General features: G+C 43.4%; 1 long non-coding RNA gene and 1 other non-coding gene across 3 annotated transcripts; one reads left to right on the top strand and one right to left on the bottom strand.

The window, feature by feature from the left end:
• Positions 1-25,470: 25,470 nt before the first annotated feature.
• On the top strand, positions 25,471-39,120 carry LOC114809096. 2 transcript variants are annotated; one of them, XR_005661255.1, is made up of 3 exons: positions 25,471-25,509; positions 26,125-26,206; positions 39,077-39,120. It is a non-coding gene; the product is annotated as an uncharacterized LOC114809096 (long non-coding RNA). The 2 variants fall into 2 exon arrangements; XR_003756857.2 differs by lacking the exon at positions 25,471-25,509 and adding an exon at positions 25,847-25,881.
• Positions 38,856-38,993, bottom strand: LOC114809851. Its single transcript, XR_003757624.1, has one exon. It is a non-coding gene; the product is annotated as a small nucleolar RNA SNORA7 (small nucleolar RNA).
• Positions 39,121-72,089: the final 32,969 nt, after the last annotated feature.

Below are 72,089 nucleotides of genomic sequence, written 5' to 3'. Positions count from 1 at the left end.
CAGTAGGGAGGGGAGGTCGTGTGAGGTGGGGATGAACGACTAATCAGGGAAGGCTTCCTGGAGGAAATGTGATTTCAGTAGGGCCTTGAAAATGGGGAGAGTGCTACTCTCCTTTATGTAAAGCAGAAGGGAATAGAGCAAAGTGTGGCTTAGCGGAAAGAGCACGGGCTTCGGAGTCAGAGAATGTGGGTTCTAACCCCGACTCCGCCACTTCTCTGCTGTATGACCTTGGACAAGTCACTTAACTTCTCTGGGCCTCATTTTTCTCCTCTCTAAAAAAGGGGATTAAGACTGTGAGACGTGGGACAACCTGATGACCTCATATCTACCCCAGCGTTTAGAACAGTGCTTGGCACATAGTAAGCACTTAACAAATACCATAATTATTATTATTCCAAGCAGGAGGGGGGACAAGGAGTTGATGGCGGGTGCGGCGAGAGAGAGAGAGACCGTGAATAGGTTGTTATTAGAAGAGTGTGAAGTGTGTAACTTGGATTGTAGTGAGAGAGAAGCAAGGATAACTAAGGGAGAGAGAACTTGAATCCAATGGTAAGGAACTTTTGTTTGATGGGGAAAATGGGTGGACAAGAATTGGAGGCACTTGGGAAGTGGGGAGATTGATGCAGAATGGTTTTTAGGCAAATAATCCATGCAAGAGAGTGAAGTGTGAGTTGGAGAGGGGAGAGGCTGGAGGAAGGGAGGTCAACGAGAAGGCTGATGCAATAGTCAAGGTGGGATAATAATAATAATAATGTTGGTATTTGTTAAGCGTGTACTATGTGCAGAGCACTGTTCCAGGCGCTGGGGTAGACACAGGGTAATCAGGTTGTCCCACATGAGGCTCACAGGTAAACTCCATTTTACAGATGAGGTAACTGAGGCACAGAGAAGTGAAGTGACTTGCCCACAGTCACACAGCTGACAAGTGGCAGAGCTGGGATTTGAACCCATGACCTCTGACTCCCAAGCCCGGGCTCTTTCCACTGAGCCAAGCTGCTTCTCTATATGACAAGTGCTTGAACAAATGTGGTAACAATTTGGATGGAGAGGAAGAGCAAATTCTGGAGATGTTGTGGAGACAAAATTGACAAGATTTGGCAACTGAATGAATATGTGAGTTGAAAGAGAGAGATGAATGTAGCATAATGTCAAGGTTGTGGGTTTGTGAAACAGAAAGAGGGTAAGTTCCTTAATCGAGACTGTAAACTCCTTGTGCGTAGGGAATATGTCTACCAACTCTGTTATACTGTACTCTCCCAAATGCTTAGTACCATTCTCTACCCACAGCAAGCACTCAATAAATATGATTGATCGATCGATTGGTGTTGTCTACAGTGATGGGAAAGTAGGAGGGAGGAGAGAATTTGGGTCAGGGAGGAAGATTAGATGTTCGGTTTTGGACTTGTCGAGTTTGAGGCGACCGATTGTGGGATATATTCAAGTAGAGATGTCCTGAAGGCAGGAGGAAATGTGCGACTGGAGAAATGAGGAGAGTTTGGGGCTGGAGAGGTAGATTTGGGGTCATTAGCATAAAAATGATAGTGGAAACCATGGGAGTGGATAAGCTCCCCAAGAGTGTGGGTGTAGATGGAGACTAGATGGGGACCCAAAACCGAGCCTTGAGGAATCCTCACAGTTAGGGGGAGGGAGGCAAAGGAGGCGAAAGAGACAGAGATAAAGACTCCCCTATGAACCTAGAGGGATAATAATAACAATTATGGTATTTGTATAGCACTTACTATATGCCAAACACTGTACTAAGCACTGAGATGGATACAAACGAATTGGATTGGACACAGTCCCTGTCCTAATCGGGGCTCACAGTCTCAATCTCTATTTTACTGATGAGATGACCGAGGTAAAGAGAAGTGAAGTGACTTTCCTTAGGTCACACAGCAGACAGGTGGCAGAGTCAGGATTAGAACCCATGACCTTCTGATTCCCAGGCCCCTGCTCTGTGCACTATGTCATGCTGCGTCGCATCAGTGCTAATTACAAGTCTCTGTGAGCAGAGAGAAATCTGCGGGGGAATCTTAAGTGGCTAAATAGTCCAACCCCTTGTCTCTAAGTCTGATAATGATTAAAATTTCCAAGTTTGTCTGTTTGTTCCTAAAGATTTCCAGGAATCAAACTCCACTGGTAGCCAGTTCCAGAGTTTTGTCATCCAGACAGTCAAAAAGTTCTTCCTTAAACATCTTAAAGCCCATTTTCTTCTGTTTGGTCCTTAATAAACACTTCATCAATAATATTTACTTCTTGCTTAGTGGTAGTGATAGCATTCATTAAGTGCTTACTGTGTGAGCAGAGCACTGTACTAAGCATGGGGCAAGGTGGAAATTAGATATAATCATGAAGAGCAGTGTACTAAGCGCTTTTCATTTCATCTCCTCCTCCTACCTCTTGGGAAGCAGACCTCAGACAGTACAAACTTGTGCCCGGCGAGGAAATCCCAACCCTGCTTTCTCCCCTCCCACAATCCCCAGCCCTGGAGTAAAATAAAGTTTTTAGACAGAATCCCTGCAAATTTTGGCAGATTTTAGCAAATTTGGTGAATTTTGCTTGTGGATTTTCTTATGGTATTTGTTAAATGCTTACAATGTGCCAGGCACTGTTCTAAGCGCTGGGGTAGATACAAGATAATCAGTTGGACGCAGTCCCAGTCCCATATGGGGCTCGCTATCTTAAACCCCACTTTCCAGATGAGGTAACTGAGGCCCAGGGAAGTGAGGTGACTTGCCCAAGGTCACACAGCAGACAAATGGTGGAGCTGGGATTAGAACCCAGGTCCCTTCTGACTTCCAGGTGAAATGTCAGATGAAATCCTTTAAGATGATCCCCTAGAGCAGTGCGTTATGGATCCTTCGGGCAGGCTCCCTATACAGTATAAATTATAATAATAGTGGTATTTGTTAAGCGCTTACTATATGCGAAGCACTGTTCTAAGTGCTGGGGGGTGGGGGGGAGATACAAGGTGATCAGTTGTCCCACGTGGGGGCCTCACAGTTTTCAACTCCATTTTCCAGATGAGGTCACTGAGGCCCAGAGAAGTGACTTGCCCCAAGTCCCACAGCCGGCAGCGGCGGAGGTGGGATTAGAACCCACGACCTCTACCTCCCAAGTCTGGGCTCTTTCCACTGAGCCACTCTGCTTCTCTAGTGTGTGTTGGGGGGGGGGGTGTGTGTAGAGGGGTTACCAGCTCTGCTATATTGTACTCTCCCAAGCGGTTGATACAGTGCTCTGCGATGGTAAATAAATATGATAAATATGAATGAATGAATGAATGAATGGAGCTTCCAAGCAGAGATCAGTTCCAGGGAAGAGGGAGATGGGGATTTCCTTTGAAGCTCAGGAGGAAGGGACCCAGGCCGACCGAATGTTTGGGCGTGGGCAGTTTCCTCCTCTGTCCTGCTCTTCTCCCAGGTTCCAGAGCAGGGGAAGCAGGAAAACGTTTCCCTCTGGTATCCTGGCTCACTTTCCCAGGCCCCAAAGCAGGCAGGAAAGTGTATTTTCCTCTGTTGTCTCTCTCCTTTTCCTGGGCATTTGTGTGGTGGCTTCAGTGGGGGAAACAGGAAATCACATTTCCCTCTACTGTCCTGGCTCCTCCCCTGTAGATTGTAAACTCTACAATTTCTACAGTTTCAACAAACTCTACAGGAGAGGGAATCATGTCTGCTAATTCTGTTGTAGCGTACTCTCCCAAGTGCTCAGCACAGTGATTCTGCATGTAGCAAGTGCTCAGTAAATACCATTGATAAGATGATTGATTGATTTTCCCTGGCTGATCCCGGGCCCAAGGGGAGAGATGAAACGAGATGCCTCACGTTGGTTTTATTTTTATTTAAAACAATAATAGCGACAACAAAATCTCCCCAAGTCCAGCAATCAGTCCTATTTATGGAGCATTTGCTACTGCAGAGCACTGTACTAAACACTTGGGAGAGTACAATATAGCAGAGCTGGTAGACATATTCTGGGACTACAACGCCCTTACAGTTTAGTGGGGGAGACAGCCGTTAACATAAATAAATTTAGGATATTTACATAAGAGCTGTGGGGCTGAAGGTGGGGCGAATAAAGGGTGCCTTATCCAAGCGCAAGGATGACGCATAAGGGAGTGGGAGAAGAGGAAATGAGGGTTTAGTCGGGGAAGGTCCCCTGGAGAAGATATGCTTTTAATAAATAAGGCTTTGAATCAGTGGTGAGATAGACAAGATAAAGGTATAGAGGCATGTGGGACAACCTGATCACCTTGAATCCCCCCAGCGCTTAGAACATTGCTTTGCACATAGTAAGCACTTAATAAAAAACACCATTTTTATGTGTTTTCGTGCTACTTGGCTTGGCTAGAATGTGGCACCAAATCAGAGTTCGTTCTTCCGGGAACATGAACCTGTCTGCGCCAGCAGAAGGTTGGTTGCATCCAAGGCATCGGACAGGATAAATTTTCCTTAATGCAAAGTTCCGCAAGCATGCAGCCTCCGCTTTCTAAGACAAATGGCTGCACGTAGAAATACCTTAGAAATCCAGGAGAGATTCACGCACCTTCCTTTTGAATCCAGGAGAGATTCATGCACCTTCCTTTTGGCTATTGAACTAGTTGGATTGTAGAATAGTGTAATGCAGAGAAGCAGCGTGGCCTACCGGAAGTAACACGGGCTTTCGGGGCAGAGGACCTGGACTTTAATCCTAGCTCTGAAAGTTGTCTTCTGTGTGGCTTTGGGCAAGTCGCTTGACTTTTCTGGTTCTTAGTTTTCTCATCGGTAAAATGGGGATTCAATAACTGTTCTCCCTCCTATTTAGACTGTGAGCCCCATGTGAGACAGGGACTGTGTCCAACATGCAACTGCTGTATCTACTCCAGTGCTCAGTACAGTGCTGGGCTCATAGTAAGCGTTTAACAAATACCACGATTATAACTATTATTGCAGGGCCGGCGTTTGGAGAGAAAAGCACTTTGACTTAGAAGTCAGCTTTATTTATTTTGTATTTATTAAAATACTTTCATCATATCTTCCGAATTGTAAACCGTTCCATTTTAATAAAAAAAAAAAGCTGGATTTCACAATCTACTTTGCGATAGCCTCATGTATGCCCCGGCAATACTCATTTCCTTATTTAAAAATGAAGCTATTTTCATAGGAATGTTTCTGTGGATCTTTTCTTCCTATGCAACGCGGGGGAAACTATTCAATTTTGCAAAAGGTAATGACAATACCACTTTGCTTGTGTAAGTATACGGAATATGTTGCCAAAGGAAATTGTCCGAGCAGAATATATCAACAGCTTCAAGGCGCCGTGGATAGATGTAGAAACAATGGACCTAAACAACTTATTGGCGAGGGGGAAGTTAGTGCTCTTAGGAAATTTTCTAACCATCCCCTTCACATTACTTCCCATCTTCTAGTTTTGGCCCTACTCTTCTTCCCAGGTCCCTTGTCCTTTCCAGTCTCCTCTCTGCTTTCCTCCATCCCTCCTCCTTCTTCTCCTCCTTCTCCTCCTCCTTCACCTCTTTCTCACCTCCTCCTCCTCCTTCTTGTTTTGCTCCTCACCTCCCTCAGCTCTTCACCTCGCACAGAACTAGAATGACCAGATTGTTGTGAGCTCAATTTGGGTAGTGTCCAAGGCTTCCAGAGGCCAAGGACAAAAAGCAAGTGGGACAAAAAGAGAAAAAAGGAGTAATAATAATAATTTGAATGATATTTATTAATAACAATAATAATGATGTTGGTATTTGTTAAGCACTTACTATGTGCAGAGCGCTGTTCTAAGCGCTGGGGGAGATACAGGGTAATCAGGTTGTCCAACGTGAGGCTCACAGTCTTAATCCCCATTTTACAGATGAGGTAACTGAGGCACAGAGAAGTGAAGTGACTTGCCCACAGTCACACAGCTGACAAGTGGCAGAGCTGGGATTTGAACCCATGACCAAACCCGGGCTCTTTCCACTGAGCCACACTGATTCCCTAGTTATTAAGTGCTTACTATGTGCCAAGCCCTGTTCTAAATGCTGGGGTAGATACAAACTAATCAGGTTGGACACAGTCCCTGTCCCACATGGGGTTTACAGTCTTAATCCCTATTTTACAGATGAGAAGTTAAGTGACTTACCCAACATCACACCGCATGATTTTATTTATCTATTTTGATGTTATTGATGCCTGTCTACTTATTTTGTTTGGCTGTCTGTCTCCCCCTTTTATCTGTGAGCCCGTTGTGGGCAGGGATTGTCTCTATCTGTTGCCGAATTGTCCATTCCAAGCGCTTAGTACAGTGCTCTGCGCACAGTAAGCTCTCAGTAAGTACGATCGAATGAATTGAATGAATGAATGAGTGACCTGCAGTCATGTGGAGGAGCCGGGATTAAAAAACCCAGGCCCTTCTGACTCCCAGGCCTGTGAGCAGATGTTAGAATTGAAAATTTCATGCACTTTTCCTCAGACACTCAAGTGAGATTGTATCCCAAATGATCAGGAGAAGGGTCATGCAGGAAAGCGGCAGAGAAATGGCATCTCTCGGCTGTAAGCTCATTTTGGGGAAGGAATGTGTCTGTTTATTTATATAATGCACTCTTCCAAGTCCTTAGTGCAGTGTTCTGCACACAGTAAGCGCTCGATGAATGATTGGCTGACTGACTGACTTTAGGTGACCCCATTCGGTCCTACAAAACAGTCATGCCTCATATTTGGGGAACCGAAAGAAGTACTTAATAAGATCTACTGTTAGTACAGTAGGAATAGTGCTCAAGGGCTGATTGCAGTGCTCTTCACACAGTAAGCACTCAATAAACACCTCTGAAGCTCCAAGTTTATTTTTCAATGGTTTCAGGGCAATTTCAGACGCTCATGAGATGATGAAATCGGGGCAGACACAATGGCTGGGGTGTTAAAATATTCACTTAGTACACTGACTTTCTAAAACATATTTTAAGAAGCAGAGTGGCCTTGTGGAAAAAACATGAGCCTGGGAGTCAGAGGACCTAGGTTCTAATCCTGGCTCTGCCTCGTGTCTCCTGTTGGCCTTGGGCAGGTCATTTAAAAAGAATTATGGTACTTGTTAAGCACTTACTATGTCCAAGCACTGTTCTAAGCTTGGGGTAGATTCAAGTTAGTCAGGTTGGACATAGTCCCTTGTCCCACAGAGGGCTCACAGTCTTAATTTCCATTTGACGTATGAGGTAACTGAGGCATGGAGGTGTGAAGTGACCTGTCCAAGGTCACACAGCAGACACGCAGAAGAGCTGGGATTAGAATTTATAACCTTCTGACTCCCAGGCCCGTGCTCTATCCACTAAACCACGCTGCTTCCCCAATTTATTTGAACCTCAGTTCCCTCGTCTGAAAAATGGGAATTCAATAGCAGTTCTCCCTCCAACTTAGGCAGTGAGCTCCACGTGGGATCTACCCCTTCGTCTAGTATAGTGCTTGGCACATAATATGAGCTTAACAAATTCCACGGGTGTTAGGTTCTTGAAGAAGAAAGGAAAGAAGGTTGCAGAATTGCTGGCACCACCAGATTGGGGCTTGAGACATTCATCAATCTCAGATTCTTCAGGGAGGATCATCCAGACCCATAATTGAGTATAACATTTAAAACAGAATAATTCAAAGAGGTAATAAAGATGATCTAATCTCCCCCGATTAGACTGTAAGCCCGTCAAACGGCAGGGACTGTCTCTATCTGTTGCCGACTTGTTCATTCCAAGCGCTTAGTACAGTGCTCTGCACATAGTAAGCGCTCAATAAATACTATTGACTGACTGAATGAATGAATGATCAACTTCATCAGACCAGTGAGCTAAGATCTCTTATAAAGCGGTAATGCTGAGTTTCTTTTTAAGAAGGTGTTAAGTTGAAGTCAGCATTTTGGACTTTTTTAAAATTTGTTTTTGAGTTATGTGGTTGAGGTGTGTGAGATTGCATCTGTGTTCTAAGGTGGTTAAGGAGTTTAATGTACACACTGGAGAATTGGCTTAGAAAGCTCTAAGCAGCGGGACTGATTCTGGCTTCTCTGAACCGATTCCAAATGGTTCGACTTTATGGGAGAGAAAAAGAGATAGCACAAGAGAAGTCCTTTAAAGGGCTCGAGGACTCCGCAGATTCCCTCCTCCTGTAAGAGGATAGAAAGGAGCTGTGTCTAAGCAAGCGTGGAGTGTCTAGAGGAAGACGAGGAGAGCAAAAGGAAGAAATGTAGTGGTTATAGCTCAGAAGTGGTAATGAATTTCTCTTTAGTTCATCTTCAGAAGAATCTGTCTTAAAAAGAACTTTTCTGGAGCTTCTGACCTATATTTTAGGCTCAACTTGTTGTTTGTGATGTCTTATATGATTTTGCATTTCAGGTCTCACCTAGTAGAAGGAGCCCAGGACTGGGAATCAGGAGATTTGGGTTCTAATCCTACCTTCGCCACTTGCCTGCATGGTGATCTTGGACAAGTCCCTTAACTTCTCTGTGCCACGGTTGCCTCATTTGTGACTGTGAGCTCAGTGTGAACCTGGGATTGTGCCCAATCTGATTGTAATGTAGCACGGTGCATGGCCCATGGAAAAAGCTTAACAAATGCCACGATAATAATAATTACTGTCATTATTATTATTTTCTGTATTGACTTCTTGCTGTGGATAGGGATTGTGTCTTCCTACTCTATTATATTGTACTCTTCTAAGCACTAAACAAATATCATTCATTGATTGTACATTCAGCCACAACTTCACTGTCGGGGTCCTTCCTCCTCCCTCCTCTTCATGTCTCCCCATTCAGAAACGCGCTTCCCCTTACCCCCTGCAAACCACGACCTCATACTGATATGGTCCCTATTTGGCAGAAGGCTGGGAAGAGACAAGGCATAAGTTTAACTGAGCCAAAATTCAGAAAAAACCACGGCTAGCATAGTGAGCTTCAAAAATAGCAGCTCGCTGACAAGCCACTAAGATCAGGGAGACAGGATCCAGGGTTGGAGGTTGTGAAAACTGTAAGAATGTTATGACGGGAGAGAAACGAAAAGAGACTCTTCAGAGGAGCAAACTGTGCTTGTCTGAGACATTCAGATTTACATTCTCAGCCTCTTTCCTGTCGAACCTAGCAAATTTTTCCCAGTGACAACACTGTCTTTCCTCCTTGGGATTCTAAAGCTTTCAGGGGCTCTTTGGCTTTTCCCCCTGCCCTGTATACCTGCCCCTCCAGCTCCCTAAGTCCCACTCCATTTCAAATAGACTCATAACTCTCTTGCCACCTTAGCAGAATTTCCTTCCTGCTGAAATGATAACTACACTTTGCATCCATATCATCTTCTTAGAGCACCATTATGCTCACATCGCTCCCCTCCTCAAAAACCTCCACTCGCTGTCTAACCATTTCCTCCTGCATAAAGCACACATTTCTGACCATTGCCTATAACGTTTCCCATCAGCTTTCTCCTTTTTACTTTTCTGCCCTCTTCACCTGCTATTCCCCCGCCCAAGCACTAGACTCTTCTCAAAAAAAAGCTTTTCCCTTCATCATTCCCACCTCTCCCACTTCTGACCTCTTTCTTATGTTCTCCCTGCAGCCCAGAATTCCCTTTTCCTTCAAATCCTCTAATCTATAGCTCGTCCCATCCTCACAGCTCTCCTGAAGTCCCCCACCACCTCCAGGAAGCATTCCTGATTTTTTTCCCCAGACTCAGTCTTTCCAAATACCACACACTTTTGCACACTCAGCTACTCTTACCATTTATGTTCATGTCTTTTCTTCCTTCCTTCTACTTCTTTCTTCCTTCTTCCTTCCCTCCTTCCTTCCTCCCTCCTTCTCTCACTCCCTCGCTCTTATTCACACACATGAACACATGCACATAGACACACACATAAACACACACGGCTCCTCAGCAGTTTTGTCACTGTCCTTGTACAATGAACAAGTTCTGGAGGGGAAATAATGGGGAGACATTGGAAGTTAGTGAAAAATATTCTGTCTGGAGAAAATACAAATAAATAAAAGTGTCAGGTGCTTTCTCCCCCCCCCAACAATACTTCCCTTTCTTTCACCCCTTCTGCCTGGTTTCAGGGTCAAATTGTGCCTGTAAATTTCTGAGTGGGAAGGGATTCATTCATTCATTCATTCAATAGTATTTATTGAGCGCTTACTATGTGCAGAGCACTGTACTAAGCGCTTGGGATGAACAAGTCGGCAACAGATAGAGACAGTCCCTGCCGTTTGACGGGCTTACAGTCTAATCGGGGGAGACGGACAGACGAGAACAATGGCACTAAACAGCGTCAAGGGGAAGAACATCTCGTAAAAACCGATGGCAACTAAATAGAATCGAGGCGATGTACAATTCATTAACAAAATAAATAGGGTAACGAAAATATATACAGTTGAGCGGACGGGTACAGTGCTGTGGGGATGGGAAGGGAGAGGTGGAGGAGCAGAGGGAAAAGGGGAAAATGAGGCTTCAGCTGCGGAGAGGTAAAGGGGGGATGGCAGAGGGAGTAGAGGGGGAAGAGGAGCTCAGTCTGGGAAGGCCTCTTGGAGGAGGTGATTTTTAAGTAAGGTTTTGAAGAGGGAAAGAGAATCAGTTTGGCGGAGGTGAGGAGGGAGGGCGTTCCAGGACCGCGGGAGGACGTGACCCGGGGGTCGACGGCGGGATAGGCGAGACCGAGGGACGGCGAGGAGGTGGGCGGCAGAGGAGCGGAGCGTGCGGGGCGGGCGGTAGAAAGAGAGAAGGGAGGAGAGGTAGGAAGGGGCAAGGTGATGGAGAGCCTTGAAGCCTAGAGTGAGGAGTTTTTGTTTGGAGCGGAGGTCGATAGGCAACCACTGGAGTTGTTTAAGAAGGGGAGTGACATGCCCAGATCGTTTCTGCAGGAAGATGAGCCGGGCAGCGGAGTGAAGAATAGACCGGAGCGGGGCGAGAGAGGAGGAAGGGAGGTCAGAGAGAAGGCTGACACAGTAGTCTAGCCGGGATATAACGAGAGCCCGTAATAGTAAGGGATGAGAGGAGGCTTCTCAGAAGTGTTAGAACTCTACTCTGTGGAGTTTGGAACCATCAAAAAGGAGCTCCAATAAATGGGAGCAGGTGTGTGTGTATGTTTGTACATGTATATGAAGGAGGATTTGCAGTTGAGCCCTGATTGGTTACTAAGTACAACTGGAAACTTGTACAGAGCTATAATTCTTTGAAGTTGGGTTGGGGGAAATGGCCAAATATATTTTTCACTGACAATATAAGAGAGTTGTTTTATTTGCCCAGAGTTCAGTGGACCCTGAAAAAAAGTTCAGGAATGATGGATCATTCCCTTATCTGATTTGCTTGTTCAGCTTGCTGAGAGGGTGCTTTGATGTTCCCACGGGTGCTTGCTCCTGAGTGAAGGCGAGGGCATTTCTTCCACATCTGTGGAAGCCTGTATAGCTGGGAGGTAAACCAACCTGCTACTGAGAAGAGAGGCTAAGGACCCCAATCAAGGAGGAGGATGAAGCGCTATGGAGGGGGATTGATAGTTTTGCACGCATAGCCTGGAAAATTCAGGGATCCCACCCTATCGATCAACCAAACAATCATATTTATGGAATGCTTACTGTGTGCAGGGCACCGTACTAAGCATTTGGGAGAGTACATTACCACAGAGTTGATAGACACGTTCCCTGCCCACAGTGAGCTTACCCCACTCTAGACTGTAAGCTCATTGTGGGCAGAGAATGCATCTGTTGTACTGCTATATTGTACTCTCTCAAGTCCTGAGTACAGTGTCCTGCACACAGTAAGTGTTCAGTAAATATGATTTACCGACTGACTTTCTGAATGCTCCTCTATCTTGTCTAATTGCTGCCGACCCATCACCCACATCCTGCCTCTGGCCCGGAATGCCCTCCCTCTTCAAATCTGACAGAAAATTACTCTCCCCACCTTCAAAGTCTTATTGAAGAGGCCCTCTTTGGCTAAGAATACCATCATTCCTTTTCTCCCACTCCCTTTTGCATCCCCCTGTCTTGCTCCCTTTATTTATCCCCCCTCCCACCTCCACAGCACTTACGTATATATCAGTAATTGATTTATTTATACTAATGTCTGTCTCCCCTTCTATACCGTAAGCTCGATGTGGGCAGGGAAGGTGTCTGCTTATTGTTACGTTGTACTCACCAAAGCACTTGGTACAGTGCTCTGCACTCAGTAAGTGCTCAATAAATAAGATTGAAAGAATGAATTAATGAATAACTAGCGTATTGCTTAACCACAATTAGCAAATAGAAAAGCACATGGCTTAGTAGAGAAGCAGCATGGCTTAGTGGAAAGAGCACAGGGTTGGGAGTCAGAGGATGTGGGTTCTAATCCCAGCTCCACCACTTGTCTGCTGTGTGACCTTGATCAAGCCACTTAACTTCCCCGTGCCTCAGTTTCCTTATCTATAAAATGGGGATGAGGACTGTGAGCCCCATGTGGGACAACCTGATTACTTTGCATCTATCCCAGTGCTTAGAACAGTGCTTGGCACATGGTAAGCACTTAACAAATACCATTATTATTATTACTATTAAATAACTGTGGATGGACCACTGACCTAAAAACCAATGTTCTGAACAAGCTGCAGGCTGATTCCTAGCAAACTCTCAACTCAACCCAGGATCCCTAATGGCGACAGAGCTTAATGCTGTCACTGAATAGGCCACATATCATCCAGTGATGCAAGAGAGACAATGTAGAAAAAGCCAAATCATAAAGGCCAATATGTTCATTTGAAGCATGGCATCAAGCTTAATATCAAACCTAGAAACCATCAAGTCATTTAGTGTTCATCCTCCTCCATAAATGTGAAACCTAGACTTAGTGCAGGTGTCACATCTGACGTGCTGTTCATGCATTCATTCAATCATACTGATTGACTGCTTACCGTGTGCAGAGCACTGTACTAAGCGCTTGGAAAGTACAAGTGAGCAACAGATAGAGATAATCCCTACCCAACAACAGGCTCACAGTTTAGAAGGAGGAGACAGACAACGAAACGAAACAAGTAGACAGGCATCAATAGCATTAAAATAGATAAATAGAATTATAGGTTTATGCACATCATTAATAAAATAAATAGAATAATAAATAGCTGTTGTTGTGTCTTATACTTTCGAGTCATGTCCAACCTATAGCGACGCCATGGACACATCTCTCCCAGAACACCTCATCTCCATCTGCAATCATTCTGGCAGTGTATCCATAGAGCACATAACCATAATTTGTTTTATTGTCTGTCTCCCACTCTAGACTGTAAGTTCCCTGTTTGCGGGGAATACGTCTACCAACTTGTTGGACTGTACTCTCCCAAGTGCTTAGTATGGTGCTCTGCACACCGTGAGCACACAACAAAACCATTGATCGCAGAGTAGTTCTGTCAGCATCTCCTCGATACTTCATTTGATAACACCAGCCCAGTCAGGATGATGAACAAGGAGGTCCTGGAACGCAGTCAGTGCATCAACATGTACTGTTGAGAAGCAGCATGGAATAGAGGATAGAGCATGGGCCTGGGAGTCAGAAGGTCACGGGTTCTAATCCTTAGAGAATCTAAGAGAATCTTAGAGAATCTTAGAGAAGCAGCGTGGCGCAGTGGAAAGAGCACGGGCTTTGGAGTCAGGGCTCATGAGTTCGAATCCCAGCTCTGCCACTTGTCAGCTGTGTGACTGTGGGCAAGTCACTTAACTTCTCTGTGCCTCAGTTCCCTCATCTGTAAAATGGGGATTAAGACTGTGACCCCACGTGGGACAACCTGATTCCCCTGTGTCTACCCCAGCGCTTAGAACAGTGCTCTGCACATAGTAAGCGCTTAACAAATACCAACATTAATCCTGGCTCTGCCACTTGTCTGCTTTGTGACCTTGGGCAAGTCACTTCACCTCTGCACCTCAGCTACCTCATCTGTAAAATGGGGATTTGAGACTGTGAGCCCTACGTGGGACAGGGACTGTGTCCAATTCGGTTGGCTTATATCCACCCCAGGGCTTAGGACAGTGCCTTGCACATAATAAGCACTTAACAAATACCATTATCATTATTATTATTATTTTTATTATTATCAACATCAAAGCAATGTTCGTTGTGTCATACCATCTCTGGACGGGGGACCTATGAGGAGAATTGGAGTCAATAGGATAGCTAAGTTGTTGTTGTTTAGGGTTGTTATAAGGAGGCCATAAGGAAGGGTGTTTGGGGTGACAAGTGGAGAGAGGTTGCGGGAAGCAGCTGGTGTAAAGAGACAGAGAAGCGGCGTGGCTCAGTGGAAAGAGCACGGGCTTTGGAGTCAGAGGTCATGAGGTCGACTCCCGGCTCTGCCACTTCTCAGCTGTGTGACTGTGGGCAAGTCACTTAACTTCTCTGGGCCTCAGTTACCTCATCTGTAAAATGGGGATTAAGACTGTGAGCCCCACGTGGGACAACCTGATCCCCCTGGGTCTACCCCAGCGCTTAGAACAGTGCTCGGCACATAGTAAGCGCTTAACAAATACCAACATTATTATTAAAGGACTCTTTATTCCCACTCAGTTACTTGCCAGAGGGACTCCCCAACCATCTTGGGCCAGCTTCGAGAGACCCCAAGTCTCTTCTCATATCTCTTACATACTCATAGTTCTCCTCTCCCACCCATCACCTTCCCCAATCCCACTCCTAGCCCATCTCTTGGCCCACCCCTAAACCCTCTCCCGTAGCGACTGAATCCCTTTGCCTGGACAAAATGTCTAATTACAGAGGTTACACAACACATGCCCTATTAAAGGATATTTACTGGGCAGATAGAAGCAGCATGGCATAGTGAATAGAGTCTGGGCCTGGCATTCAGAAGATCATGGGTACTAATCTTGACTCTGTCACTTGTCTGTTGTGTGACCTTGAGCAAGTCACTTCACTTACCTGTGCCCCAGTTACCTCATCTGTAAAGTGGGGATTAAGACTGTGAGCCCCATGTCGGGGACTATGTCCAACCTGATTACCTTGTATCTATGCCAACGCTTAAACAGTAAATAATAATAATAATTATTATTATTATATTACCCATGCCGGGAACACCTCTTACTTCAGTGCAGTGCACTACATATAATAAGTGCTTAGTAAATACCATTTATGATTATATGGGGTAGGCTTTATTTGTAATTAGTAATGTTCTTAGGCTGTCAAGAGGAGATAGGCTGGCTTTTAGCCTAGACCCACCAGTCTTAGATGGTTCATTCTGGGCCAGTGAGGTCAGAGATAATAATAATAATAATGTTGGTATTTGTTAAGCGCTTACTTTGTGCAGAGCACCGTTCTAAGCGCTGGGGTAGACACAGGGGAATCAGGTTGTCTCACATGGGACTCACAGTCTTAATCCCCATTTTACAGATAAGGTAACTGAGGCACAGAGAAGTTAAGTGACTTGCCCACAGTCACACAGCTGACAAGTGGCAGAGCAGGAATTCGAACCCATGACCTCTGACTCCAAAGCCCGTGTTCTTTCCTCTGAGCCACGCTGCAGTCATGCCCTGACGAGTCTCTTTGGTTCCTTCATCCCTAGGATGAGGATCCCAACAGAAGACAACAGGAAGATAATAATAATGGTATTTATTAAGCATTTAGTATGTGTCAAGCACTGTTCTAAGTGCTGAGATAGATACAAGCTTATCAGGTTTTCCCACATGGGGCTCACAGTCTTCATCCCCATTTTGCAGGTGAGGTAACTGAGGCACAGAGAAGTTGTGACTTGCCCAAAGTCACACAGATGATAAGTGGCGGAGCCAGGATTAGAATTCATGACCTCTGACTCCCAAGCCCGGGCTCTTTCCACTAAGCCACGCTGCTTCTCTGATTAGATGGTGGAGTCTCACTGTAGACATCTGAGAGAGCGGTAGAAAACAAAAACCAGAAAATTGTGAAATGGGGACATATGGAAACAATGCCAGACGTCAGAAGCTTGAAATGCTTCATGGCCGCAAAGGGAAATCTTTCAAGCACGTGATGGGAGAGGGATTATCTGTCACATCGGTCGAAAATTTTACCTGTAGGAACATTCCTCTTTGCATAGTATAACCATCAAGAGACTGGAAGAGTTTGCAAAATTGATGTTCATGTTTAACTTAGTATTTCCTCTATAAAGAAAGTTTACTTAAAGGTCTCTTTTCTCACCGGAAAATTCAATTACTGTTTATGGGTGTGGGGTGTGTGTGTGTGTGTGTGTGTGTGTGTGTGTGTGTGTGTGCCTTTGCAGGTTGAAACATCTTTTTTATAGTGAAATGTGTGGGAAAGTTCCAGCAATTTCTCTGGAATTGTCCTGACACCCTGGGGTTAAAAACCCTCATTAGATTGTAAACTCCTAGGGCAGGGTTCATGTCTTCTACTTGTGTGGAAGTGAAATAAAATTATTAATAATAAGAACAATTATTATGGCATTTGTTAAAAATTTGTGATGTTCCAAGCACCTAGCATTGGGAAAGATACAGGATACAGGATAATCAGGTCAGACACAATCCCTGTCCCACAAAAAGAGCTCACAGTCTAAGGGGAAGTGTGAATGAAGTATTAAATTTCCATTTTACGAATGAGAAAACCGAGACACAGAGAAGTTTAGTGACTTGCCCAGGGTCACACTTGCTCAGAGCCACACTGCAGGCCAGTGGCAGACGTAGGATTAGAACCCAGGACCTCAAACGTCCAGGCCTGTGCTCTTTTCACTAGGCCATGCTGCTTCCCTGATATTTGCTCCCAAGCGACAGTTATCTGCACACAGTAGATGTTCAGTCAGCAGTAATGATGAAGGTAAATGTAGTGTCCAGCAAGAATATCTAAGGAGCCTTGATCTTGTGATTTCAGGACTGAGGACTTAGACAAAAAATTGATCATGGTGAGGTTTGTAACCAAACTGAATTAGTGTCTCGTACAGCAGCCGCTCACTTTCTCTTTTCCCCGCTAACCATGTTCCTTCTGAGACATTGAGCAAGTGAGCTGTCTGCGAGGGACGACCATTGTGAAGGGAAATCAGATGTTTTCTATGTGCAGCCTCTATATAAAGCAGAAGTGATCGCGGAACGGTGCCTATGTTGTGCCAGAACTTCATTACTGAGTTTTCACCTCTCTCAGTTGAATTTGGGACCGTGTTGCCATAGTAAATTTGCCAACCATACTAAATTCAACATTGTCCAAAGCAGATCTGAAATGAAGGACTCCCACCAGCCTCAGGTAAGGTAAAGCTGAATAATCCCTAGTGGCAGTGTTGAACTACACTGCCAAACCTGATGAGATTAAAATCCAAATTTCTTAGTAGCACAAATAGAGAGCTTGCCACCCAGAATACCAAAGGAGAGTTTTTCAAGGTAACTCTTTACAGTTACTGAAGGTCTAGGGCTATCAGCCCTCCTAAGTGCCTGGTGGAGTAACAGGCCGTGAGACTATGCCAGGCTTGGCTACTTGGGAAACTCTGGGAAACAGATCTTATGCATAAATAATCCACAAGGTATGATCAAGGCCGGTGTAAACTACAGTAGCCTCCCTTTTTATCTGAGATGTTTCCTAGTTGTGGAGATTTTTCATTTTACTGACCACTATCAGTTCCCTTCCAGAATCTTGAGAAGTGTGGCCTAGTAGACCACAGGCCTGGGAGTCAGAAGGACCTATTTTCTAATCCTGGCTCTGCCACTTGTCTGCTATGTGACTTTGGTCAAATCTCTTAACTACTCTGAGCCCGATTACCTCATCTGTAAAATGGGGATTAAGACTGTGAGCCCTGTGTAGGACAGGGACTTTGTCCAGCCTGATCAACTTGTATCTACCCCAGTGCTTGGCATAGTAAATGCTTAATAAATACCTTTTTTTTAAAGAGCGAGAAATACATTATCATGTTAGATCATTAATGTCGGATCTCAGAAACAGGGGTCAGGCCTGCAACACGACTGTCCGCCAACTCCAAACTGAACAGCTTTCTGCTAGAGCTCAGCTCTGTCCTCAAGTAGAGGAGTAGGAGTGGGTGGTGGAGATTTTCACCCTTCTGATCAAAACCAGCTCCCTTCCAGAATCTTCCAAGTCACCCTGGACGTGTGATGGGAAGTCAAACCTTATAGCAAACTTACCCTAACCTCAAGATGTGACCTCAAACAGTCAGTAGTATTTATTGAGTGATGACTGTGTGCAGAACACGTCACTAACTACTTGGGAAGCAGCTTGGCCTAGTAGAAAGAGCACAGTACTGGAAATCCAGAAGCCTGAGTTCTAATTTTAGTTCTGCCATTCGCCTGTATAAGCATGAGAAAGTCACTTGATTTCTCTGTGCCTCAGTTTCCTCATCTGTAAATGGTGATTACATACCTGTTCTCCTTCCCCTCTAGACAGTAGACAGGGACTATGTCTGATCTGCTTATTATCTACCCCAGCTCTTTTAACGTAGTGAGCACTTAACAAATACCATAATTATTATTATTACATAATAATTATAATAATTGCTATTATTATCTGAATCCCTGCCCTCAAAGAGTTTACAATCTAGCAGAAAAAACGGACATGGACATTAAAATGAATTACAGGTAGGGGAAAGCATTCGGATGTGAGGATACTCCAGACTATAAGGACTCTAGCCTGTAAACCCACTGTGAGCAGGGTATGTGTCTACCAACTCTGTTGCATTGTCATCTCCCAAGAGCTTAGTACAGTGCTCTGCACAGAGTAAGTGCTCAATAAATGCACTGATTGATCAATATGTATGTAAATGCTGTCTACTGTACACAGGAGGGGGGAGGGATGAGTACTAAAGTGTTTATGGGGTAAGGACTTAAGTGTGGAGGTGCTGCAGTAGGGAGGAAATTGGAGTTTGGCGATTGAGAGAGTAGTCAGGGACCTGGCTAACAATAAGCCAGTGAGCGGTTGTCTTGGTAGCCCCTGCAGTCTTCTCGGCCCACAGCCGTTGATTATCTTCCAAGACTCCCGCTGGGGCTGCCCTCACAGAATGTCATCCGTGTTTCTTCCCAATTGATGACAGAGCCCCAGAAAGATTCCCCTTCTCGCAGAGCTGGGTCTAGAACTAAGGTCTCTGGATTCGCAGAGTCACGCTGTTTCTGGTGAACCACTGGACAGCATCACGGTTGTTGATGACGATAATGATGGTGAAACAACCCTCTCAGAGGTCACAAGTGATGTCCTTCTTGCCAAATCCAGCAGCCTCAACTCCATCCTAATCCTTCTCAACCTCTCAGCTATTTTTCAATACTGGCAATCACCTCCTTCTCCTGGAATCATTATCTAACCTTGGCTTCACTGACACTGTCCTCTCCTGGGTCTCCCCCTATCTCTCTGTTCACTCATTCTCAGTCTCTTTTGCAGGGTCCTACTCTGCCTCCCACACTTAAATGTGGGGGCTCCCTCAAGGTTTATTTCTGGATCCCCTTCTATTCTCAAAATCTTCACCCATTCCTTGGAGAACTCACTTGCTCCGATGGCTTCAACTATCACCTCTATACAGATGATACCCAAATCTACATCTCCAGCCCTGATCTCTCTCCCTCTCTGTAGCCTCTCATTTCCTCCTGCCTTCAAGACATCTCTACTTGGATGTCCTCCTGTCACCTCAAATTCAATATGTCTAAAACAGAACTCCTTATCTTCCCACACAAACCCTGTCCTCCCCCTGACTTTCCCATTACTGTAGACAGCTCCACCACCTTTCCTGTCTCACGAACCCATAACCTTGATGTTATCTTTGACTCCTCTCTCTCATTCTATGCTACTAATGCCTGTCTACTTGTTTTGTTTTGTTTTGTTGTCTGTCTCCCCCTTCTAGACCGTGAGCCTGTTTTGGGTAGGGATTGTCTCTATCTGTTGCCGAATTGTATTTTCCAAGCGCTTAATATAGCGCTCTGCACCCAGTAAGTGCTCAATAAATACGATCGAAGGAATGTATGAATGACTTCAACCCACATAGTCAATCCACCACTAAATCCAGTCGGTTCCACCTTCACAGTATCTCTAAAATCCACCCTTTCCACTCCATTCAAATTGTTAACAAGTTAATCCAAGTACTTACTCTATCTCCCCGTGATTACTGTATCAACCTCTTTGTTGACCAACCCGACTCCAATCTCTCCCAACTCCAGTCCATGCTTCTCTGCTGCCCAGATCATTTTTCTACTGAAAGGTTCGGGCCATGTTTTTCCACACCTCAAGAACCTCCGGTGGTTGCCCATCCACCTCCTTATCAAACAAAAATTCCTTACCATTGGCTTTAAAGCACTCAATCCCCTTGCCCCCTCCTACCTCACCTTGCTACCTTCCTACAACCCAACCCACACCCTTTGCTCCTCTAATCCTAACCTTCTCAATGTACCTCGATCTTGTTTATCTCACCACTGCCTCAGGTCTGTATGCTCTCCCTCCTCACATCCGACAGACAATTAGTCTCCCCTGACCCTTCAAGGCCTTACTGAAGGCACATCCCCTCCAAGAGATCTTCCCTGGCTAAGCCCTCCTCTCTTTAGAGAAGCAGTCTGGTTTAGTGAAAAGAGCACGGGCTTGGGTGTCAGAGGTTGTGGGTTCTAATGCCAGCTCCGCCACCTGTCTGCTGTGTGATCTTGGGCAAGTCGCTTAACGTCTCTGTGCCTCAGTTAACTCGTCTGTATAAAATGGGGATTAAAAAGCGTGAGCACCACGTGGGACATTCTGATTACCCTGTATTAACCCCAACACTTAGAACAGTGCTCAGCACATAGTAAGCACTTAATAAATACCATCATTTTTCTTCTCCCACTCCCTTCTGCATCTCCCTGACTTGCTCCCTATATTCATTCCCCTCTCCCAGCTCCACAGCACTTGTATGCATATTTGCAATCTGTTTATTTATATTAATGTCTGTCTCCACTCTAGTCTGTAAGCTCACTGTGGGCAGGGAATGTGTCTGTTAATTCTTATACTGTACTCTCCCAAGTGCTTAGTATAGTGCTCTGCACACAGTAAGTGCTCAATAAACATGATTGACTGTCTGACTGATGATACTCTAGACAGGGAGAGATTGAATTATCCCTTTATGTGGCAGTGAAGAGAGTGTGACAAGAAAATGTAAGCTCCTTGTGGACAGGGAATGTGTCTAACAACTCCATTGTATTGTACTTACCCAAGAGTTTAATATAATGATCAGCTCTCAGTAAGGCCTCAATATATACCATTGATTAATTGCTTGACTGATTGAGGGAGATAACACCATAGTGACAAGTAGACAGCTTCCTCTGGGACTAGTAAGATTAACCAATGCTTTATTAGAATATTTAGTCAGCTTTATTGTTTCTTAGGACCCGGATAAAAGTATTGTTGACTCCTATTCAGAGGCTGATTTTCCAGTGCGAGATTACTCAAGTCAGTAAGTTGCTTTCCTTTCTTCCCCTTTACTGTTGCAGATCTTCCTGCCTATCTTGCATCTGCCACTTAGCACCCCATTAGCAGAAGCAGAGGAAATCCGAGAGAAGGACATTGAGGAAACAAATGAATGGTAAGACCATGTCAGCAAGATGAAAAGTTTCATGAAATCATCCTGTGTCAACTGGGAGATTGTGCTGTCCTGGTCATTGAGCACCACATTACCTAGGGAAGAGGAAATACATTGAAATTTATCTGTGATCATTTGTCCTTATTGCTTTCTGTTATGTATATGCAGCACTGAGGTGTGGTTAGGGAAATAAGCAATGAGAATAATAACTGTGGCATTTGTTAAGTGCTTACTATGCGCCAGGGACAGTACTAAGCACTGAGGCAGATAGAAGCGAATCAGGTTGGATAAAGTCCCTGTCCCACATGGGGCTTACAGTCTGAGTCTTCATTTTAAAGAAGAGGGAACTGAGAAACAGAGAAATGAAATGACTTGACCAGGGTCACACAGCAGACAAGTGGCAGAGCTGGAATCAGAATCCAGGTCCTTTTGACTTCCAGGTCAATTAAGCCTCTGCCTCTCTAAAGACCACTGACTTCCCTCCCTATAGGCATGTCTGTAAGGTCAATATGGGCAGGAAATGTGTCTGCTAATTCCACTGTATTGTATTCTCCCAAGTGCTCAGTACAGTGCTCTGCACTTAGCAAGTGCTCAAAGAATACCAGTGATTGATTGATAAATTGGATCTTCTTCATCCATGATTCCCCACAGCACTTATGTGCATCAACCAATTAGTGATATTTATTGAACATTTGCTGAGTGCAGAGCACTGTACCGAGCTCTTGGGAGAGTAAAATAAAACAGTAGTCAAGGTCTCTACCCAGAAGGGGCCTATATGTTCTTATATTCTGCCATTTTCCCTAACTATCCCCTGCCTCCCCCTCTAGACGCGGTAAGCTCCTTGAAGTCAAGGATGCTGCTTTTATGGGAAGCACCACTGCTTAGTGGATAGAGCACGGGCCTGGGAAGGTCATGGGTTCTAATCCTGGCTCTTCCACTTGTCTGCCGTTTGACCTTGGGAAAGTCATTTACTTATCTGTGCCTCAGTTACCTCATCCGTAAAATGGGGATTGAGACTGCAAGCCCTAACATAGGGCAGGGACTGTGTCCAACCTGTTATGCTTGAATCCACCCCAACATTTAGTACAGTGCCCGGCACATAGTAACTGCTTAAAAAAAATCATGATTTTTATTATTATTGCATATCTATTGTGTCATACTCTCTGAAACAGTAAAGTGCCCTGCACACAGTAAGTACTCAATAAATGCCATTGATTGCTTGATTGACTAATGAGAAAACAGATCTGAAGAATGTTCAACTTCACCCAATCCCTCAAACAGCTTCATTATACTTCGAAGCCAATTCATTTAATGATTTAAAGCCACAGGCCAGAGTTTGTCATTTCAAAGTAGGGTAACTTCCCTTTTTGAGCCAAAAGGCCGGATTAGGATTGTTCGTGAACTAACTTTGTCACAGCTCAATGAGGAAGTCCTGCAGACTGTGAAGGAGTGAATCGAATCTTTTGAAATTTTCCATTGTGTTTCTGCAGGGAAGGCAGGGCTTGAATCACTCCACATTTCTACACAGTTTCTATGTGTTCTAAAATTAGTATTAATACCTAGAACAAACAATGCCACCATTCCCAAATAATTCGGTGGTTTCCAAGAGAGGATTTCACTTACCCAGGATGCCCAGTTACAGTTGTTCAGGTTCTTTAAATTGGGTCCCTGTAGGTTAGGCATGGTGCCCACATGGCATGATGCCCATTCATTCATTTATTCATTCAACTGTATTTGTTGAGCACTTACTCTGTGTAGAGTACCCTACTAAGCGCCTGGGAAACTACAATACAACAATAAATAGTGGCATTCCCTGCCCACAGTGAGGAGCTCACAGTCTAGAGTGAGGGAGACAGACATCAATACAAATAAATAAAATTACAGTTACATACGTACGCAACTACTTTGGGGTTGGTTGCAGGGAAGAGCAAAGGAAGCAAGTCAGGGTGATGCCAAGGGAGTGGGAGATGAGGAAAAGTGGGGCTTAGTCTGGGAAGGCCTCTTGGGGAAGATGTGCCTTCAATAAGACTTTGAAGTGGGGGAGAATGGTTGACTGTCAGATTAGAGAAGGGAGGGTCTTCCAGGCCAGAGGCAGAATGTGGGATAAGGGTCGGTGGAGAGAAAGGCAAGATCGAGGCACAGTGAGAAGGTTAGCAGAGAGGAACGAAGTGTGCAGGCTGGGTTGTAGAGGGAGAGAAGTGAGGTGAGTTAGGAAGGGGCAAGGTGATGGAGTGCTTTAAAGCCAATGCTGAGGAGTGGTTTTTTTTTGTTTGATACGACAGTGGATGGGCAAATAGTGGAGTTTTTGGAAGAGTGGAGTGACATGTCCAGAATGTTTTTTTAAAAAATGACCCAGCCAGCAGAGTGAAACATGGACTGCAGTGTGGAGAGACAGGAGGCTGGGAGGTCAGCAAGGAAGCTGATGCAGTATTCCAGGAGGAATAGGATGAATGATTGTATTAACACTGTAGCAGTATGAACGGAGAGGAAACGGTGCATTTTAGTAATGTTGTGAAGGTGGAACCGACAGGATTTGGTGACAGATTGGAAATGTGGGTTGAATGACAGAGAGAAGTCAAGGATAATGCCAAGGTTAAGGGCTTGTGAGACAGGAAGGATGGTGGTGCCGTCTACAGTCATGGGAAAGTCAGAGGGAGGACAGGGTTTGGGTGGGAAGATAAGGAGCTCTGTTTCAGACATGTTAAGTTTGAGGTGAGAGGAGGACATCCAAGTAGAGATGTCTTGAAGCCGGGAGGAGATGCTAGACTGGAGAGAGGGAGAGAGATCAGGGTTGGAAATGTAGATTTGGGTGTCATCTGTATAGAAGTGGTTGCTGAAGCCAGTGCTTAGTACAGTGTCTGGCACATAGTAAGTGCTTAATAAATGCCATAAGGAAATGCCATGAGGCTTGCAACTTGACTAAACAAGGCATGAACCAGGGGAAGCTGAGAGTACACTTAATCAATCAGTCATATTTATTGAGTGTTTACCATGTGCAAAGGATGGTACTAAGTGCTTAGGAGAGTACAATATAACAATATAACAGAGTTGGTAGAGACATTCCCTGCCCACAATGAGCTTACAGTCTAGAGTGGGAGGTAGACATTACTATAAATAAATGAATTATGGATATTCATTCATTCAGTAGTATTTATTGAGCGCTTACTATGTGCAGAGCACTGTACTAAGCGATTGGAATGTACAAATCGGCAACAGATAGAGACAGTCCCCGCCCTTTGATGGGCTTACAGTCTAATCGGGGGAGACGGACAGACAAGAACAATGGCAATAAATGGAGTCAAGGGGAAGAACATCTCATAAAAACAATGGCAAATAAATAGAATCAGGGTGATGTACATCTCATTAAACAAAATAAATGGGGTGATGAAGATATATACAATTGAGCGGACGAGTACAGTGCTGAGGGGATGGGACGGGAGAGGGGGAGGAACAGAGGGAAAGGGGGGAGAAGAGGGTTTAGCTGTGGAGAGGTGAAGGGGGGTGTAGAGGGAGCAGAGGGAAAAAAAAGGGGAGGAGCTCCGTCTGGGCAGACCTCTTGGAGGAGGTGAGCTTTAAGTAGGGATTTGAAGAGGTGAAGAGAATTAGTTTGTCGGAAGTGAGGAGGGAGGGCATTCCGGGACCGCAGGAGGACGTGGCCCAGGGGTCGACGGTGGGATAGGCGAGACGGAGGGACAGTGAGGAAGTGGGCGGCAGAGGAGCGGAGCGTGCGGGGTGGGCGGAAGAAAGAGAGAAGGAAGGAGAAGTAGGAGGGGGCAAGGGGATGGAGAGCCTTGAAGCCCAGAATAAGAAGTTTTTGTTTTGTGCAGAGGTCGATAGGCAACCACTGGAGGTTTTTAAGAAGGGGAGTGACATGCCCAGAGCGTTTCTGCAGGAAGATGAGCTGGGCGGCGGAGTGAAGAATAGACTGGAGCGGGGAGAGAGAGGAGGAAGGGAGATCAGAGAGAAGGCTGACGCAATAATCTAGCCGGGATATAGCGAGAGCCCGTAGCAGTAAGGTAGCCATTTGGGTGGAGAGGAAAGGGTGGATCTTGATGATATTATAAAGGTGAGACCGGCAGGTCTTGGTAACGGATCGGATGTGTGGGGTGAACGAGTGAGACGAGTCAAAGATGACACCGAGGTTGCGGGCCCGAGAGACGGGAAGGATGGTCGTACCATCCACGGTGATAGGGAAGTCTGGGAGAGGACCGGGCTTGGGAAGGAAGATGAGGAGCTCAGTTTTGGTCATGTTGAGTTTTAGGTGGCGGGCAGACATCCAGGTGGAGACGTCCTGGAGGCAGGAGGAAATGAGAGCCTGAAGGGAGGGGGAGAGGACGGGGCAGAGATGTAGATCTGCATGTCATCTGCGTAGAGATGGTACTTGAAGCCGTGCGAGTGGATGAGTTCACCAAGGGAGTGAGTGTAAATGGATATATAGGTAGGTGATGTAAGTCTGAGGGAGGGGTGAATAAAGGGAGCAAATCCAAGTGACTGGAAGGGAGTGGGAGATGAGGAAATGAGGACTTAGTCTGGGAACAGCGCTTGGAGGACATGAACCTTCAATAAGGCTTTGAAGGGGGCCAATAATCGTCTGTTGGATATGAAAAGGGAGGGTGTTGGAGACAAAATATCAAATGAATAATTGGCCTGATTCATTATGTATTTTTTTATGTTCTTGAAGAATACCCAGTGGCCCATTGACAAAGGAATGAAGACCAATGAACTGTCTTGCCAACTTTTCTGAAACCCATAAGGAATTAATAGTAAGTTTCCTGACAAAGGGGGTGTTCTTTTTCTCTCTCATTTTCAGGTGTTTTGTTTGTTTTTAATTCTTTTAATTTGGGCCAAAGAAAGGAAACTAGAACTTTCTGTCGTCCAACTTTCTTACTATTTATAACCCATAAGGCAATTCCTGTACATTGGCTCAGGTCCTCTCAAAAATGGTTCAAGACTGTGAGAGTTTCCTCTCCTTAGCATAGTGGTGTTGGAGCAATTCTCACGCAGGCAGTGGGAAAGCAGGGCCTGCTATGCAGTTAGACGTGATGACTTGAGTAGCAGCACGGCCTGGTGGATAGAACAAGGCCCTGGGAATCAGAAGGACCTCAGATCTCCTCCCAGCTCCACCACTTATCTGCTATGTATCTTAGCCAAGTCACTTCCCTTCTCTGTGCCTCAGTTCCCTCATCTATAAAATGGGAATTAAGATAGGGAGCCCCCTGTGGGATAAGGACTGTCCCACCTGATTAACTTGTACCTACTCCAGCGCTTAGTACAGTACCTGGCACATAGTAAGTGCTTAAAAATACTATTATTATTATAATTATTATTATTTGGGGGACATGTAGCCTTAGAAAAGCTGCCTGCCCCTCTGAGACAGCGTCACTGAATTAGAGTCATAATTCAGTGTTAACTAGAGTCGTAGGACAGCGGTTGTAGTCATAGAGTTGTCCTACCTCTGGCCTGGAGTGCCCTCTCTCCTATCAGACTGATAATTGATCTCTCCAACTTCAAACCTTATTGAAAACGCAACTCCTCCAAGAATTCTTCCCTGACTAGCCCTCCTTTCCTCTTCTCCCACTCCCTTCTGCGCTGTCGTTACTTGTTCCTTCATTCATCCTCCCTCCCATCCCCACAGCACAAGTATATATCTGTAATTTATTCATTTACCTATTTATTTATATTAATGTCTGTCTCCCCCTCTAGACTGTGAGTTCGTTGTGGGAAGGAATGTGTCTGTTCATTGTTATATTGTACTCTCCCAAGCGCTTAGTACAGTGCTTTGCACACAGTAAGCACTCAATTAATACAATTGAATGAATGAATGAAAGTAATCCAAAGTGACGGGGCTGATGCTGACGCTGAATGCATTTTTTTCTGCCTCCTTTGCATTCAAGTGAGCTTATCTTTGATCCCAACCATTAAGAGGGGAAAAGTGTGCATTGTTATTGCCACCCAAGTCGCCCAGTTTGCCTGTGCTCTATGTGAGGTGACTGGAAGAAAAAATAGCTGTGATCTGAAGTCCCAGAACAGAATGACCTAGTGGATAGAGAATGGGCCAGGGAGTCAGAAGGACCTAGATTCTAATCCCAGCTCCATTACTTATCTATTGTGTGACCTTGGTCTAGCCACTTATCTTCTCTGTGTCTCAGTTATTTCATCTGTAAAATGGGGATTAAGACCGTGAGCCCCATGTGGGACATGGACTGTGTCCAACTTGATTAGCTTGTATCTACCCCAGTGCTTAATACAGTGTTTATGACACAGTAATCTCTTAAACAAATACCATTAAAAAGCAAACAAAAAACCCCCAGAATATCTTTGAGGCTCTAGCAGCAACAGAATCCATTGTGCCCTTATCCATTTGACAAGCCATTGTTGAACATACTTGTTGATGCTAATCGCTCTCCATCGACTAGCTATTGGAAAAACTACGCGCCGGCCCATTAAAATAATCCCCCCAGGAATGAATTGACAAGTCAACAGGTCCGAGGCAATGCAATCTATTGGATATAGGTTTTCAGCGTTATGCCACAGTGGTGCACTGAATGGTGCACTACAGCCTGACAGCCAAAATCACAGTGCAAAAACCTCTTTTCACCTTCTCCAACATCCTATACTCCTCTCTGGTTCTGCCTTCAGGGTGCTCTTCCTCATCTTTGATTTGTCTCCTGGGGGTTCTGGGGACTCAATCTCAAGAGGAGATATTATTTCATCTTCCCTGTCCCACTTTTATTGGATTCTACTTGTTGATCGAGCCATCTTTATGGTTGGGAGTGTCTTATTCTCTCCATATTTGCTTATTAATAATAATGATAATAATAGTGGCATTTGTACTTACTATGCCAAGCACTGTACCAAGCTCTGATGAAAGGTAATCAGGTTGGATTCAGTTCCTGTCCCATATGGGGCTTCACAGTCTAAGAAAGGGGGAGAACAGATATTGAAGCAGCGTGGCTCAGTGGAAAGAGCCTGGGCTTCGGAGTCAGAGGTCATGAGTTCGACTCCCGGCTCTGCCACTTGTCAGCTGTGTGACTGTGGGCAAGTCACTTAACTTCTCTGTGCCTCAGTTACCTCATCTGTAAAATGGGGATTAACTGTGAGCCTCACGTGGGACAACCTGATTACCCTGTATCTCCCCCAGCGCTTAGAACAGTGCTCTGCACATAGTAAGCGTTTAACAAATACCAACATCATATTGAATTCCCATTTCACAGATGAGGGAAATGAGGCACAGAGACATTAAATGACTTGAGCAAAATCACACAGCAGACAAGTGACAGAGTGGAGATAAGAACCCAGATCCTTTGACTATTCAGCCCATGCTCTTTCCACTAGACCATGTTGCTGGTTTGTTTGCTTCTTAGAAATAACTATTATTGTAGTTCTAGTGTTCCTGTCCTGCTGTTTGCTGAAGATAATCTTTGATCTTCTATAAAACAATTCCAGCTATTACTACTCCATTCTGTATTTGTTCACAACCTACTAACCTCAAAGATAATCCCATTTGCTCCCTTGCCGCTGTCACCTGCCCTTTCTGCTTATTTTTTATTACTTCCCTCCCCTCTAAAAAGAATTGGCAGATCCCAAAGCCTTATAATCAACTGCACCGACATCAGTCATGTTTGTTTAATGAGGTTGGAGTGGGGGATTCTTTTCTTGTGAAATCCAAGGGAAAAGAAAAAAAAACCCAAAACGCAAATAACAACAGCAGCAAAAAAAAAATCACCAAGTTGTCCTCCATGTATTAGAGTTTTGGATTACATGGCCCAGAAATGCTAAGGGGCAGAGACGATCTCCTTCTCTTTACCTCTTTTTCTTCACCTTCTGCCCTGGGACCCTAAACCCATTAAAGACAGGCCTACCCGTCTTTGAGAAGCAGTGTGGTTTAGTGGATTGAGCACAGGGCTGGGAGTCAGAAGGACCTTGATTCTAATCCCAATTTTATTCCTTGTCCAGTGTGTGACCTTAGACTAATCACTAAACTTCTCTGTGCCTCAGTTTTCTCATCTATAAAATGGGGATTAAGACTGTGAGCCCCATGTTGGATAGGGACTGTGTCCAACCTGATTAGCTTCTCTCTACCCCAAGGCATAGAACAGTGCCTGGTACATAGTAAGTGCTTAACAAATACTATTAAAAATTAAATTAAATTAAAATACCTGGTAGCCTGGTTAGCAGTTCTCTTTTCCACTCCAGCCATTGCTCTAAACTGATAGAAGCAATGGGTTAAGGGAGGTTGCAAGCAGAAGAGAAGTGCTTAGCAAATGTATTTTTCTACACAGCCACCACTTCCTTCCTCTGAATTTCTGCAAAAGCCTTAGTATCAATGCACTAAGTTGTCTGGTGACCTTTGCTTCGGAGTCCATCTGGATTTTCTAAAATTGCTTGACTGTTTTCTTGGGAAACGGTGATGGCTATTTCCTTGTTTTAAGGCTGAATTCAGAATCTATTAATAAGAAGAGAAAACCTCATTAGAAGGGGTGGGCAAAGAGGTTAAAAAACAGTCAGGTCGTGAGTGCCTAGTAAGAACATCGGCACTTAGATAATAGGAACCAAAAAAGAGGGAGATGGAAATTAAATTTAGATTTTTCTCCAGGACAGCAGGAAACTGCTGGGTCCTGGCTAGAAAGCATTGGGTTCAGGACTTTAGAAAAATATGTACTCTGTGGGACTTCAATGTTATTTCAGTGAATGAGCAGGGGGACTCTGTGGCTTTGAGGGTTTTTCTTAGCCTCCTCTTGCTCTATGCAAATTCAGGCAAGATGGGCTGAACCGATTTGCTTTGACAAATTTGTTGACGTACACATATTTCATAGAGAAAATCTACCTCTGGTGAACTCTGGACAAGAGGTTATTCTTTCCTAATGCCTCTCTGCTTGCTCAATTACTCATACTCTGAAGCCAATTATTTCAGCAATTTCCTCCTGCTCCCACCTTCATTAAACATACAGCTTTCATAGTTAACTCATCACACCCCACTCATCACACCCCACCCCACCAAAAGCATTTACTCTTTGCTTGCCCTCAGTGTTAATTCTCTGTTTGTTCACTTAATTGATGACTTGGATCATTGACTTGTATGTTGTTTATACCTTCCTCCGTGCCATGGTAATCTGCTTTAGGAGGAAGTCAGGCTGGGGAAAGGACTATGCTTTTTTCAGTGCCCAGAACACTCCCTCACCTGGCTTTACACTGAGTAAGACTTTCATTATGATGAAGGTGTCGGGTCCCAAGTCTGATCTCGGTTCATACTGTAAACTCACTGAGAGCAGGGAACATGTCTACCAACTCTGTTGTATTCTCCCAAGTGCTGGGAGTCAGAAGGACCTGGGTTCTAATCCTGACTCTGCCACTTGTCTGCTGCGTGACCTTGGGCAAGTCACTTAACTTCTCTGGGCCTCAGTTACCTCGTCTGTAATTAGAATTAGAACCCAGATCCTTCTGACTCCCAGGCCTGTGCGCTATTAGGCCAAGCTGCTTCTCGTGGCCTTTAAGTGTCTTTCACCGACTCCTCCTCTGCCTCCTACCTTCTAACTGTGGGACTCCCTCTAGGCTCAGTTCTGAGTCCCCTTCAATTCTCCTTCTACACCTAGCCCCTTGGAGAACTTATCTGCTTCCATGGCTTCAGCTAGCATCTCTATGCAGATGACTCCCAAATCTACCTCTCCAGTTCCAATCTCTCTCCTTCTCTGCTGTCTTTTATTTCCTCCTGCCTTCAGAACATCTCTACTTTGATATCCCACGACACCTCAAACTTAACCTGCCCAAGCAAAAAGAACTGCTCATCTTCCAACTCAAATTCTGTTCTCATAACTTTCTCATAACGGTAGACAACACAATTATCCCCCCTGTCTCACAAGCTCATAACCTTGGCATTATCCTCGAACTATCTCCTCCATTCAACCTGCAAATTCAATCTGTTACCAAATCCTGTGGGTTCTATCTTCACAATAATAATAACTATAATTATAATTACAATAATAATAATAAAGGTAAGTAAGCACTTACTATGTGTACTCCCCCACACAACTAGTGCAGTGCTCTGCACATAGTAATCACTCAATAAATACCATTGTCTGGTTGGTTGGTTGATTGATTGATTGATTGACTGACAAGAACTATACTAAGCACTGGGGTAGATACACAATAATCAGGTCTTACACAGTCCCTGTCCCACCTGTGGCTTCAGAGTCTAAGTAGGAGGGACAAGAGGTATTGAATTCCCATTTTACAGATGGGGGAACTGTGTGTCTCAGACACACAGAAGTTAATTGACTTGCCCAAAGTGACAAAACAGGCAAATGTTTCTTAATAATAATAATAATAATAATAATGATAATGTTGGTATTTGTTAAGCACTTACTATGTGCAGAGCACTATTCTAAGTGCTGGGGTAGAGACAGGGTAATCAGGTTGTCCCCACGTGAGGGTCACAGTTAATACCCATTTTCCAGATGAGGTAACTGAGGCACAGAGAAGTTGTGACTTGCCCACAGTCACACAGCTGACAAGTGGCAGAGCTGGGATTCGAACCCATGACCTCTGACTCCCAAGCCCAGGCTCTTTCCACTGAGCCAAGCCTAAGTGCCTTGGCAACACAGAAGAGAGGGCTAATAGGGGCTTAATCAGGGAAGAATTCTCGGAGAAGATGTTATTTTAGTAGGACTTTGAAGGTGGGAAGAAAGGTGGTGTGTCAGAAATGAATGGGGAGGGAGTTCCTGGCTAGGAGGAGGATGTGGGAGGGGGATCTGCAAGGGAGAAGCAGTGTGACCTAGTGGAAGGAGTACGGGCCTGGGAGTCAGGAGGTCTGGGTTCTAATCCCTGATCTTCCATTTGACTGTTGTGCGTCTCTGGGCAAGTTACTTAACTTCTTTTTGCCTTAGTTTCCTCATCTGTCAAATGAGGATTCAATACTTCTTTTCCTTCCTATTTAGATCGTGAGCCACATGTAGGACAGGGATGGGGTCCGACCTGATTATCTCCTATCTATCCAGCATTTAGTACACTGTTTGGCACAAAAAATTATTATTATCAGCGCCAATATGGGCACGATTGAGGTACAGAGAGTAGGTTGGCATTAGAGGAGCGGAGTGTGCGGACTGGGTTGTAGTAAGAAATCAGTGAGGTTAGGTAGGAGGGGGAGAGCTGATTGACTCCCTTAAAGCCATCTTACTGTGTGTGTTGTTGGCCACTTGCGGCTCGGATATGGGTGGCTCATTGCAGCTCCTTCCCACTACTCAGAAAATAAATCAAGTGCTAGTCCTGCTGGCCAAAGGCCACACTTCTTCCTTCCAGCCCTAAACCCAAGTCCTATCAAAGTCCTATCACAACCTGGCCTCAGGTGCTGAAGAGTGATGTTTCTTTTGGAAGCCCTCTTGATATCTAAATAGTCTGTTTAGGAATTCACCTCTCAGTCAATTAGGCAAGAGACTAGAGAAGTATAAAAAAAGGTTGGGTTTTCAGGGATCCACATACACACATACATGAAGCAGCGTGGCTCAGTGGGAAAGAGCCTGGGCTTCGGAGTCAGAGGTCATGAGTTCGACTCCTGGCTCTGCCACTTGTCATCTGTGTGACTGTGGGCAAATCGCTTAACTTCTCTGTGCCTCAGTTACCTCATCTGGAAAATGGGGATTAACTGTGAGCCTCACGTGGGACAACCTGATTACCCTGAATCTACCCTAGTGCTTAGAACAGTGCCCTGCACATAGTAAGCGCTTAACAAATACCAACATTATTATAAAATGTCACTACCAGTACCTTCATCTTCTAATGCAGAGGCTGGTTTTATTGTATAGATGACAGAAACTTCCAGATGTCATCAGGTTATGCCCCTTTCTCTCTTCTCTCCTAGTTATCAAACTTCTGCACCTCCCTCCTCTTCCTCATCCTCATTCCCCCTCTTCCATCTCCTCAAACTCTTCTTTCTTTTCCTTCTCCTCTTCCTCTTTCTCCTTTTTTTCTGCCCAAGTGGTAAATAATTTTCTAAAACCTTTTCATGTTTGGCTTAGAATGTAATTCTAAATCGATTCATTTTGGTATTTAGACTATGCTTGACTGTTGTAAGAGATATAAGAAATATTAACTGCTTGGAATTTCATACCATGCTTGTAATCAGGAATCTTCAAATCAAATCAAATCTGTTGCAGTGTCAGTCATTTGCAGTGTCAGTCATTAAATAGTACTTTAAAAGTTCTTTATTGGTTGAGACTCTCTGAGCCCAAGCTTGTTGCAGATTTTTAAAGGCTGAATAGGACCCCATAATTCAACAAAATGGTATTTATTGAGTGCTTACAATGTGCAGAACACTGCACATTATTCTATAATTGCATAATTCTAGAAAACTGCCTGTATAATTGAGTAAGATGTCAGAAGGTGCTAACAGTGAGAAGGAAAGCAGTGCAATTGCAGTTGTATTCTAGGTTGCCTTTTCAGCCACATCGGCACCCACAAGCAGACTTCATTGTCCATGGCATCCACTTTGAATAAGAAGAACATTTACATGTATATACACATGTGACATAAACACTTGTGTGTGTGTGTGTATAGTAACATATTAGAAACATATATGTATGCGCGTGTCTGTAAGGTATATGTGTGTGTATGTATATGTATGTTTGTGTGGGTGTGCATGTATTTTTTATTGTCATGGTATTTGTCAAGCACCATTTATTCAAATGTATTTATTGAGCACTTACTGTGTGCAGAGCATTGTACTGAATGTTTGGAAAGTATAATTTGGCAACAGATAGAGACAATCCCTACCCAACAACGGGCTCACAGTCTAGAAGGGGGGAGACAGACAACAAAACAAAACAAGGCATCAGTAGCATCAAAATGGATTAATAGAATGATAGATATCTACACATTATTAATAAATAAATAGAATAATAAATATTTACAAATATACATAAATGCTGTGGGGTGGGGAGGAGGGTAGAGCAGAGGGAGGGAGTTGGGGCGATGGGGAGAGGATGAGGAGCAGAGGAAAAGGGGGGCTCAGTCTGGGAAGACCTCTTGGAGGAGGTGAGCTCTCAGTAGGGCTTTGAAGGGGGGAAGAGAGTTAGTTTGGCGGATGTGAGGAGGGAGGGCGTTCCAGGCCAGAGGTAGGACTTGGGCCAGGGATCAAAGGCGGGACAGAGGAGAACGAGGCACAATGAGGAGGTTAGTGGCAGCAGAGGAGAGGAGTGTGCGGGCTGAGCTGTAGAAGGAGAGAAGGGAGATGAGGTAGGAGGGGGCAGGGTGATGGAGAGCTTTGAAGCCAAGAGTGAGGAGTTTTTGCTTCATGCGAAGGTTGATGGGCAACCACTGGAGGTTTTTGAGGAGGGGGTTGACATGCACAGAGCGTTTCTGTAGAAAGATAATCAGGCAGCAGAGTGAGGTATAAACTGAAGCGGAGAGAGGCAGGAGGATGGGAGATCAAAAAGAAGGCTGATGCAGTAATCCAGTTGGGTTATGATGAGAGATTGTACCAAGTTAAAAGTTAATTAGGTCAGACACAGTCCCTGTAGCACATAGGGCTCACAGTCTAAGTAAGAAGGAGAACTGTCATTGAATCCCCATTTTAAAGATGAGGGAACTGAGGCAAAGAGAAGTTAAGAGATTCACCCAAGGTTACACAGCAAGCAACTGGCAGAGCCATGATTAGAAACTAGATCCTCTGACTCCCAGGCTTGTGCTCTTTCCACTAGGCCATGCTGCTCCCTCTCAATGTAATGTAGTAATTAGATTACAAGTATTTACAAGTAAAGAATGATCATAGGCTACTCTTTGCCAATCAATATATAAGGCAGGAAAGGCAGTTTTGTACAGCACTGATTGTTCTGCTCTATCACTGTTCCGTAAAGTGCTTCTTCTTTCAGAGTTATTTTGTAGTCACACACCCCCGAAAGTTTATCTGAAAGTCCCCAGCTCAAAAGCAGGCATTACATATGTTCTGCTCAGAGATTTTCCCTGCCCCTCAATATTTATGCTCCCCCATCAAAGCCTATTAGAACCTAAAAATCTTCTGAAATATTAAAATTCCTCATCCATAACATCCTCATCATCTTTACCCACAGAATTTTATAGAGTGCCTTCTGTGTGCAAGTTCTTACCCTGCTTAGAACAATGCTCTGCACAAAGGAAATGGTCAATAAATAGCACTGATTGATCGCTTCCCTGCTAAGAAAGAGCAGCACCATCTTCAAAGAAGCAAATGTGTGCTTCGGCAGAGCTGCTCCCTCGGGAAAAGCCTCGGAGGAATAGCCAGGGCAAGAAATGGTTCAACTGGAGCGTGAGGGACGCTGGTCTTCCTTTTTTCCCTCTCTGTTGCTTTGCTTGAGTTCCTGATTGGCAGGTGGCCCCAGAAGTATTGAACCCGGGGACTTGGAATAAAAATCCCAGTCCCTCTTAGGTCCGAGCTACCTCTGTGGGACTCGACTGTGGCGGAATTCGGCCTTGCCCCTCGTTTTGTGGGTCTCCGAAGTAAGTGGCTGGCTGTGTTTGGTTTGTGAGTGTCACAAACAGCTACTTGTTAAAGAAACCATCGTGACAAACCATCATGACTATGGGGCAAGATGGCCCATTTTCTTGCAGCAGCAACTGTGAATGAACACTGTTTCAGTTTAGCCAGAAATACAGCCCTAACCAATCTCTCTACTCAGGGACGGCCCAGGTCTAAATCCAATCCTAACTTGACCCACAATCACTCCTTTAAGTAGACTGCAAGCTCCGCTAGATTGTAAACTTACTGTGGGCAGGGAATGGATTTGTTTATTGTTGTACTGTACTCTCCCAAGCACTTAGTACACTGCTTTGCACACAGTAAGTGCTCAATAAATACAATTGTCTGACTGACCACTTCCTTAAAGAGAGCCCCAGACTTGCTTTTTTTTTTTTTTTTTTTTTTTTTTAATGGTGCGTGGCTCAGTGGTAAGAGCACGGGCTTGGGAGTCAGAGATCATGGGTTCGAATCCCAGCTCTGCCACTTGTCAGCTGTGTGACTGTGGGCAAGTCACTTAACTTCTCTGTGCCTCCGTTACCTCATCTGTATAATGGGGATTAAGACTGTGAGCCTCGTGTGGGACAACCTGATTACTCTGTGTCTACCCCAGCGCTTAGAACAGTGCTCTGCACATAGTAAAGCGCTTAACAAATACCAACATTATTATTATTATTATTTTGTTAACTGCTCACTATGTTCCGGACACTTTACTAAGTGCTGGGGTAGGTACAAGCTAATCAGATTGGATGTAGTCCATGTTAGACTGTTAGGCAGTTAGTTCTATTAGATGACTGAGTGTCACTGTGAATAATGCTATTAATTGTGGCATTTGTTAAGCACTTTTGGGAAGTGCTTAACAAGTTTTAAGCAATTTGGGAAGCAGCATGACCTAGTGGATAAACTACGGGCTTGAGAGCTAGAGGACCTGGGTCCACCATTTACCTGCTGCATGACCTTGGGTAAGTCACTTAACTTCTCTGTGCATCAGTTTCCTCAACTGTAAAATGGGGGTTTCAACACCTCTTCTCCCTTCTACCTAGACAGTGAGCCCCATGTGGAACAAGAAATGTTATCTGCCATTATTATCTTGTATCTACCCCTGTGCTTAGAACAGTGTTTGAGCCATACTCTGTGCTTACAAATACCATTAAAAAGAAGCACTTACTATATGCCAAGCCCTGTACTAACCATTGAATACAAGAGAATACAAGGCAAAATCAAAGGGCTCGGTTTAGTGGCCCAGACTGTGAACTCTCCTCTTTTACATACCAAGTGGTTCAACAAGTAAACTACAGCTAATGAAACCCAAGACAGAGCTTATCACCCAGATTTAAAATCTGAGCCTCTCAGGAAATTAGAAATTGTAATGACACCGCTAATTGGCAAAGAGGTTTCGGTCCCATCTAACAAGGAGCCAAACAGCATTTGACAATCCAGATATTTAGCTCTCAAGGGAGAGGCTGCTTTGAAGAGTTTGGGGGCCAAATTATGGGTCACTTGCTCAGTCAGTCAACAGAATGTATTGAGAACCCAGTAGCTGAGTCTTCCTGAAGCAAGACAATCCTTGCCTGTCTCTTCTAAAGTCCTAAGAAATTTACGTTCAGGTGCACTGAGCTCACAAATGTTTGAGCTAAGTTTACCGATTTTTTTTTAAACAGTCTTTGTTAAGTGCTTACTATGTGTCAGGCACTGTACAAGGGGCTGGGGTGTATACAAGCCAAAGGGGTTGGACAGAGTCCCTGTCCCACTTGGGGCTCAGAGTCTTAATCTCCATTTTACAGATGAGGTAACTGAGTCACAGAGAAGTTAAGTAATAATAATAATGATGGTATTTGCTGAGCTCCGAAGGTGCAAGGAATTGCAGGCCAGGCATTGTCCTAAGCACTGGGGTGGATACAAGCTAACCGGGTTGGACCTAGTCCCTGTCTCACATGGGGACTCATAGTCTCAATCTCCATTTTACAGATGAGGTAACTGAGGCCCAGAGAAGGGAGGTGACTTGCTTAAGGTCACGCAACAGACAAGTGTTCCCATTGTCTGTTCTTAGTCTACGGTTTATTTCCATTTTTCAGATGTCTGGTCTCCTTGATCTAGATTTTGAGCTCCTTGTGGGACTCTGATCGTTTCTTAATTTCACTTATTTTATATTCACCCTACTGCTCAATACAGTGCTTAGCACAAAGCCAGCACTCAATAAATATCCATCTACTACTATTACTATCACTTCCTCTTCCATAAGCAACCAACAAGCTAGTGGTCAGGTAGATGTTAGCCCACCTATCAGTTGATCCAACAGTGGTATTTATTCAAGGTTTACTGTGTGCAGAACTCTGTACTAAGCACTTGGGAGAGTACAATACAATAGAGTTGTTAGAATCTTTGCCCATAAGGAGTTTACAGACTAGCAGCGGAAACAGATATTAAATTACAGATGGATATGTACGGAAGAGTTGAGGAGGCAAATAGGAAAAGTCAGGGTTTAAGTCAGGGAAGGCCTCTTTCAGGAGACATAATTTTTACAGGACTTTGAAGGTGGGAGACTGGTGGAAGGAGTTGCAGGTCCAGAGAGGGAGAAGGCAGGGGGTCAGAGGCCAGGAAGATGAGATTTTGGTACCATGTGTAGGTTAGGTTTAGAGGAGCAAAGTGTGAGGATTGGGTTGTAGTAGGGGATCAGTGAGGCAAAGTAACTCTCAAAATACCTGTCTTGTTTTACACTGTCGAGTCGTCTCCGACCCATAGCGACATCATGGACACATCTCTTCCAGAATGCCCCACCTCCATCTGCAATCGTTCTGGTAGTGGATCCACAGAGTTTTCTTGGTAAAAATATGGAAGTGGTTTACCATTGCCTCCTTCTGCACAGTAAATTCAAGTCTCCACCCTCAAATCTCTCCCATGCCGCTGCTGCCCAAAACAGGTGAGTTTCGACTTGTGGCAGATTGCCTTCCAATTGCTAGCCACTGCCCAAACTAGGAATGGAATGGGTATGCGTCTGCTTGACTCTCCCTCCCGTAGTTGAGACTGGTAGAGGACTGGAAACTCTCTAGGTGCAACCCTGAGAAGGGGATCAAAATACTAGGTAGTAAAATATGTAGTGAAATACCTAGGCATTTTTGCTATCTGATTAGTATTCCCTTATTTCATACAGGGCATCCTACAAAAGGTCTTAGAACGCTAATTCTGAAACAAGGTATGTGGAATGGCTGCTTTTGCTCATTTTTTGCACTGTTTTAAGTGAAGTATTTAACCTTAATCTTATTTTTCCTACTTAGAAAGTTCGATGGTGTTCAGTAGGAGAATGATTCCATTGACTTTAAACATGTGTAACTTTTGAGTAATATAGCATAAATGCACTGAATTCATAATGAAACTCCACCTGGGAAGTAAATAATGCATTGGTAATGTTTCTGTATATTTTACCTTCTTATTCTCTATGTCAGATTAGAGACACAACCCCAACATTTTCATAAAATCAAATTTCTTCTCCAGTGGGCAATAAGGTCTAAAGACTAGAAAACAAAACTGTGAACTTCAGTATGTTTTGGGTTTTTCTCTTCAGCCAAGTACTCACCGCAATCTATCAATTGTATTTATTGAGCACCTTCTAGTGTTCAAAGCACTGGAGTAAGGCTTCAGAGAGTACATTCCTTGCCCTCCGCAGAGCTTAAATTTAATGGGAGTGAGCGAGGCAAACTTATTTACAGTCAAGAGGAAGAAGAGCAGTAGTGTAGCCTAGTGGAAAGAGCACGGGCCTGTAAGTCAGAGGACCTGGGTTCCAATTCTGGATATGCCACTTCTCTGTTGTGCAATTTAAGTCACTTAACTTCTTTATAGCTCAGTTACCTTATCTGTAAATGGGGATTAAGACTGTGAGACCCATGTGATTAACTTGTATCTATCCCAGCACTTAGTACAATGCCTGGCACAGAGTAAGCTCTTAACAAATGCCATTAAAAGAAAGAGAGAGAGAATGGAAATACGGACATGTAGAAAAGGAAGTACTTTAAATGGTAGAATACGTAAATTGATATGGACAAGTGTTACGGGTGGCTGTGAGTGCAATCGTGTTGAGGTGGTAGTCGAGAGAATATGATCTGAGAAGAAGAAAAATAATTAGAGAAAGTGTCCAGGAGGAGATGGATTTTCCAAGGGCTATGAAGATGGGGAGAGCTGGGGTCTGACAAATTTGAAGGGGCCAGAGTTCCAGGCAGGAGGTATACAGTGAGCTGGAATTCATTCATTCATTTAATCATATTATTTAAACATTTACTGTGTGCAGAGCATTGTACTAAGTGCTTGGGAGAGTACAATACAACAACAATAATAATAATAATGTTGGTATTTGTTAAGCGCTTACTATGTGCAGAGCACTGTTCTAAGTGCTGGGAGAGATAAAGGGTAATCAGGTTGTCCCACATGAGGCTCACAGTTAATCCCCATTTTACAGATGAGGTAACTGAAGGACCGAGAAGTTACATGACTTGCCCATAGTCACACAGCTGACAAGTAACAGACACATTTCCTCCCCACAGGGAGCTTACAATCTGGAGGGTGGGGAGACAGGCATTACTATAAACTCAGGGATCTGAGTTGAGAAGAAAGAACTGTGAGGAAGTAATCTTGGGAGGAAGGTAAAGTATGAACTGGAGTATAGCGAGAGAAGAGACTGGATATGATGGAACGAGCTCACAGAATGAGCAGTAAGTCAATAGTTTCTGCTTGATGTGAAGAGGAACAGTCGGCCTTTCTCAAGCAGACAACATTTGAGAAAAAATGATCCAGATAGCAGAGTGAAGTATGAACTGGAAAGGATAGAGCCCGGAGGCAGAAAAGATAAATGAAGAAACTGATACAGTCATTTAGCTAGAATGTCATAATAATAAAAAATTATAATGGTATTTGTTAAGCGCTTACTATGTGCCAAGCACTGTTCTAAGTGCTGGGGTATTTTCAAGGTAATCAGGTTGTCCCATGTGGGCCTCAGTCTTATTCCCCATTTCAGAGATGAGGTAACTGAGGCCCAGAGAAGTTAAGTGACTTGCTCAAGGTTGCACAGCTGACAAGTGGTGGAGCTGGGATTAGAACCCATGACCTCTGACTCCCAAGCCTTCTTTCCACTAATGAGGTGTTGGTCCAAGGTGGCACCTGTTTTTGATGGAGAATAAGTGACAGGCCTGGGAAATGATGTGAAGGAAAACCTGACGGGATTTAATGACAGATCAGCATGAAAGAAAATGTGGAGTCAAGGATAATACTAAGTTGTCAAACTTTGGAGGTTGGGAAGATGGTGATGGGAGATGGGAAGATGGGAAAGTCAGAGGTAAGGTGGATTCTGGAGGGAAGATGAGGCCTTCAGTTTCAGAGATATTGACTTTTAAGTTGCTGGTGGAATATCTTTGTGCAAGTGTCTTGGAGGTAAGAGGAAATATGAGATTGCAGAGGAAGTGAGAGGTTGGGACTAGGAAGGTATATTTGAGAGTCATTTGAGTGGAGATGATACCTGAAGCCGTGGGAGCAGGGCTTTGAAGAGGGGAAGAGAGTGAGTTTGGCGGATGTGAGGAGGGAGGGCATTCCAGGTCAGTGGTAGGACGTGGGCCAGGGGTCGACGGCGGGACAGAAGTGAACGAGGGACCGTGAGGAGGTGAGCGGCAGAGGAGCAGAGTGTACTGGTGGCCTGTAGGAGGAGAGAAGAGAGGTGAGGTAGGAGGGGGCAAGGTGCTGGAGAGCTTTGAAGCCAAGAGTGAGGAGTTTTTGCTTCATGCGAAGACAAACTAGCACACTTCCCCCCTTCAAAGCCCTACTGAAAGCTCACCTCCTCCAGGAGGCCTTCCTAGATTGAGCCCCCCTTTTCCTCTTCTCCTCCTCCCCATCACCCCGACTCCCTCCCTCTGCTCTACCCCCTCCCTGCCCCACAGCACTTGTGTGTGTATGTGCATATTCATTCTTCTGTTCATATTATTAATAATGTGTATATATCTATACTTCATTTATATCGATGCCATTGATGCCCGTTTCATTGTTTTGCTTTGTTTTGTTGTCAGTCTCCCCCCTTCTAGACTGTAAGCCCGTTGTTGGGAAGGGTTGTCTCTGTTGCCGAATTGTACTCTCCAAGCGCTTAGTACAGTGCTCTGCACACAGTAAGTGCTCTATAAAGACGATTGAATGAATAAAGGAGTAAGCTTGAAGTGAGAAGAGGAGGTGTGACCCAGGAGAGAGCCCTGAGGGACTGCAGGGGGCATGAAGAGAAAGCGAGGTAACTGATTTCCTCAAGTCACCCCAGGGTAGGTTCTGTAGGTCCTTTCTGACTCTCTCCAAATGGCTGCCACCTGTGGCAATTCAAGATCAGTCAGTCAGCCAATACTGAACACTTACTGTCTGCGGAGCACAGTATTGACTTCTTGAGAAAGTTCAGTACCATATAAAAAGGTTGGTAGACATGATCCCTGCCCAAGAGGAGCTTACAGTCTTTAGCGGGAGATAGACATTAAGATAAACTGTGGAGAGGGGACGTGAAGAGTATAATGTTATGTACCTCAGGGCTGTGGGGCAGGAGGGAGTATCAAAGTGCTTATGGGATATATAGCCAAGCACATAGGTGACCCAGAGGGGAGGAAGGACAGAAAAGGGAATTAAGGGCTTGCCCTTCCCCTTAGCCCTCCTCATCCAATAACAGGTGGAGTGATTGATTGATTGATTGGATCCTCTTTCTATGCTTATAGCCTATTTCTGAATAACACCAAATGGCAATTACGATTTGGCAAGGTAAGATGAGTAGTGGCATATCATAATATAAGGAAACATTATTCAGCTCAGAAATAGAAGCAGCAATCCCACGGATGGTTAGCAATAGGAATAAATAGGAACAATAAAATAAAAATGACATTCACTAAAATCATGAATACATTAATAGTAACATGGATACGTATTGATATAATATTTATATGTCCAATATTTATATATAAGAAGGTGGCCTATTGGAAAGAGCACAGGCCTTTGAGTCAGGGGACCTGGGTTCTAATCCCGACTTTGTCTCCTGCCTGCTGTGTGAATTTGGGCAAGACACTTAACTTCTCTGTACCTCAGTTTCCTCATCTATTAATTGGGGATTTAATACCTCCTCTCCCTCCTACCTAGACTGTGAGTGCCATGTGAGACTGGAACTGCATGATCAGAATTATCTTATACCTACCCCAGTGTTTAGAACAGTGCTTGGCACATAGAGCTTAACAAATACCAAAAGAGAAAAGAAAAAGAAAAGGAAAGGGTGTTGGGTGCTTACTATGTGTCAGGCACTGTACTAAACAGTGGAGTAGATACAACCTAATGTGTTCGCACACAGTCCATGACCCATATGAGGCTCACAGTCTTTGTCCCCGTTTTACAGATGAGGTAACCGAGGCACAGAGAAGTGACTTACCTGCGGTCTCACAGCAGACAAGTGGTGGAACGTGGATTCGATCCCAGATCCTTCTGACTCCCAGGCCTGTGCTCTATCCACTAGGGAACATTGCTTCTCATGCTTCTCCAGAAACCCCCACTTTCCTGGGCTAAGCCAGTTGTAGGCACCTGGAGGACGCAAGAGAGAGTGGACTTATTCTCTTGCTATAGATAAATAATCCCAGGTCTGCACCGGCACATCAAATCGATTTTATTGAGCTGGATTCTCCCCTCTGCTCCTGGGAAAGGTAAGCAAGCACATCTTCGTTGGACCAGAAGGAAGGAAAACATTTCCTAGCCCCTATCTGCCCTCTTCACTTAAGTTGGATGTACACTTAGTTGAAGGTGATCTCTTAGACATGGTAGCCTTTCTGGCTAGTGGCAGAGTCGCTTAATAGCTTTCCTCTAGAAAGGAGAGAAGATTTTGGAGCTGGAGTGAAATGGCCAAGCAAGAGACTCTCTGTTATGAGAGCAGGTGGTCCAGCCGCTGACTCTGGGGCTATGTGCATGGGTGCCCTTGGTAGGTTGACATAGTGGGTGTTGGAGACAACCATTCCTTAGGCTTTAACTGGCCGGTTTATGGCAAGCCTCCAGAGGGAATCAGACAAATGAATGCTGGAAGGATGGCAGATCTTGCTATAGCTAATCCTACATGTTCAGAATCAGCGACACGGATCAATCACTCAATCAACGGTATTCATTGAGTGCTTACTGTGTGCAGAGCACTGTACTAAATCCTTGGGAGAATACAACACAACAGGGTTGGGTGACGTACTCCCTACTCACAACAAGCTTAAAATGGGAAGGGCAACTGAACCACTACAGGGTGCTTGGAATACTACAAAGTGCTTTGGGTAGCACTAATCACCCTGAGCTAAGGCAAGGGAGGTAGAATTGTTCTCCTTCCTCCTGGTCTAGTAGAACTCCCAGGTCCTGCTATAAAGACTGATGTCGACATTCCCAAGTGCTTAGAAGTCACTCGACGAATCCATTCGTGCTTCTCAGAAACTTACAGACATCCTGTGAAGCTGGAATGAATGGCCTCAGCCCCAGCCCTGTAGAGAATTTTCAGAGTTGTTCTGGGCAGCTCTATGGGCTGAGAAAATCATTTCCTGGGCTATTTCTCTGAATCTGCTTTAGTCTTTTGAGGGTTCCTGAGATGAGGAAATAACTCATCCTGCCAGGGTATTTCTGGCCGTCCTGTAAGCCCAGACTCTATAGAATGGGGCCAAAGATTGAGACTATGTCTAGAGGGTGAATCACACTCAAATCTCTACACACACATTTTCTCTTTGCCCAGTTGTGTTCTGGCCCACATTCTGACTGGCCATATCTTGACTTCCCCTCAGTACCTGGCCCCTTTTTCCCTGCAGCAAGCCCTATAAGTTTAATTGGAACTAGTGGCTAGGGTGGGAGGAGAGCAAGTTTTTTTTTACTTTAATGGTACTTGTTAAGTGCTTACTATGTGCCAAGCACTGTTCTAAACAATGGGGAATATACCAGAAAATCAGGTTGTACACAGTCCCTATCCCATATGGGGCTCACAGTCTAAGTAGGAGGGAGTAGGATTTAATCCCCATTTTACAGATGAGGTAACTGAGGCACAAAGTAGTTAAGTGACTTCCTCTAGGCCACACAACAGACCGTAGTGCTTAACAGATACCATTAAAAAAAGTGGCAGAGCCAGGTTTAGACGCCAGGTCCTCTGACTCCCAGGTCTGTGCTCTTTCCAATAGGTCACACTGCTTTTTAAGAACCGGTCTGTAGTTTTGGCATTTGAATGAACACTTACTCTGTGCCAAGCACTATGCTAGGTGGTGGGATGGGTACAAGAGAATCAGATGGGACTTAGTGCCTGCCCCACATGGGGCTCACAGTCTGAGAGACCCCCTTTATGATATCTTAACTGTGTGGGTTTTAGCAGATGTTGGTTGTGGTTGATTTTGTTGAGATGCTTGGATGGCTGAGTTTGGGTATGTGAGAAAACAGCAGTGGAATATGTCTGAGTCTAAATTTTGTCTGCATAAGCAAATTTGCAGAAACATTTCATAACACTTTGCAAGAGACTTTTTGTGGGAAAATCAGGAGTTGTAATTTGGGGGAACTTAAAAGCATAAAGCTTATAATAATATTGCATATTTACAAAGTTCTTCCCTTCAAAAAGCACAGAACACATTATAACTATTCTGAGGAATTTAAGGAGTAGGCATCCATTTCACTTATCAGATGGGAAACTGAAGGCCAGAAGTGTTAAGTTACTCTCTCTAACATCACATGGGGAATTAGGATCAAGCCAAACTCTAAGGCTTCTAATGCACAATCAAATACCTGTCCATAGAATCCACTATCCCCCAAGGGGGTTCATGTTTCATGCTGAAATGTTCTGAAGTTTCATGATACCTAGCTGCACATGTATTCACAGCTTTCCTTAAATTATTTGAGATTAAAAAGCTCCCAAATTAGAGCCTCATTCTTAATTCTTTGTGAACACAGCTCCCACTGAAGGCTTTTTTTTTTTTTAGCAAAGTAGATTTCTAGCACTTCTGTTCATGGGAGAAGGGGAAAAATAATGTTGGTATCTGTTAAGCGCTTACTATGTGCGGAGCACTGTTCTAAGCGCTGGGGGAGATACAGGATAATCAGGTCGTCCCACGTGAGGCTCACAGTTAATCCCCATTTTACAGATGAGGTAACTGAGGCCCAGAGAAGTTAAGTGACTTGCCCACAGTCACACAGCTGACAAGTGGCAGAGCCGGGTGTCAAACTCATGACCTCTGATTCCGAAGCCCAGGCTCTTTACACTGAGCCACGCAACACAACAGTCTTGGGCAACACAACAGTCAAGGCAGGAAAGGAAACGGGCTGGGAAACAGCATGGCCTAGTGGAAAAAGCACAGGTCTAGGAATCAGAGGACCTGGGTTTTTATCCTGGCTCTGACACTTGCCTATAGTGTGATCTTGGGCAAGCCACTTAACTTCTCTGTGCCTCAGTTCCCTCAGCCTCAAAATGGGAATTCAGTATCCATTCTCCCTTCTACTTAGACTGTGAGCCTCATGTGGGACAGGGAATGCATCCAGCTTGATCAACTTCATCTACCCCAGTGCTTAGACACCTAGTAAGCACTTAACAAATGCCATAAAAAATACATAAATACCAAAACTTGGAAAAGATAAGTGGTGGGAGATAGGTTTCAAAAGAGCCTGCCTCTGCCACCATAAAGCTGATGTGAGCTTGTCCCGGGCAGGGATTGCACTCTTTATTGCTGTTTTATACTTTCCCAAGAGCTTAAAACAGTGCTCTGCACACAGTAAATGGTTAATAAATACAATTGAATAAATGAATGAATGTCCTGAGTTCTGAGTTCTCTTTCTCTCTTTCTTTTGCTCTCTTCTCCTCCCTTTCCTGTTTTTCTCCAACTAGTTCCAATCTTCCAGATCCACATTATTGTCTGGCACATAGCAAGCACTTAATATCATAAAAAAAAGGAAACTAGCATGCTTGCCTTCTGCCAGTCTTGAATCTGAAAATCAACATATCAGGGACTTTTCAACACAGGAATTCCCATGGTCTTAACTGGAATACTCACCCCATTAGACAGCACTTTGGAATATTTACAATTCTGGTGTCCTTCTTAGTTGGAAATATAGAATGTTTATTATAGCAGACTTTCAAATGATTTGTCTTTTTTCCTCACCAAATCCTAGCCCTACTTTTTACAGAGGAAGAGCTTGCTGAAGTTTCAGGAATGTTAAACAACGCCTCCCAGAAATAATGACTAACTAGGGGGCGAGTTGAACAGAGGAGGATTGGAATGGTTATTTGCATTTTTTAGGCATTTTTAGAGCAATTGTTTGAAAATCGAGATTTATAAATGGGGATGTCTTCTCAGTTCCAAAGGGAATATGTCTATGGTGGTTGCCAGAGGTCTCTGCCGATATTCTACGTTGAAATAAGCATAAAATAAACAAAAATCTAGTTTGTAAAATGGTCGGGGATGGGGGCGGGGGGAAGGTGCACACTAAATGATCTGCATGATGAGCAACATGCAAAAGTTCAGATTGTCACTTCCCTGAAATAGTTTTGAGATGATTTCTCTAGAGACAAATTGAACCACCACAACAGCTCAACTAAACTCCAATTTTGAGTAACTTAGGAGCACACAGCACATTTTTTTCAATGTACACCAAAGAAAGGGGAAGCTAATAACTTCATGTGCCGTATAGAATTAATATTTTTCCTGTTTTTTTAAAAAATAAATAAAATAGAGGGCAATACAAATGGCTCATTTCGGAGATCACATTCAGGAAATTTCAATTTGTGTTTAGTTTTAAGACTCAAGAATTCCCAAAACAATTTATTAATCAGTAAAAACGGCGATTGCTATTTTTACATGCATCAGTGTCCCACGGTGTTCCCAGTTCGGTCCAGTTCACGCACTCCCCATGAAGGTTGTAAATTCTGCCCAAAAGGTCCAGAAAGATGGAGGCGCTGAATTTTTTCCCCTTGCCTGCGGGCCCCCTCCTCTTTCTGAGCCCAGCCGGACCAAGTGGGGAGACGAGCTCAGATTACTGAGGGAGAGGGCCGGTACTGTCATCAGTACCCTCTTCCTCCCTGATTTTAAACGTATGGTGCAGATTCCCAAGGAGTTCAGCTCCTGAAAGGGAGAGGACAAATGCAGACATTCTGCCAGTCAGATCTCCTTGATTGTTCTCTGGTTCGTTGCGAGCAGTTTTTTGTCTCCCAGCCCCCTCTTCTCACTGACTGCTCTGTGTGAATAGGAGGAAGGAAGAAAGGAAGTGAGAAGGGGGAGCTGGAAAAGAAAGAGGACAAAAGAGCAGATGGGGGTATGGCGTAGCCTTTAAGCCCAGCAAGTGGCCAAAGTCCTCTACGGTGAATGAGGAGAGCAGGGATGGTAGGCTCTAAGAAAATTTAAGCCATCTCTGGTCAAGGCACTTTTGCAGAATGGATGAACTACTTCAAGACATTTGTGCACTGAAGCATCAGCTTACTAAATTGGGCCCAAACAGGGCTGTGGAAAGGACCGGTTTGTTTGCCTAGGGTGTATGAGAAAATAAAGAAGGAAAAAGGAAAATCAGGCAGCGGGACTAATGAAAATTAGGCAGCAGTTTGGAGAAAACAAAATGCAACATTGGGAAGCAGCGTGGCCTAGAGGACAGAACATGGACCTGGGAGTCGGAGGACTCGGGTTCGCATTCCAGCTCCGCCATGTGTCTTCTGCATGACCTTGGGCAAGTCAATCAATCAATGGCATTTATTGAGCACTTACTGCGTGCAGAGCACTGTACTAAACCCTTGAGAGAACACAACAGAGTTGGTAGACACGTTTCTTGCCCACTGCAAGCTTACAGTCTAGATGGGGCTTTAAATATGTAGGCATATAGAGAATTAGAAGCAACATAGCCTAGGGGATAGATCACTGGCCTGGGAGTCAGGAGGACCTGGGTTCCAATCCTGGCTCCGCCACTTGTTTGCTGCTTGACCTTGGGCAATTCATTTCAATTCTCTGTGCCTATTTCCTCATCTGTAAAATGGGGGTTAAGACTGAGACCTATGTGAGACAAGGACTGTGTCCAACCTAATTAACTCATGTCTATCTTCATGCTTAGTACAGTGCCTGGCATATAATAAGTCACCGATGTCACTGAACTTCTCTGTGCCTCAGTTACCTCATCTGTAAAATGGAGATTAGGACTGTGGGCACCGTGTGGCACATGGACTGCGTTCAACTTCATTACCTGGTATCTACCCAGTGCTTAGTAGAGTGGCTGGCACATATTCCCAGACTGAGCCCCCCTTTTCCTCTGCTCCTCCTCCCTTCACCATCGCTCCAATTCCCATCGACTGGATTATTTTGTCAGCCTCCTCACTGATCTCCTTTCTTCCTGTCTCTCCCCACTCCAGTCTATTCTTCATTCCGCTGCCCCCATCATCTTCCTACGGAAACACTCTGGGCATGTCACTCTTCTCCTCAAAAACCTCCAGTGGTTATCTATCAACCTTCACATGAAACAAAAACTCCTCATTCTTGGCTTCAAAGCTCTCCATCACCTGGTCCCCTCTTACCTCTCCTCCCTTCTCTCCTTCTACAGCCCATCCCACACACTCTGCTCCTCTGCCGCTAACCTCCTCACGATCCCCCATTCGTGCCTGTCCCGCCGTCGACCCCTGGCCCACGTCCTACCACTGACCTGGAATGTCCTCCCTCTTCACATCCGCCAAACTAACTCTCTTCCCGTCTTCAAAGCCCTACTGAGAGCTCACCTCCTCCAGGAGATCTTCCCAGACTGAGCCCTCCCTTTCCCTCTGCTCCTCCTCCCCTCCCCATTCCCCCTTCCCCCTTCCTCTGCTCTTCCCCCTTCCCCTCCCCACATCACTTGTGCATATTTGTATATATTATTTATTACTCTATTTATTTTGTTAATGTTGTGTGCATATCTATGATTGTAATTATCTTGATGATATTGACACCAGACTACTTGCTTTGTGTTGTTTTATTTTGTTATCTGTCTCCCCCTTTTAGACTGTGAGCCCGTTGTTGGGCAGGGATTGTCTCTATCTGTTGCCGAATTGTACATTCCAAGCGCTTAGTACAGTGCTCTGCACACAGTAAACGCTCAATAAATATGATTGCATGAATGAATGCCCTATCCTCCTCCACACCCCAAAGTACTTGTGTATATATTTACATATTTGTTATTCTATTTATTTTATTAATGATGTGTATATATCTATAATTCTATTTATTTATAATGGTGCTACTACTATTGTCTACTTGTTTTGTTTTGTTTTGTTGTCTGACTCCCCCCTTCTAGACCGTGAGCCTGTTGTTGGGTAGGGATTGTCTCTATCTGTTGCCGAAATGTACTTTCCAAGTGCTTAGTACAGTGCTCTGCACACAGTAAGTGCTCAATAAATACAATTGAATGAATGAATACCTTAAAAAAAATCCCAGCTGTACCACTTAGCTTCTGTATGATCTTGGGCAAATCACTTAACTTCTCTATGCTTCAGGTGTCTGATGCATTAAAAACACTTAAAAAGTACCATTAAAAACAAAGAAAAAAATTAACCTTCCTTAAATTTCAGGGAAATAATAGAGATGACCCTTCTCTTTCCTCCAGCCTCACCCAGTTCCTGTTGTGAATTGTCACTGTGCCTATCAGTATTTCCTTCTCCCTCAGAGATTTCTGCCCCACACCCTCCTCAGCTTGGCTCCCACTACAAACCAGCTCTGATGTTCTTTCCTCTTCAAGGTGTCCTGAGTCCTTCAGACACTCTGGCTTTGCCAACTTCTTCTTCTTCCTCCTCCTCCTTCTTTTCCTCCCCCTCCTCTTCCTCTTTCTTCTCCTCCTTCTCCCTGTCCTCTTGCTCCTCCTCCTCCCCACAGCTCTTCATCCCTTCTTCCCCTTGAACTTCCTCCTGCTCTTGCCTCTCTTGTGGCTCCACTTTTACAACAAATCAAAGCCAGAGAGTCATCCCCGAACCAATCAGAGTAATTGTCAGTAACCAAGTCAGAGACAACTTCCATTTCATAATATCTCTCATAATATCTCTCATATGCTCTCATAAAATCATTAGAGAAGCAGCGTGGCTCAGTGGAAAGAGCCTGAGCTTTGGAGTCAGAGGTCATGGGTTCGAATCCCGGCTCGGCCACTTATCAGCTGTGTGACTTTGGGCAAGTCACTTAACTTCTCGGTGCCTCAGTTACCTCATCTGTAAAATGGGGATGAAGACTGTGAGCCCCACGTGGGACAACCTGATTCCCCTGTGTCTACCCCAGCGCTTAGAACAGTGCTCTGCACATAGTAAGCGCTTAACAAATACCAACATTATAATATATATTCTCTCATAATATCCCAACTGGATTATTGTGTCAGCATCTTCTCTGATCTCCCTTCCTTCTGTCTCTCCCCACTCCAGTCTATTCTTCATTCCACTGCCCGGGTCATCTTTCTGCAGAAACGCTTTGGGTATGTCACTCCCCTCCTTAAAAACCTCCAGTGGTTGCCTATCGACCTCCGCATGAAACAAAAACTCTTTACTTTTGGCTTCAAGGCTCTCCATCCCCTTGCCCCCTCCTACCTCTCCTCCCTTCTCTCTTTCTACTGCCCACCCCGTACGCTCCGCTCCTCTGCCGCTCACCTCCTCACTGTCCCCTGTTCACGCCAACTCGCCATTGTAGATTCCAAGCGCTTAGTACAGAGCTCTGCCCATAGTAAGCGCTCAATAAATACTATTGAATTGAATTTCATATTTATGGACAATCAGTATTCTTTCAAAGGCAGAGATTGAGCATCAACCAATGAAAGACAAATATCTTGGGATTACAGGGCAGAGTGGTCCAAGAAGGGTCCTGGGGTTCATCATGTAAATGAATCCCAATATCTTACTATATTAGTTACTACAGCAAGTCATAAACAATAATCCAGAACCCAGATGCAAGTGACTTTTTTTGATCAACAGTGTAAATGTCAGTTGAGAGGGGAATCTTAGATTTTTCCCACTTCCCTTCTAAGTAGTTTTCCTTTATATATGGTCTCTTGAAAACCATGCTTTATATTGGTTTCATTTTAATTTTAATTTTTACATGAGTAAGCTCCTAAAATCTAGGATATGATACTTAGTATCATTATTGCTTGATCTGCTCACAGTTTTCTTGTTTCTTGTTGAAAACTAGAGTGGCTAGTCATCAGTTTCTATGAACAGTCCAGTTTTCAGGTCTCTGACTTCTGGCAGAGAACATATTTGTACATATTTGTAATTTATTCATTCATTCATTCATTCAATCATATTTATGGAGCACTTACTGTGTGCAGAGCACTGTACTAAGCACCTGGAAAGTACAATTTGGCAACAAATGGAGACAATCCCTACCCAACAACAGGCTCACAGTCTAGAAGAGGGGAAACAGACAACAAAATAAAACAAATAGGCATCAATAACATCAAAATAGATGCATAGAATTATAGATATATACATCATTAATAAAATAAATAAAATAATAAATATGTACAAATATACACAAAAGTACTGTGGGACAGGGAAGGGGGTAGAGCAGAGGAAGGGAGTAGGGGTGATGGGGAGGTGAGGGGGAGCAAAGGAAAAGGGGGGGTCAGTCTGGGAAGGTCTCCTGGAGGAGGTGAGCTTTCAGTAGGGCTTTGAAGTGGGGAAGAGAGTTAGTTTGGCGGATGTGAGGAGGGAGGGTATTCCAGGACAGCGGTAGGACGTGGGCCAGGGATCGACGGCGGGACAGAGGAGAACGAGGCACAATGAGGAGGTTAATGGCAGCAGAGGAGCGGAGTGTGTGGGCTGAGCTGTAGAAGGAGAAGAGGGAGGTGAGGTAGGAGGGGGCAAGGTGATGGAGAACTTTGAAGCCAAGAGTGAGGAGTTTTTGCTTCATGTGAAGATTGATGGGCAACCACTGGAGGTTTTTGAGGAGGAGAGTGACATGCCCAGAGCGTTTCTTTAGGAAGATGATCTGGGCAGCAGAGTGAAGTATAGACTGAAGCGGGGAGAGACAGGAGGATGGGAGATCAGAAAGGAGGCTGATGCAGTAATCCAGTTGGGATATTATGAGAGATTGTACCAGCAAGGTAGTGGTTTGGATGGAAAGGAAAGGGCAGATATTGGCGATGTTGTGAAGGTGAGACCAGCAGGTTTTAGTGATGGATTGGATGTGTGGGGCGAATGAGAGAGCGTATTCATTCAATAGTATTTATTGAGCGCTTACTATGTGCAGAGCACTGTACTAAGCGCTTGGGATGAACAAGTCGGCAACAGATAGAGACAGTCCCTGCCGTTTGTCGGGCTTGTTAAGGATGACACCAAGGCTGTGGGCTTGTGAGACGGGAAGGATGGTAGTGCCGTCCACAGTGATGGGAAAGTCAGGAAGAGGACAGGGTTTGGGAGGGAAGATAAGGAGCTCAGTCTTGGACATGTTAAGTTTTAGGTTCATATTAATGTCTGTCTCCCCCTCTAGATTATAAATTCATTGTAGGAAGGGAATGTATCTGTTTACTGTTATAGAAGCAGTGTGGCGCAGTGGATTAATCATGGGCCTGGGAAGCCGTCCTCATGACAATAAAAAAAATAATAATAATGATGGTATTTGTTAAGCACTTACTATGTGCCAAGCACTGTTCTAAGCACTGGGGGAGATACAAAGTTATCAGGCTGTTCCAGGTGGGGCTCACAGTCTTAATTCCCATTTTACATATGAGGTAACTGAATAACAAAGGAGTTTAGATCCCCTTCTCCCTCTACTCCCTCTACCACCCCCCCTTCACCTCTCCGCAGCTTAACCCTCTTTTCCCCCCATTTCCCTCTGCTCCTCCCCCTCTCCCTTCCCATCCCCTCGGCACTGTACTCGTCCGCTTAACTGTATATATTTTCATCACCCTATTTATTTTGTTAATGAAATGTACATCGCCTCGATTCTATTTAGTTGCCATTGTTTTTACGAGATGTTCTTCCCCTCGACTCTATTTATCACCATCGTTCTCGTCTGTCCGTCTCCCCCGATTAGACCGTAAGCCCGTCAAACGGCAGGGACTGTCTCTATCTGTTGCCGACTTGCTCATTCCAAGCGCTTAGTACAGTGCTCTGCACATAGTAAGCGCTCAATAAATACTATTGAATGAATAAGTGATTTGCCCAAATCACCCATCTGACAAGTGATGGAGCTGGGATTAGAACCCATGACCTCTGATTCCCAAGCCCGTGCTCTTTCCACTAAGCCTCGCTGCTTCTCTAAGTTACGCTGCTTCTCCGCCACTTGTCTGCCACTTGTCACCTTGGTCAAATCACTTCATTTCTCAGTGCGTCGGTTCCCTCATCTGTAGCATGGCTCAGTGGAAAGAGCCTGGGTTTGAGAGTCAGAGGCCGTGGGTTCTAATCCCGGCTCTGCCACTTGTCAGCTGTGTGACTGTGGGCAAGTCACTTAACTTCTCTGTGCCTCAGTTACCTCATCTGTAAAATGGGGATTAACTGTGAGTCTCACGTGGGACAACCTGATTACCCTATATCTACCCCAGCGCTTAGAACAGTGCTCTGCACATAGTAAGCGCTTAACAAATACCAACATTATTATTATCATTATTCTCTGTGCCTCAGTTCCCTCATCTGTAAAAGGGATTAAGACTGTGATCCCTGTGTGGGACAACCTGATTGCCCTGTATCTACCCCAGCAGTTAGAACAGTGTTCTGCACATAGTAAGCGCTTAACAAATACCAACATTATTATTATTAAAATGGGGATTGAGTCAGTTAGCCCCACGTGGGACAGGGACTGTCTCCAACCCAAAGTACTTTTAACCACCCCAATGGTTAGTAAGTAGCCTGGCACATAGTAAGCCCTTAAAAAAACCTATATATACACCATGTATACGTATACTATGTATATAATATATAGTAAGCATTTAAATATTATATATGGTATAATATAGTTTCATATAAATTTTATATTATATAGTATATGCATTATAGTACAGTATTATATGTATAGTATTATATCAATTTTATATTGTATATAGTATATGTATAATATTTGTAAAGTGCTTGCTATATACAGTACATTATATATGTATAGTATACATGTAAGATATATAGTATTTAAGTGTTTACTATATATAGTATATATATATATATAAAATACTAGACTGATATATACACACATATATGTATATATACACTATTTGTTAAGCATTTATTATATAGTTACAATATAGTTATACTGTACTCTCCTAAGTGCTTAGTTCAGTGCTAGACACACAATAAGCACTCAATAAATACAATTGCATAAATGAATGAATGGCTCTGCCAGCTCCTCCTCTTATTCCTCCTCCTCTTCCTCCTCCTCCTCCTCCTCTTCCTCCCCACAGGTCTTCCTCTCTTCTCCCCCTAGACCCTGCTCCTGGTTTTGCCCCTCATACGGCCCCTTGATTCAGCGAATCAAAGCTGGAGAGCCATCCCCGAGCCAATCAGAGTCCATCAGCCAACTGATTTTCATTCTTTTATTCTTTTTTTAAATGCATACTATGTGCCGGGCACTATAGTAAGTGCTAGGGTAGATACAAGCTAATCAGTTTGGACATAGTCATTGTCCCACATGGGGCTCACAGTCTTAGTCCCCATTTTATAGATGAGGAAACTGAGGCACAGAGGAGTGAAGTAACTTGCCCAAGGTCACACAACAAACAAGTGGTGGAGTCAGGATTAGAACCCAGGTTCTTCTGACTCCCAGGCCCCGGCTCTATCCACTAGGCCATGTTGCTTCTCACTTGATCTCTCCCTTATCCAGGGCAGATTCAGCAATGGGGCTCTGTTTATTTTTCAATGCCGTGTCTCCTGATGCCAAATTCCATGGCTCAGAAGTGGCAGCTGTGTTGAGAAAGACCTGGAAGGACGAAGGAAAGGTTCAGGAGCAATTGGGAAAAGGGGGAGAGAAAAGGGGGATAGCAGATATGGTGATATATGGTGTATATCGAGATATGGTGTAGATTCTGTTGGGAAAGAATGGAGATCATTATGACATCAAAACGTTATGCAGTGTGCTGATGTATATAGAATATATGTATATAGATGTATATAGAATATCATAACTGTCTCGGGGTCTGGTTTTTGAAGTGACTCTCTAGTAAAATACCTAGGGGGCTTAAGAGGCTGAAGGCTTGGAGATTGCTCGGTAAGGGAAGAAGTTTGCCCTTCCCTGCAATAATATGGTATTTTCCCCTTTAAGAGGGAACTATAAGCACATATTTGCTGTGCTGCTGTTACTGTGAAAGCAGCCTAGAAAGTCTTTTGAATGGTTCTTTCTTATAACTTAGAACAGCGCTTGGCACATAGTAAGCGCTTAACAAAAGCCATAATCATCATAATTGCTTTTTCTTCTACGTCTCTGGTAATGGCAGAAAAGTAGGCAGGGTCCCTAGTGAGAATGAGGCAGCAGACACAGAGGAAACAAAATGCAAATTTCACGTCCCTTAATATATACGGTAATAGCTGAAATGTCAAGGAAAGTAAGATTAGGACATAGTGACCAGACTTTCTGGTTTTGCCAGAACAGTTTGGAAATTTCAGGATTTGTCCTACCTCCTGCTGTAGTTCCTCAGGATTATTTGTTTCCCAAACCCTGAAATGTAAGAGTAAGATGGGGTGTGAACGTGCCTAAGTCGTTGAGGGAAGGGAAGGAGATAGAGAAGTCTGGTTACCCCTGGGCCCATGGACACCCAGCGAACCCAAAACTCTAAGCCAGCGTGTGGTCTAATGGACAGAGCAAGGGCCTAGGAGTCAGAAGGACCCGGGTTCTAATTCCAGCTCCATCAGTTGTCTGCTGTGTGATCTCGTGCAAGTCACTTCACTTCTCTGGGCCTCAGCTACCTCATCTGCAAAATGAGGATTAAGACTATGAGCCCTATATGGGACTGCATCCGACCTGATTAGATTGTATCTATCCCCGCGCTTAGCACAGTGCCTGGCACATAGTCTGTGCTTAACAAATACCGTTTGCAGAGGTGGGAGGAGGGCAGTGTTCTTGAACCCCAGCCCAAGGAGCCATACGTAGTATGTGGGTAAAAGTGCCAAATGGGCTTTTTCTAGCTTGGTATGACACTGCCTCTGGGTGACTGTTTGCTCTCCCTTTCTGCTCCCACATTCTCTCTGTGCCGTCGCTGGAGGTGGGCAGAGTCAGGAGTGGGTAGAGAGCAGGGGGAGGACAGAGGTTTGGTTATTTTGGACCCTGTCAGTGTCCTTTCATGTCTGGCCCCGGCCAAATGCCCTGATAAAGATGATAAAAATCAGTCCCTAAACCTTGGGAGAGAACTCCAACTTTCCTTCTGTCCCTCATATTTACAGATTCAGTGTGTACCCAAGACCTTAGGAATCAAATAAACATTATAAAATGATTTTATGCTCCTTTTACTAAAGGTTTTTTTTTTTTTCTAGACCCATAATACTACATTTAATTGACAGCCGAGTCGCTCATAGATAATTCCTATAAACCAGCAGGAGCCATCGCGAGACATGTAATAACCGTATAAGCCCACAAAGTGGCGCCGAAACACAACAACCCGTTCATTAAGAGTTCAAATTAGAAATTCTAATTACATAATTTTTCTTTCTTTTAGTAAATGTAGCACTGCTTCCTTTAGAAATAAACAACATCTAAGAAATATGCTTATTTAACAGTCCACAGGACCACTTGGGCAATTCTAGTAAACAATATGGCCTGAGTAAAAGAGCCTGTTATTCTCCGTCCAGGGGTTTAAACCCGACTAAAACATCATTTTCACGGACAAAATTATTTTAAATTATGTTGATCTAAGACTTATAGCAAAATAAATATCTAAAAAAATGTACACTAATTCTAGTTTCAAGTTTGGTGCATCTCGATATTTTAAAAGATACATTCAGTGTATAGCCTTGTATTTGCAGATGGCATAGCTGACATTTGAGAAGCAAGAAATCAGGCATTACATGGTCAAAATAATATTTAAACACTGATTTAGAGCACATATTAAATATTACAGGTTTTTTTATTTGAGGAGAAAATTTTTTTACAAGAAGTCTGCAAAAAGGATGAATCTGTGGAGAAAAGCCAAATATTTGTAAACACCAAAAGGGTTTGAGGGCTGAGTGCATTTTGCTACTAGGAAATTAATGACTTATCTGAAATTGGTAAACACAGAAAATGCACTGGCAGTTTATTTGGACATTGGGTACCTTTGTGTAACGATTACTTGGGCGGCAAATCTATCTCCTTCGTCCAAATTCATCCTATTTTCCAGTGTTGAACTTGGTGTGGATTACAACCATAGCAGCACATCCACATTGATGCTACTTGTTCTGCATCATGTAAACAGATTCTCTGAAGTACCTAGTTAGAAATTTTGAATATGAAGAGAAAAATCATATTCCAGAGAGAATATTAGGCATTTCTAATTGCCCTAGGATGATAACACTGTCATTTGATTTCATTTAAATTTCATTTCAGCTCACTTTGGGACTACTTCTGAGTTATGAGAATCAGAGGTAAAATCTTTACTAATATATCAAGCCCTGCATGGCTAATCAGAAAGTCTTGCAATATTTATTTTATGTCATAACATTTTTATACTATTACAAGCAGCACGTTAAAGTCACTCATCAGAGCCTACTTTCTGAATAAGACAAGATGAAACTCTAGGCTTTGTATTCTTTTCTTTAGAAAACTTTTCTTTAAAATCAGTCAGCTGGATGCTATCACATCATTTCCAAGAAAATGCCCCTCTAATGACTGTACAAATAATTAAACTTAAAGCCACAGGAACTCCCCTTTGGATAATCTTTGTATGGGAAGCCTGCATTCAGGTAAACAAAAACTCGATATCACGTGTGCTAATCTAGATAAGTTTCAATTCACCAAACAATTTTCTCATCTCTGTGCTTACATGAGTTCTAGGAAATTACTGAAAACCTGTGGTTGAATCTGGGCTTTTTTAACATGTGATCTGCTGGCAGACACATTTTATCAATTTTTAGAAATAATGTAGATTTTTCATTTACTGTACATATTTATATTTGAAAAACCATCTTCAGTCATAGAACTATTGATGAAGGCATATTTCCTTTGACTACACTGAAATTTCTACACTGCAATGATTTCTAAACTAAATAGGATGCCTATTAATTATGGTCACATTCTTTAGCCATGTGAATTGAAGCAAAATCCAGAAATTGGATCAGCCACTGTTCTTTGTAACAGAGGCCAAGGAAAACTGGCAATAAAATTAACAGAGGAACAGTTGATAGAGGGATGTAAACCTCAGCGTTTGCTCTTTGAATATTAATTTGACATAGGGAAAAATGACTATTTTACACTCTCTGTTACTAAATTAGCTTCTAACTCAGAAATGAATGTGCTCACCTGTCTGAATAGTATTTTAACACTGTTGACTATCATCGTTAACTGAATTTATAAGGAATATGGACTCAAATATCTTTAACGTGTAAAGTGAATTATCCTTCCTATGAGGAATCTTTTGAACTGAGTTTATGGTCTTTTTTTTAGAAAAACAGATAAGCCTTATGGCTTGCATTTTAAACCAGGTGTAGGTTTTGACAGTAAAATACAATATTTCAAAGTCTTCCTTACATATATATTTAAATTTTGAAGTCCCAGCCCTAGCCAATAAATATGTCTCTGCTCTTGTTTTGTCTTTTCCTGTATGAAAACTATTAAAACAAACTTCATATAAGAAATCTGGAATTACACAAAGGAACAAAATCTGTCTCCATATTATTCTCAACTCTAACCAAACTTTATAAAGTTATTTAATTTTCAATCCACATTACAGAATTTCAAATAGTATAGTCCCTCTGCTAATTTACTGATTGGCTTGGCCAGTTAAAAATATAAGATTAGATACATATTTACTAACTCCCAATTTTGACATTTTACAATTGGAAAGTCATTAAGTAATTTATATTTTCATTCTCAAAGCACAGACTGTAAGTTATTCTAGCCCATAAAACAATGAATAGTGTGAAAATACACTAAAGTTTGCTGATTTACAGTGTAGGCATTCCTGATGCAATATGTGCTCGGATCTTTAAGAAAAATCCATCGAAAAAATGGTCATATATGTGCTATGAGAAAAAAAATGATCCCTGCCTGATAAATTTACATTTATAATGTCAGGCAGGAAGGACAGTCACATTCTGTACAATGACTCAGGAGAATAAATTAACCTTTAAAAAAGTAACAAAACTTGTATTTCTTTGATCATATTTAATCCATTTCACCAGAACATTTGATTTTTTTTCACTGCTGCTATTCTAGAGATATATAGGCTGGGAAAATTAGTTTCACTGGAGAAAATACATTTTTATTAAGAAAAAAGTTGTGAAATACTAAATAGCACAATTAATTTAATTTACCTGAAGAATGTATTAATAGTGTTCATTTCATAGTCTCAGGGGTAAATAACAGGAAAAAAGGTCTCAGAGTGCTGAGATACATATTTTTCCTAGAACTGATAAAATCTCAAAATACTTTTTAATGCTTAATTGTTAAAGCGATTTAATAAAGATTAAGATTTAATCTTAATTAAATTAAGATATATGCCTGCAAATACTTTTTTCCTGATAAATTCCTAAAACTGGGCAGATGCTATAACCAAAAAATGATGACAAAATTTTAGAACTTCTAATGGATACATAGATGGAAAGGTCATGTAGAAAGCATACTTAGTTTCACAAATAAGATTCCCATAGACATTCTAAAATAATGACAGAGTCAGTATTTGAAAACAGTGGATTTTTTCTTACTTACTGGACTTTATTGACAGATTTATTTGATTTTTTTTCTTTTTGAAGATGATTAAAATTTAATTTTTTCTGTGTTTATACAGGCTATGTATGAAATATATCTTATTCTCTAGCTAAGCAAATCACATTATATTCTTAGACTCTTATTGAACCGGCTGGACCAGAATTCATAAAATGGCAGAAAATTGCTTGACATGGAATTAGATTTCAGGAAGCAAAACTGGTGCATTAATGTTTGGTTGTGGTTACTGAGATAATGAAGGAATGGCTCACTAATGATGAGAATTTCTGTGAGATTAGAAAGGGAGCAACCTTTTAGTAGACCAAGATTTAGACACATGAACCAGTTTTAATCCCCACAAATTTCCCAGTCCTCCCACCTCCCGGCGATAATACGGTTATCCAATAATGTATTTATTTATTTACACCTTTCTATTGATTATTTATATCATTATTTTATGTTTGTTCATTTATATCTGTGGTTTCACCCATTATATTTGTAAGTGTTTAAGGTCAAGGATCATGTCTTTTTTTAATATGTTCCTCAAGTGCCTAACACAATTCACAGAGCACAGTAGGTCGGCAGTCGGTAAATGCTGCTGTTGTTGATGAAGAAGAGTGTGGCTAATTAAATTTGATTAATCTTTATGTCATTGCAAGGATTGTTTGCACCTCTTAAAAACGTATACTGAAGGTGATTCTTCCAAATAACTAAAACTGTAATTGCTTTGTTTCATTTTTTGTTGGTTTCTTCGGTTGATAGTTTGCCAACTTGTAAAGCTACAAATACAGGAAGAAATTAAAAAGCTAAGAATCGTACAGTAAATTACTTCAAATCTTTAGATAAAATCAATAACCAAGAAAACCTTTTGACTACAGAAACACTTAAAAGAGTTCCTCAAAGTGTTAAATTCTCGGTAATTCAAACAAGTCAATTGTAGAGGAAGCTGCTTTACAGATGCAGTGATACATGCAAACAACCACTTCTGTGTCTTTCTCTGCTGGGAAGCTGCAGTACTTTCATTTTAATAACAGGGTTATGTATCATATTTTTTGTACAAGGCCTGCTCTCAGCAGTCCAACCTAACACCCAGCTTAAACAGTACTTGCTTACCATCAACTCCCTTAGCATTTATGGGTGCACTTGAAAAGGGACCCGAAAACTGGCTTCTGGTTCTTTGTTTTGGATTTCCTCAGGTTGTGTTGGACAAACTAATAGAAACCTTTACAAAAACACATTTCTGCTTTGGGCATGATGTTTCTGTGATTATACCATTAATAGGTTTTAGTTCCAAGCTACAGTCTTTTCTAACAGCAAATAAAATCAGTTCCAAAGTTCATATCAATGATATGCTGATCTAGAATTATTTCCTTGTTTGATATGATTCATATTTTAAGATTGCCACGTTCATTTTGATTAGTTGCATTTATAATTTGAGGAATTACAGATTAATCAGCCGAATTACTGTAGATTATCAATCAATGGTATTTACTGAGTAGTTACTATACAGTGCAGAGCACTGTAGTAAGCGCTTGGGAGAATACAACAGAATTAGCAGACACCTTCCCTTCCCATAATGAACTTGTAAAGGTGAAGAGTCACCTTTTCTTGAAGAATCAAGTAGGAATCAGTTTTTTTGAAGAAGCTCAATTGTGAGAAGATCACACATAGCAACCAACAATGAAATGAAAAGCATGCCATATCGCATGACATTTAGCATTTCATTGGCTGATTTATTAATAAAATCAATCAAAGGTATTTCTGGCGGTATTTCTTGAGCACTTACAGTGTGCAGAGCACAGAAATCAACTCTAAAATCTTTAACACAGTAACAAGTTTTGGTTTTTTTTAAGGAAACTGGCTCCAAGGATTCCACCCAGGACCCACCTTGCCATGACCTACTTTTTGAACTGACCCAAAATCTTGAGTTGTTCTGGTTCCTCAATTTGGAGATGACACAGAGATAAGTCTGATTTCCCAGAGGTGCTCTGGACCGGGACAAACATTCCGAGCCTGCCCTGATTCAGCTCAGCCCTACCAATGCTGTCCCAGGAGCAATCCCGTTCAGCATATTGGAAGAGAGAAAAGATCTACTGCTTCATTAGGATCTGATCAGTGGGTGACTCCCCTTTGCAATGACCGTGCTTACTATACTGCACTCTAAGCCTTTATCGCTCTAATTTAACAATCTCCATCTTGATCAGCCATGGTTATGTACATCCAAGACCTGGGGGTTTGAATCCTAGGGCGGTGAATTTTTTTCTTCCCCAAACTCCCCAACCTGAACATACAATTCTGAGCTACACATCAGCAGTTCCTTTGAAAGCTGATCATTTAATCATCATAGTTGTGCAAAATGTGGTCAAAGCCCTATATGGATTGGTGCTCAGGAAAACGTCTCATTTCCATATTTGTAAGGTGCAGGAGAAATTAAAAATTTGAGCTATGAGGGACTTTTAATTTTTTTCGAGGAACTTGCCTACCTGAAAGGTATTGTACTGTATCTGTCTTTTCTTAAAAATGCATGCTAATGTGTTTCCTTTTTGAGTTTCCTTGGCTATCCTATTTCCTTTTACAGAAAAAGACTTGACTCTTTTGTCACAGTGAAAGTGATTTGCCTTTGATTGGGTTTCAGATGGTTCTGTCACCTGCTTGTATATACTGTTTTACTCCCTTGTAGGTGCTGTTTCATCCCATGGTTTTTCACCCTGAAAATGGGATCTGGCCCTCCAGTGTATGTTTTAGAGATTTTCTTTAAAGGAGTTCTACTCGTGAAGACTTCAAATGTGTACCCAGGTCATGCAAATGAATTGTAGTCCAATTAAACTCCGAAAATTTAAACAGCCCTAAATATCCAGCTAATGAACTGCATTCAGGCGCTGAAAAGAAGTTCCACCATGATGGGATTATAAAGATCTTGCACTTAATGATGAATTGTAAAAGCCACTTTCAGGTAGAAATAAAGAGGGTAACAGTTGTTCAATTAGAGGTGAACATTCATCTAGGAGAAAAAAAAGCCTTTCTGTAATAAGACCCAGAAATCTTGTTTTTCTGCTAATGCGATTTCATACATTTTTGTTGCACGGTAGGCTGAGCAGCATTCCTGTTTTGTTGCCTCGGATGGGAATTGTTCAGTTCCATGTCACACATAGCTGTGCACTGAGTCCTCACGCTGAGCTGTGAACTGATCCCATGGACATTTGGTGACATTTTCTGGGGGAAACAAGGGGCTGGGAGAAAGCAGGGGCTCTCTGATTCATTCTCTGTCTCTTCCTCCCCATCTCTGTCGCCAGCCTAGGCTCCTTTCAGCCTTATTCATGAGGCCATCATGGGGAGGAGAAGAAAAAAAAAAGTTATTTGCATTATAACATTACATTTAAAACCTATAAATTATTGGGAACTATAAATATCATGCCTTGCTAAATGCCACAGCTCATAAAATCATTGTGTGTGTGTGTGTGTGTGTGTGTGTGTGTGCATGCCCGTATCAGCGCATGCAAACATCCTTTGAATTGTCTCCTTACAATAGTCTTTAATCTTTGAAATTCTCAAACTCCAGCTAAATCACACATCTTTTTGCTCTCCTTTCCCTATGAATGGGAAGAAATCATTTGGAATGTGTACAACCAACTGGCCTAGAAGGAAAAGGGTTATAGGATGACTTGGTGCTTACTGTGATTGGGAACTGTCAGTATCTAGTGATGCACAGATTGACCTGTGATCCTTGGGTCTTTGGGGTTAACCCATGGGTCAGGAGGGTTTGGATCAGGAAAATCTGAAGAAATTTTGGGTCAGGTTATGTGGGGGTCAATGTTATTTTTTGTACTTATTTGTAGCAACTAAAACATATACTAGTGTCAATTACATTTAGGATGTCACTATACGGATATAGCCTAATAGAATAAATGTGGTCTAACATTTTTCAATCTAATGCTGTATTTTACAATCCATAGTTCGCCATTGTGTGTGTGTGTGTGTGTGTGTGTATGCCTGTGTGATGCATACTCTATAAACAAAGAATAGTTTACCTGTACTAATTCATTGGTAATTATAAAATGATGCTCATTAAAAACTGAAATTTATGTTGGATTCCGTTTGGGTTCAGGTTAGGTTAAGGCCAATATAAATAAAATTTAAATTGTGTTGGGAGAATCCATCACTGTTGGCCCGAGTTTGTTTTAAAATATTTCTGCTCCCAGCAACAGAACCATGAGAGCTTCAGTGTAAGGGGTTTACAAGACATCGAAGAGGGCAGTTTGGGCTCTTCAGTTGTTCCCCAAAATACCCAATACTCATCCTAGACTTGACATGTCAACAGCCCCAGTTGGCTGGCTCAACTAAAGTACAAATAATAATCAGTATTCATAAATAAGTATTCATAAGTGGACAGTATTCATTCATGAGGCAAATTTCCCAACAGTTCTGAAAAGTATAAAATGAAGCAAACAGATTCTGAGTGTTACTAGATGGCACAAACTTAGGAGCTTGCCTCCAAACTTACAAAAGGAGAGCTTGGCCACTCAAACAGTAACTTTGGTTCCCCTTCAGCCTGGGAAATGTTAGATGCCACTCCAGCAGCCTGGTTATTTTTTATTTTTTGGTCAGGGGCTACTACCTTGAAAAGTTGATTTTGTTTTACACAAGTTTGAAACTATGTAGGCTGAAGATGACATATATATTGCTACCGTTAGCAATAATTATTTTATTTGTACCAAGTGCTGGAGAAGATAAAAGACAATAAGATCACATACAGTCCCTCACCCACATGGGACTCACAGTCTTAGAGGGGAGGAATAAGAAAACTGAGGCACAGAGAAGTTAAGGGGCTTGACCAAGGTCAGATGGTTGGAGAAGCAGCATGGCTTAGTGGAGAGAACATGGGCTTGGGAATCAGAGGACGTGGGTTCTAATCCTGACTCTGCCATTTGTCCACTGTGTGACCTTGGGCAAGTCTCTTCACTTCTCTGTGCCTCAGTTACCTCCTCTGCAAAATAGGGATTAAGACTGCGAACCCCACATTGGACAACCTGATTACCTTGTATCTACCGTAGTGCTAAGAATGGTGCTTGGCACATAATAAGTACAAGAATAACCCAAGTCCTTTTCCTTCTAAAAGTTGAGATTTGGGGATTTTACGGAATGTGACAATACTGCAGTTGAAGGCCTAACTGAGATATATGATATGGTCATCTCCTGTCATTCTGGGAAAGGTTTGAGCAAAATGGATGGAATCTGAGGGGACAGGAGGTGGCAGGAGAGGGCAGGATATCCTGAGTCCCAGGGCCATACTGCACTTCAGAAAGAAAGTCCTGGGCAAGAATATCTTCTAGAGAGATACCTGAGAGATAGAGCTGAAGAGCAAATTTAGACAAGACAGTCCTGACTGCCAGCAGGAGAGGATTCATCTGGGATCGTATCTACTAACTCTATTATATTGTACTCTCCTGAGTGCTTAGTACAATAGTCTGCACACAGTAACAGCTCAATGAATACCTTTGATAATCACCAATAATCTAAGCCTGGTTATTAATAGGATGAAAATGGGGCTGCATTTTCTCTGACATTAGTCTTTGTCATGACCTGGAGAGACATAGTGAAGTGGCCATTTGTCCGGTTTCATACTAGATATTCCAATTTTCAGCTGGTCTGTCCCTGCCCAGAACAGATACTCCCACAAAATGTTTCATATGATACTATTACATTACACTACAGGTAATGTATCACTTTTGTCTGAGAGCCCGATATCCACTAATGCTATTACTTGCCACCCTTAAACAGGGATAAGAAGCAGGGACATTCAGAGCAAAGCAAAACTTGTTCTCTCTTATATGTGAGTTAAGTTTATCCTCATCTTGGTTTAATAAGACACCTGATTGAACAGACTAGTAACTCCAAATTAGTTAGTAGCAACCCCGACTATAGAGTTCATTACTATGAAAACATTGTTAATCTTGGACAATTTAGTTTTGAACTCTGAAATACCGTTTACAATGTTTCTTCATAATAATAATAACAGTGATGGTATTTGTAAAGCACTTATTATGTATTTTTCCAAGTCCTTTTCTCCCTTCTTGCTCACCCCCAATTGTCTCATCCAACGACCCTCACCTAACCTAAAGAGAAGAGTCACCATTTTAATTACGACTATTACTTTTTACAAAACCTTCAAACTGATTTAACAATTTGCTTTCTTTGTTGGAGAAATGAGAAATGGAAAGGATTCCTGCTTAATACCAAATATCATTTAAGAATGGAGTAAAATAGGCTTATGAAGCAACAAAATAAAATTACCTACCTGGCCACCCCTATACTCTCCATCGTCATTTCCCTGCCTACCACTGATCCATTTTTGCATGAGTCAGGAAAGGAGCCAGACACAGAGTGTTCCCTGGTCTTCTCTCAATCAATCAATCAATTTGTGGTATTTATTGAATGTTTAATGTTTGCAGAGAGCACATACTAAATGCTTGGAATAGGCCAGTGCAAAGAAGCAGCATGGCCTAGTGGAGAGAGCACAGGCCTGGGAGTCAGAGAGCCTGGGTTTTAATTCCGGGTCTACCAAATGTCTGCTGGGTGACCTTGGACAAATCACTTCACTTCTCTATGTCTCAGTTCCCTCATCTGTAAAAGAGGATTAAGACTGTGAGCACTTTGTGGGACAGGGACTGTGTCCAACCTTATTATCTTGTTTCTTCCCCAGCACTTAAAACAGTGCCTCACACATAGAAAACACTTAACAAATACCAACAAATACCACCATTATTATCATTATTATTATTATTACTTAACTTGCCTGTGCCTCTATTCTTCTTCCTACTTATTCATTTGTTCATTCAATCGTATTCATTGAGCACTTACTGTGTGCAGAGTACTAAGCGCTATGGAAAGTACAATTTGGCAATGAATAGAAATAATCCCTACCCAACAAAGGGCTCACAGTCTAGAAGGGAGGAGACAGACAACAAAACAAAACAAGTAGACAGGCATCAATAGCATCAGTACAAATAAATAGAATTATAGATATATACACATCATTAATATAATAATAAAATATAATAAAAAATATAATAAATATGTACACAAGTGCTGTGGGGTGGGGAAGGGGCTAGAGCAGAGGGAGGGAGTAGGAGCGATAGGGAGGGGAGGAGGAGCAGAGGAAAGTGTGGCTCAGTCTGGGAAGGCCTCCTGGAGGAGGTGAGCTTTCAGTAGGGAGTTTCAGTGACCTCAGCGTCCTTCTCCACTGGACTCCCACACTGCCTCCCCGGGATCTGCTGCCCCAAGGAACCTCCAACCTGATCTGCCCTGAACATCCTGAGCAGGACAGAGAAAAGCAGCCACAACCTGGAGATGTCTCCACAAAACCTTGAGAGACTGGGCGGCTGCTGCTGAAGCAGTCACTGTGGCATGGTTGTGATTGTAGAACTGTACTATGCTGTGTGTTATTCTTGTGTGTATTCTTGCACACTTGTTGTGTTATGAAGAACCTGAAATTCTGCTCCATTAGTCACAGTACTGTACTAAGCTTTGTTTCTGTCTCTATTTTGTCTTAGGGTTTTGTTCCATCTCTCCTTCTGTGTCTGCCACTATTAATTTTTATACCATCAGTACTCTGAGGGCCAGGAACCATGTCTAATTCCCATCTGTGTAGTGGGAATGCTAGGCATACAGTCCTATGAATGGAGTATGTGCTAAATAAATGCTATTACTTCTAGAGAGTTTAAGAAGCTCAGGTAAGAAGACAAGCAGCATGGCCTAGAGGAAAGAGCACAGGCCTGGGAGTCATTCATTCATTCAATAGTATTTATTGAGCGCTTACTATGTGCAGAGCACTGTACTAAGCGCTTGGAATGAACAATTCGGCAACAGATAGAGACAGTCCCTGCCGTTTGACGGGCTTACGGTCTAATCGGGGGAGACGGACAGACGAGAACGATGGCAATAAATAGAGTCGAGGGGAAGAACATCTTGTAAAAACAATGGCAGCTAAATAGAATCAAGGCAATGTACAATTCATTAACAAAATAAATAGGGTAATGGAAATATATACAGTTGAGCAGACGAGTACAGTGCTGTGGGGAGGGGAAGGGAGAGGTGGAGGAGCAGAGGGAAAGGGGGAAAAGAGGGTTTAGCTGCGGAGAGGTGAAGGGGGGGTGGTAGAGGGAGTAGAGGGAGAAGAGGAGCTCAGTCTGGGAAGGCCTCTTGGAGGAGGTGAGTTTTAAGTAGGGTTTTGAAGAGGGGAAGAGAATCAGTTTGGCAGAGGTGAGGAGGGAGGGCATTCCGGGACCACGGGAGGACGTGGCCCAGGGGTCGACGGCGGGATAGGCGAGACCGAGGGACGGCGAGGAGGTGGACGGCGGAGGAGCGGAGCGTGCGGGGTGGGCGGTAGAAAGAGAGAAGGGGGGAGAGGTAGGAAGGGGCAAGGTGATGTAGAGCCTTGAAGCCTAGAGTGAGGAGTTTTTGTTTGGAGCGGAAGTTGATAGGCAACCACTGGAGTTGTTTAAGAAGGGGAGTGACATGCCCAGATCGTTTCTGCAGGAAGATGAACCGGGCAGCGAAGTCAGAGGACCTGGGTTCTAATCTCTGCTCTGCCACTTTCCTGCTGTGTAACTGAAGTTGCTGAGGCACAGAGAAGTTAAGTGGCTTGCCCAAGGTCACAGAACAAGTGTTGAAACCGGGATTAGAACTCACGTTCTCTGACTCCGAAGCCCGTGCTCTTTCCACTAAGCCACACTGCTTCTCTAATGCTTGAGGTTTATTACTTTGGAGCCATGTTTTTCTGATTTCTTTGGAGGGAGTGGTGAAGTTATTTGAAAGAGAAATGAAGGCTTCAGGGCCAAGATAATGAACAGGAATGATGGTACTTTAATACTCTACTTCTTCTAGAAGTATTCATTCAATAGTATTTATTGAGCACTTACTATGTGCGGAGCACTGTACTAAGCACTTGGAATGAACAAGTCGGCAACAGATAGAGACAGTCCCTGCCGTTTGACGGGCTTACGGTCTAATCGGGGGAGACGGACTGACGAGAACAATGGCGATAAATAGAGTCAAGGGGAAGAACATCTTGTAAAAACAATGGCAACTAAATAGAATCGAGGCGATGTACATTTCATTAACAAAATAAATAGGGTAATGAAAATATATACAGTTGAGCAGACGAGTACAGTGCTGAGGGGATGGGAAGGGAGAGGGGGAGGAGCAGAGGGAGATGGGGGGAGAAGAGAGTTAAGCTGTGGAGAGGTGAAGGGGGGTGGTAGAGGGAGTAGAGGGAGAAGGGGAGCTCAGAATGGGAAGGCCTCGTGGAGGACATGAGTTTAAGTAGGGTTTTGAAGAGGGGAAGAGAATCAGTTTGGCGGAGGTGAGGAGGGAGGGCATTCCGGGACCGCGGGAGGACGTGGCCCAGGGGTCAACGGTGGGATAGGCGAGACTGAGGGATGGTGAGGAGGTGGGTGGCAGAGGAGCGGAGCGTGCGGGGTGGGCGGTAGAAAGAGAGAAGGGAGGAGAGGTAGGAAGGGGCAAGGTGGTGTAGAGCCTTGAAGCCTAGAGTGAGGAGTTTTTGTTTGGAGCGGAGTATATATTGATGCCCATCATATTTGAAGGTGGGAATGTTGACAGTGGATTCTTTTATGTTTGTTAATTAATCAATCAATCAATGGTATTCAATGAGCATTTACTATATGCAGAGAGCTAACTATGTTCCAGGCACTGTATTAAGCTCCGGGATAGATATGAGCTAATCAGAGTGGACCCAATACATGTCCTATAAGGGGCTCACAGTCTTAATCCCCATTTTACAGGTGAGGTAACTGAGGCACAGAGAAGGGAAGTGGCTTACCCAGTGTAATACAGGCTATTAAGGTGCCATATCATTTTGGGAGGGAGAAAATTCAAATTTAAAAGGGATGAAAACTGTCTGCTCAGTGGAAGCTCAGATCCTAGGTGGGAGATGGAGGAGACCTGAAGTCAAGGCATTCTTAGTTTGTGGATCCCTCCAAGAGACAGGGATCGAGTCTAATTCCCACCTGTGTATTCCCTCCCAGCACTGAATACAGTGGTGTGCAATCAATCAGTCAATGGTATTTATTGAGCACTTACTGTATGCAGAACACTGTAATAAGCACTTGGGAGATTACAATGCAACAGAGTTGGTAGACACATTCCCTGCCCAAGAGGAACTTAAAGTCTAGAGCGGGAGACATCCATTAGTAATTTATTTTAATGTCTCTGTACAGAAATGCTTTGGGAATGAGGGTGGAGTGAATATCAAGTGCCTAAGGGTTACAGATCCAAGTGCATGGGTGACTCAGAAAAGAGAGGGAGTGGGAGAAATGTGGGCTTAGATGGGGAAGGCCTTTTGGAGGAGATGAGGTTATAATAAGGTTTTGAGGGTGGGGAAAGTGGTGTCTGTCATATATGTAGGGGAAAGGAATTCCAGGTCAGAGGAAGGGCAAGGGGTTGGAGACACGACAGATGACACTGAGGTACAATGAATAGATTGGTGTTAGAAGAGTGAATTGTATAGGCTGGGTTGTAATAGGAAATTGGTGAGGTAATTGGTTAGAGTGGATAAATTGATTGAATGCTCTAAAGCCTAGGGTAAGGAGTTTCTGTCTGATGCAAAGATGCATGGGCAACCATTGGAGGTTCTTGGGAAATGGGAAGATGAGGATTGAACATTTTTTTAGAAGAATGATCCAGGGAGCAGAGTGAAGTAAGAACTGGAGTGGAGAGAGAGAGAAGACCGGGTGGTCAGGAAGAAGGTGATAATAATAATAATAATGGTATTTGTTAAGCACTTACTATGTGCCAAGCACTGTTCTAAGTGCTGGGGTGGTTACAGGTTGTCCCACGGGAGGCTCACAGTCTTAATCTCCATTTTACAGATGAGGTAACTGAGGCACAGAGCAGTTAAGTGTCTTGCCCAAAGTCACATAGCAGACAAGTGTCAGAGCCAGGATTAGAACCACATCCTCTGACTCCCAAGCCCGTGCTCTTTCCACTAAGCCAAGCTGCTTCTCCAACTGCTGATGCAGTAGTCAAGGTGGGATAAGATAAATGGTTGGATCAGTGTAATAGCAGTTTGGATGAAGGGCAAAGGGAGGATTTTAGTGATGTTGTGGAGCTGACAACAACAGGATTTGATGACAGATTGAATATGTAGATTCACTGAGAGAGATCAGTTGAAATTAATGCCAAGATTACAGTCTTGGGAGACGGGGGTTAGTGGTGTTGTTTACAATGATGAGAAAAACGTAGGGAGGACAGGATTTGGGTGGGAAGATGAGGAGTTCTGCTTTGGACATGTTAAGTTTTGAGGTGTTTATGGGGTATCCAGATAGAAATGTCCTGAAGGCAAGAGAAAATGTGAGACTGCAGAGGAGAGAGGTCAGGGCT

This window comes from Ornithorhynchus anatinus, chromosome 2 (assembly GCF_004115215.2).
Source record: "Ornithorhynchus anatinus isolate Pmale09 chromosome 2, mOrnAna1.pri.v4, whole genome shotgun sequence".
Classification (NCBI taxonomy): Eukaryota; Metazoa; Chordata; class Mammalia; order Monotremata; family Ornithorhynchidae; genus Ornithorhynchus; species Ornithorhynchus anatinus.
The sequence above is the reverse complement of the archived record's forward strand: the minus strand, read 5'-3'. Positions and strand labels throughout refer to the sequence as shown.